We start from the raw sequence: 72089 nt of genomic DNA, 5'->3' as shown, positions 1-72089 counted from the left end.
AACACCACAATAACCATCAGAACATACCACTCATACTACTCAACCATCCCTCAGAACATGTCTCAAATCATATCTCTCCACTTCACAGACAGCTCAACCCTCATCCTCAGCACGTACTGTGAACCCTTCATCTTCCAAGCCTAAGAGGACAAAGACTGTTCCTCAAACACCTCAGAAGCGAAGGAGGATTGTTTTGAGAGATGAGTCTGATAGTGAGGAACAGGTTTCTACATCAGACCCTGTTGTAAAAGAAGCTGAGAAAGTTCCTTCTCAGAAGGATTCTGGAATTGGGGGATCTAAGCTTCTCAAAAGGCTTAGAAGAATGACTTCTACTGAACCTCCCAATGAATCCCCATCTTCAAAGAGATACAAGAAACAGAGAGCAAAAAGGCCAGTTTTAGATGATGAGGAAGCAGCAGCTAAGGAAGGAGATCAGGAATCTCTGATCTCACAAGAACCAGAATCTGCTAAAGCCACTGCTTCTCCATTAACTCTAACTCAGGAAGCTGCTACTGAAAAGGCCAACACACCATCTGTGTCTCCTGTTCAAAAGACTGTATCTCCTGTTGATCCAGGCACAAGTGCTGAAATTGATATCCAGAACTTGGTTGTTCCTGAAGTGCTTTACTTAGAAGCTCCAACAACAACTCATCCATCAACAACACCTGTTACTGATGCTGCTCAAACTCCAGAACTATCTACTACACCTTCTCTGCATCTAGATGCTGATGATCAGAATATAGGTAAGTATCAGGATATGGCTGTTGATCGGAACTTGGAACCAGATCAACAATTAGAGGATGATGCTGAAGCCTCAATTACTTTTCATACTGTTGTTTTATCAGAAGATACTGATTCTGTAAGTTCTGATGCTGCAAATGCTGGAGATACTGGTGATGCTGCTCCAAATGCAGATGCTGATGAAGCAGGTCCTTCAAGACATGCACCTCAACAAACAATTCTTAAATCTGTACTCGTTAAGAAGTTTGTTACCAGAGAAGCACCAGTGCCTTGGAGTGATACTCCTGCAGGACAGGAGTGGACTAAGGAATGGAACTCAGTTACATGTGCTCCATCTGCACAGCATCTTGCTGAGCACTTGAATAAAGCTGATAAGATGTTAATTACTAATGATTTCAAAACACAGCTTAGAGTCACTGCATTGAGTACTAAACATCTACAAGGTCTCCATTCAACTACTCATGCAGAGATACATAAGATTCAGGAAGAATTAATGAAGCAAGAACAAATTCAGAAGATTGATGAGAAAAAATTCTTCCAACCTACCTTTGACAGAGTTGCTGTAATAACCCCCAAAATTTTGAACTTTTTGTAACCCTTGTGAATAGTGTTTTAGCTGATTGAGAAAACTTTTCATGCCACACTATGTAGGGGTTCTGTTATGGATATTCTGAGATTTTATTAGTACTCTACATGGTATATAAGTGTATGTAAAGATCACCAGAATCCAATTCCGAACACTTTGATTTTTCCCGGAAATCCACTAGATACGGAAAGAATTGAGTATAAGGTAACATGATAAAAAGGATTTAAATTAAAGGATTATAAGAGAGGATCATAAAAGGAATATGATATATTGAGAAAGGTTAAGGGAACCTAAGTAATAAGATCCCGGGTATGATCCCTCAAACGATAAACGAAAACGAAATTTAAGCGAACCGTAGAACAGATCAGCGGTCATTAGGCAAACAATTAGGAAGTTAATCAAAGAGATTAGTGGGGATGAGGTCACCCAACCAATGAGAAGAGGACAAGGAGGGAGAGATGACATCATAGCATGACACAAGCATGACATGGGAAGGAAGGAGGTGTGGTTGAATGAGAACCACACAAAGTCCAAGGTTAAATAGGTAATTAACTAAAACAAAAACAAAACCAACCAACCAAGCCAAATAATTCATTCTTCATCAAAACAAAAAAAAAGAAACCAAGGCATTATTTCTTCATTTGCTCTCGGCTTTTTCACTTTTTAAAGGCAAGAATTTTCAAAATCCAAGATCCAAGCTTCCTAAATTGGTGAGTTAATTCCCTAATCATCCTTATGCATAGTTATGGCTATATCATGAGTTTAAGCCTTCAATTCTTTCTCAATCTTCTTCAATAAATCAATGAAGAAGACAATGAATAGTGTTTTCAAGGTTTTAACTTGAATTTTTTCTTGTTTTCCTTTAAGATCCAAGCATCCATAAGACTTCTCAAAGCTTCTTAAGGCTTCCTAGCTACTCCCACCACTTCAAGGAAGGTATATCATCTCCAAACCCTATATTCCTATGTATAATAAGATGATTTTGATTATTATGGTGATATAGTATCTTAATGCTTGTGGTTTAGAGTTTGGGTTGGAGTGGTAGTGAAATGGAATGGTAAATCTTGTTGTTTTGGTTAAAAGAACTTAAGTATAGTTAAATTCAAGCTTAGGCATAAGTATGAATGTTAATATTGAGTTGATTGGGGCTGCTATGATGAGATAAGGATGGACTTTGGTTGTATGAATGGATTGAAGTTGAATTGTGATGGTTTTTGAATGGTTTAAAATTGGGAAATCGCGTAAACATAGCCGTCGTAATGTCCGATTTACTTTAGACTGCTTTTGTTCATAACATTAGGACCCGAGAACCCCCTGCTAGATTTTGACCATTGCCATGTTTAGATAGCTCATGTTACGAGCTTCGTTTTGATATGTAGTTCGTTCGATTCCGATGCACGGTTTAGGAGAAACGACCGTTTCAAGTAACGGCATTTCGCGAACGAAACTTTTCCCCTCGCCTTACTTTGAAACATAGGTTAAAGACCAAAAAGGGTTAATTAATGTATGAAACAATTATGGTAAGTGTGTTAGGCAGTTGGTAAGCCACTCACGAAAGAATCACCTTAAAACTCGTAATGGTTAATTTATTAAAAATGGTGGAGCCGAGGGTACTCGAGTGACTTAAGAGAATCAGTAAGCGCAAAGCGAGCGTTGAAGTCTAATTTGGTTAGAGTATAGATTTACAAGTGACTTTGGTTTAATTCCAACTTACTTGTTGTTTATAGGTTACCAGACTCGTCCCGAGCCTTTTATCACCCCCAGTCGCTCAGGCAAGTTTTCTACCCGTTATACTGTTGTTGTGATGTATATGTGTATATGCATGATCTTGCGATAAATGCATATTTGTTATTAGCATGTTCTTGCGATATATTGTAGCATGTGATATGGTATATATGCATGCCTGTTTCATATTCTTGGATTATATATTTGTTGGTTAAAATGCTTACAGTTGCATAATACCTAGGCTAGAGATAAGCGGTATTGAGTTTACCCTTAGTATAGGGGATCAAAAGGTGAACATATTTCTAAACCGGGAGTCGATGTTCCCGAGTATAATATATATATTTTTATATATATATGGTTATAGTTTTCAAAACTATTAATCGAATAAGGTTTATTCGATAACTTTAACTTTATTTTATTATTGAATATTATTTCGAATATTCATCCGAGGACTTATGACTCCTTTATTTTATTATTGAATATTATTTCGAATATTCATTCGAGGGCTTATGACTCCTTTTATTTTATTTATTGAATATTACTTGGATATTCATTTGAGGATGTATGACTCCTTTATTTTATTTAATGAATATTATTTATAATATTCATTCGAGATATTATGACTCCGCTTATTACTGAAATATATTCTTTATTTTATTAAAGAGATAAGGTGTCAATAATCAAACTTATTTTCGATTATTCAAATAAAGATAGTACTTTCGTATAAGTATATCTTTGGTTATTTAATACTCATTTCAAGTATAAGTTTTAAAATTGTACTTCAATTATTTTTATAAAGATTATTCTTTATGGGAATATTATTTAAATAATAATATTCAGATATTTTCTAATATATTGGGACTGATTTATTTTGTTAAATCAGCATCACTCCAAACATTCCTAAAAATGTTTTGCGAGTCTTCAAAATGATTTTTAAAAGTTAGAGCGGATCCCAAAACTCATTTTTATATTTAAGATCTTCCTTTTAAAAAGAGGATTTAAATACTCGCTCAAAACCTGAGGGATCCGGCTCTATGGTGTATTTTATATTCGCAACAAGGTTGCAGTTTTGGTAAATGAATTGATTACTTACCCAACGTTCGGGAAGTAAGTCCATCTATCGAGTCGGCATAAGCAACATGGGCTCAGTGGGCATCCATGATAGTGTAAGTGGCTCAGTGGGAGTCCATCAAATGCATAAGTGGCTGAGTGGCAGTTCAGCATAAGGTCCTATTGCGACCAGGGTGATGACCAGTGGGGAATTCGTCCATCTACTAGTAGAAAAGGTTACTTATTGGTATCTTTGCCTGATCAGCAAGATATCGGGTTTATGCCACAATTCTTTTTCCCTTCCAAAAAAATTCATTGGATGTTACAAACTCTGTTCATACTTTACATGACAGAGGTTTTCAGGGACTATATAAGGAAGATGTATATGTGGATATATATAGCGGAACTTAATGAAGTATATCATAACTTCATTTCCTTCAATACTACTTCAAAGATTTAATCTATTCAAATCTGTCTTGTAGTCTCATCTATATGATGAACTGTTGAAAGCTCGTTATACTTTGAACAATGGTAGTTCAAGTAACTTTATAATTGATATAAGTATAGTGAAGTATTTGGTAACTTCATCCCTTGTTTTTACTTATATCTAGTAAGTAATTATCTTACACATGATAAAACATTCTAGTAAGTATCCATTTAGATACTTGTATTATTGTTATCACCATATATTATCTTGCGAGCTGTAAGGCTCACTCTTGCTTTATTTCTTCATCACACAACAACAGTTAAGAAGGATGGCCAGACTCCAGCAGACCCAGCGCAAGCGCGTGGGAAGCGTCCCGCGTCTTCCCGTTGATGTTGTAGCTGCTATAGCTGCAGAGGTAGATCTATTGTAGATCAGACCATCTACTTTTGAGAATCAATTATGTATAATTATAACTTGTGGCAGATAATGGCAATTAATTGTAAACTTATTAAGTAATCATTTTGGATTGTAATAACTTTTAAATTGCGGATTCAAAGACTTGTACTTATTTCAATTTCATCTCTGAGACTATAACGGGTTGTGGTGTGTGTTAGTGTGGGGTCACAGCATGAGGTTAATTATTAATTAAGTGAAGTGATATTGTGGAGAGAAAGATCGTGATGACCCGGATCCCCGACCCCGGATCTGGGGGTGTTACAGTTGCTTATATTGAGAAGACTCAAGAGAAAAAACAAGCTCAGATTGATGATATTCTGAAAAATCAAGCTTCTCAGCAATCTCAACTTAATGAAATCCAAGCCTCAGTGGAATTGCTTGTCTCTCTTCTATTACCTGCTGATGCCAAAAAGGGGGAGAAAGTAATTAAGTCCAAATGCAAAACTGATAAGACACTGAAGGGGAAGGATGATGAAGAAGATGACCATGGAAACTCTGGAATGGGTAGAGGTCATAGTCAAGGTAGATGTTTCTCATCAAGAAAAGCTGAAATCACAATTCACAGGACAAGTTCTGATACTGGAAAAAGAATCACTTCTGCTACTGGTAAAAGGATAAGTTCTGATGAACTTTTAGATCTTGATGAAGAAATGTCAAAACAGTTATTTCTTCAAGAAAATCCAGGAATGGACTTGGAGAGTTTAATGGAAGAAGAAGCCAGACTTAAATCAGAAAAAGTCAAGTCTAAATCTGAAGTTTCTGGAAAAAAGAAACTTCCAAAACTCAAAGGCATTGTGATAAAAGAAAGGACAAATACTGAAGCAACCATGTCTAAATCACAACCGCAGATAGATCCAAGGTCCAAGGGCAAAGAAAAATTTGGTGAACCTATCAAGGTTTATGTGCCTCCTGTGAATGAAAAAATTACTGATGAAGATGATGATCTTGCTCTGACTTCAAGAAAAGTTTTTAAGACAACCTCTGACATGGCTCAAGTTGTTCAGAGTCAAGAGATAGTTAGTTCTGATATTTCAAAGAAACAAGTAACCTTTGACATAGCTTAAGTTAACTTGATATCAGAAGATAAATCAAAGACACTCCTACCAGGATTCACTAAAGCAAAACAGACTCAACCTTTGAAGACTGCTGCAAGTGGTTTTGAAGTAATAGTGGTTACTGGAAAGGAAGCAAGAGATAAAACTGGATTGGGAAGTGTTGATGAAAGAAGAATACATAACACTACCAATGATCCAACTTCCTTGAGTGAACCAGGTATTGGAGCAACTCCTGAGAGATTGAATCAACTGGAATCTGTACAAATGGTTTACCATACCTACTTGAAAGAACACATCTTGTTGTACTTCATGACAGATGGTAGGGTTTATCATATAAGGGAAAATGCCATTCCATTGAAGTATTTTGAAGAATTGGAGCATGTATTATTCTTACTTCAAGTGAATGACAAAATAACAGAAAGTGCTGCAAACTATTTGAAGAATCAGATTCAGAGACAGAAAAGACTTTATTCTGTTAAGTTTGACAACACATATCTTCCAAAGTACAGAGATCACAAGGGTGATATAGTTGAAATGAAGCCCAACACTGATAAGATTATAACTACCTTTCTGGGTTACAGGGATGTGGAATTCAATCTTGAGTCTGATAAGGCATATTTGATCAGACTGGATCAGGATATAACAAAAGCTAGAATTAATGATCTCAGGGCTGCAATCTTTCAAATTGGTGAAGATACTGCAGAACTTAAAGATGCTAAAAGGAGGATGATTGATGAACTCAAATATGCTGAGAGATGTTTGTTGAAGAACTATCTCAGAACAACTCCTGACATCAGAGAGATCAGAAGATGAAGCCAAGTCAAGATCTACAACTGCTTAAATTCTGATATGAGTACAGACTGAAGTTGTTATCAGAAGTTAAAGACTGGTAAAGCTTTAAGGACTGTAAGTTGTAGTTATCTAGTCTAATTTTCATGCATTTGTACTTAATGTTTTTGACATCATCAAATATCTGTTAAACTTGTATATTATGCTAATTTATAAGTTGGGGGAGATTGTTAGATATATTTGATAATGTCATGACTAATATGATTTATGTTTAGTTTTCAGATCTTACTTAAACAGGATAAATCAGTACTTACTGGAAGTCAGGACTTAAGGATATTAGTACTTATATTATCAGGAGATAATCATCAGAAGATGGATATCAGAACTTAAGTACTGAAGGACGTTCAGATAAGGACAGCAGCTTGAAAGGAATATGTCCTAAGTCCAATCATGTATTAGGATTTATGAATAACTTCCTGTGTAATCTGTTTTGATTTCATTGATATTAATAAAAGACTTGTTTTATTTTTATTACGGGCTTTATCTATTTAAGTGTTTAAATAAGATATACCATAGTTTAGAGTAAAGCTTTTTATGGATTATGATGAGATCATAATAGTGAGACCTAAAAGATGATAACTCTAAACTTAAATAGTTCCTAGTCATAGGTTTACTAACTGGTAATTAATAATCCGCAGAGATCGGTACATACTATGCTTGCTTCATTATGAAGGATGTCTGTTCTCATGGACATTTGTGTGGTGACACTATAGCTAGTATGTAGGTGCTTTTTATAGAATAAGTTCACTGAACATGACTCGCACAGCTGAACAACTGATGGAGTTCACTCACGTGTCAGCAGTTGTTCACATAGTGATAGTTGTACAAGTATCCTTAGACTTGAGGTCATCATAGTCATCTTGTGTACACTGAACTATGCTTTGGTTTAGTTCTTAGTCTCCAGGGATAATTATTAGGGCTCTACTGGGTATAGGAATTTGTACACGAAGATAATGTATGATCAATAAAGGATCTACCCCTTCCAGTGAAGGAAGCGAATGTTCAAGGCTGATCCACTTATGCTAGTTCAGGAATCTCTGGCCAGAGTGAATGAAATTAGAAAGGAGTTTCTAATTTGCATAGAACTAAGCATAGTAAATGGTAAGCAAGTGATTGAATTAGATAGGCTTGACACGAGATCCATGCCTTGTATTTAATCGGGACATTGTCGGGTAGAAGGAGTTTATTGTACGGTAACTATTCACTAAATAGGTTCTTGGTATTCTAAGCAGTGAATTCGTATTATCCGGATAGTCGCGATATGCTGAGAAGTATTTCTCACGATGTAGAATAAATGTGATTAATTAATTAATCATATTTAATAAATTAGAGAATTTATATAAATAATGATAAAATAGTTTTATTATTATTTATTTCTACTACCGGCTTAATATTGAACCTACAGGGTCACACCATAAAAAGAGAATGATTTAATGGCGGAGGAATTAATTAATAATGGCTGATAATTATTTATTTAAGAAATAAATAATTAATTGGCAAATTTAATAATTGATTAAATGAGATTTAATTGATTATAAATTAATTAAGAAAAGTTCTTAATATTATTAATTAAGGATTTAATTTTTGGAAATTAAATCAAGAGAGAGAATTATTTCTAAAGTGTTTAGAAAAAGAACTAATAATTAAAAGGTGTTTTAATTATTAATGAGAATAATAAATAGGATAATAATAATAATATTTATGGGAAAATTTCAGCTGAAAATTTTGCCTATAAATATACTATTATAAACCCTATTTTTATTTTAACCCCAATTTTTATAAAAACCTAATTCTCTCCACCTCCTCCTCCTCCTTAACGTCGTTTTCTTAGTGGATACCGGTGGAGTGCTTCACGTTTGAGGAACAGCTGCTAAGGATCTCCGAACGTTGCTTTTGGATCGCATATTAAAGGTTAGTAATCGATCCCTATATTTTTACCACGATTTATATGCTTTTATTTGAATTTTGTATGTATAAAAGTGTTTTACCATGCCTCCGCTATGATTAAAATCCAACAATGATATCAGAGCATAGGTTGTATGCATATAGATATGTGGTAAAAATTTCAGAATTTTATGTGCTTGTATGAATTAATTATGATTTTTACAAGTTATATCATGGATTAATTTTTTTGATGAGAAATCATTTCTCAGAATACTTTTGAATGTTGATCTGGGTTCTACAAGTGTTGTAGATCGTCTGGGTATTTTTCCATAATTTTAGGATGTATAGATTTTTTATTATGAATTTTTGAAGTTCTTGCAATTAAATTCGTAATTAAATAATCATATATATATATATAAATTGTAAGTATGTATATATATATTTGTTTGTATTGTTGCTGTAAAAGGTTTACAGTAAAGAGTACATCTACTGTTGTCTGTGTTGCACGGAAAAGGTACAGGGAAAGAACAGGTACGGCAGAAGCTGTCAGGCGCGTGTGGCGCACGCGCGCGCGGGGGATGTCGCGCATTCCGGGAATGCGTTACACCCTGTGGCGCATTCACGGAATGCGTTACACCTTTTAATGGCTTAAAAGGGTTGTAACGCATCACCGGAATGCGTTACAGGGCTTGTAACGCGTTCCTGTAATGCGTTACAGCCCGTCTGTTATTTTTAAATTTGATTTCTGGGAGTTTCGTAACTCCGTTTTGGGCGTGCAGTGCAATATATCGTTGGATTCGCTTTTCCGAGACGGATCTAATGGTGTGATCAAATTTTAGTTTATATAAAAGTTTTGAATTGTTTATATTTCCGAAAGTGTTTTAAAGCTGTTTTTAACTGTTTTAACTGCTTTTAAATGCTTCGTGTGATATATAGAGATGTATAATGCTTAGACCAATATGCTAGATGATGTAACATGCCTACCTTGATGTTTATTCATGTTGATATATGTGATATATGCTTAGTTTATCATGCGATGATAGATTTAGGTGAACTTAAATGAACATAAGGCGTTTGTTAGACAACCTAGTATAGTGAAATTGTTTCATAACCTTAATAACAATATTATGAATACAATCATGAGATTCTTGTGTTTATGAAACACGTAATTGAATATGAATTTTCGATATGAGAGAAAGGATGATTCTGTCAACTGTAAGAAAGGGTTATTAAGTGACGCCTCTTGACAATGCTCCACCCGATCTGGGAATCATCTGATTATTGATTATTGATTTGAAACATTTAATTTAAAAGGAAGAATCTCTTTATAATATGATTATGATTGTAACGTAATATAATCCCTCTAAAATTAAATAATATCAAGTAGTAATTGGCCAATGACACAACGGGCTTGTGTCGGTCATAGCCTTCCAACATGATAGAAAAGTAGTTCTTATTTTTGAATCATTGTCGGTTCGTACTACAGCCGAGGGCTTTGATTTCGAAATAAGAAATACTTGTCTATTACATAGAGATGTGTACATTGAATAAGAATCTAAAGGTCGGTACGTGCCACAGCCGTGAGCCTTTGGGGACTGATTCAACTGTACGGAATGTTGGGTTAGACTTGACTTAGAATATTGAGTTTATCGTGCCATAGCCGAGACTCAATTATTCAAGAGGCTAAAGTTTGATTAGGGAATAACATTAGATGTAATTGACAAGAGTTGTCTGCCTATTAAACATTACATGGCGGTTCATGCCACAGCCGGGGTTGTGTAATGGAATGTAGGATCCCTATTCCCACTAGCATTATGAATGCTTTATTTTTCACGTAGGGGGTTGAATAAATTAGATAAACTAGTGGGAGCCACTTATGAATAAAGACCCGATTCATATAGTGTTTTAAAATAAAATCGAATATTTGCTAAGTGTTGTTATGTGTTTATCATTTACAGATTTACTTTGTACGTTATGTCTTCTGCACTATCACTCAGGAGCATACTGGATGCTCACAAATTGACTGGTCCTAATTATGCTGACTGGCTTCGAAACTTGAGAATTGTTCTCAGGATTGAGAAGCTGGAATACGTGATTGACTCACCTAAGCCTACTGAACCTGCTAGTGATGCACATAATGATGAACATGTTGTGTATCGTAAGTGGATAGATGATGCAAATGTTGCTCAATGAATCATGCTAGCTTCCATGAACATTGAGCTACAGAAGCAACATGAGCATATGGATGCTCACACTATCCTCATGCATCTACAAGAGTTGTATGATGTGACAGGGAGGACAGCTCGATATGAGATATCGAAGGAGCTGTTCGATTGTAGGATGTCTGAGGGATCATCTGTGAATGACCATGTACTTAAGATGATCAATTTGATTGAACGTCGTGGACAACTTGGTTTTGCCATGGATGGGGAGCTGAGCCAAGACCTGGTCTTGCAATCGCTTCCGAGTTTGTTCTCGCAGTTTATTGTGAACTTTCACATGAATAAGTTGGATGTTAGCCTGCCTGAACTCCACAACATGTTGAAGACCGCGGAATCGAATTTTCCCCCTAAGAAGAGTTTTGTTCTTCTAATTGGTGAAGGTTCCAATCCTAATAAAAGGAAGAGGAACCCTTCCAAGAAGAAGAATGTAGGTGAGAAAACGCCGGTTCCACCAAAAGCTGAAGACCCCAAGAGCAAAGTTATTTGCTTTCACTGTAACAAGGTGGGGCACTGGAAGAGGAACTGCAAGGTTTACCTTGCAGAATTGAAGAAGAAGAAGGGTAGTGAGACTACCGCTTCTGATTCAGGTATGTTCATGATAGAAGTGAATATGTCATTAAATCAAATTTCTACTTGGGTATTAGATACCGCCTGTGGTTCTCATATCTGCAATTTGTTGCAGGGACCAAGGAGAAGTAGGACTCTTGAGGAAGAGGAGGTGATTCTACTGATGGTAAATGGAGCAAGAGTTGCTGCTGAAGATGTAGAATCATTTCATTTACATATGCCTACGGGCAAGACTATTGTTTTAAATAATTGTTATTTTGTTCCCTCGATTGTGAGGAATATTATTCCCATATTAGACTTGGCTGGATTTTCATTTATTATTGAGAATAATGAATGTTCTATTCTTAGAGATAATATTCTTTATGGACGTGGTGCTTTAAATAATGGTTTGTATATAATTTACTTCAGATTGAACAAACTAATAAAAGAAAGGGAATCTCACTTTATAGTGGCACTGCAGTCTCCATTTAGTAGACATGGAGAGAGGACTGCAAATTTGCTAGGAATGGTACACACAGATGTATGTGGACCAATGTCTAAGCAAGCCATGGGTGGATTTTCATACTTCATTACTTTCATAGATGATAGATCTACATTCGGATATGTGTTTGATGAAACACAAGTCTGAAGCCTTTGAAAAGTTTAAAGAGTATAAGTATGAAGTGGAGAAACAACCAAACATAGTATTATAACTCTTCGATCAGATCGAGGTGGTGAATACTTTAATGGAGTGTTTCTAGATTATCTCAAAGTAAATGGTATAGTCTCCCAGTGGACTCCTCCAGATTGGTATCTGAAAGGAGAAATCGAACTTTGTTAGACATAGTTCGGTCCATGATGAGCTATGTAAATCTTCCAGTATTCCTATAGGGTTATGCATTGGAAACCTCAGCATATTTACTGAATAAGGTGCCTTCCAAATCTATTCCTCAAACTCCGTATGAGATATGGAAAGAAAGGAAACCGAGTCTTAAACACGTTAAGATTTGGGGATGTCCAGCTTATGTCAAGAAAGTTGACCCAGATAAGCTGGAATATCGATCCGTAAAATGTAGTTGTGTGGGATATCCTAAAGAGACTTTAGGGTATTACTTTTACACCGATCATCGGGTGTTTGTCTCCAGACATGCTACCTTCTTGGAAAAGAAGTTTATCCTTGAAGGAAACAGTGGGAGCAAAATTTGAACTTGATGAAGTTCAAGAAGCACAAACTACTACGGATCAAGTGGAAACACCTGTTCTGACTGAACAACCTTTTGTGAAATAGCCCATTCATAGATCAGGGAGAGTGTCTCGCCAACCTGAGAGGTAATATGGCCTTGTCATTAAGAATGACAATGAGTTGTCAATCATTGATGATGACGACCCTGTGACCTATAATAAGGCTTTGAGTAGTGTTGACTCAGAGAAATGGCATAGTACCATGAAATCCGGAATGGAATCTATGTATACGGTATATGAAAGAATGATTAGAGCAGATGGCCAGGTGGAGACCTATAAGGCCAGGCTTGTGGCAAAAGGATTCAAACAAAGGCAATGGATTGACTTTGATGAAACCTTTTACCAATAGCCTTGTTAAAATCAGTTCGGATTTTGCTTGCGATTGCTGCTTACTACAACTATGAGATCTGGCATATAGCCAGATGGTTTTCTTTCCAAGGGAAATGAAAACCTAGTGTGTAAGCTACTATGAACCATATGTGGTTTAAAGCAAGCTTCTCGAAAGATGGAACATTCATTTTGATGAGACAATCAAAGAGTTTGATTTTATGAAAAACGTAAATGAACCATGTGTCTACAAAAGGGTTAGTGGGAGCGCGATGACATTTCTTGTGTTGTATTGAAATAGAGTTGACACACATAAAAACATAGCAGACCCACTCACAAAGCTACTTTATGAAAGTCACTTTGATCGTCATAAAGACAAGATGGGTATTAGATACCAGAGTGATTGGATTTAGTACAAGTGGGAGATTGAAAGGAATATGTCCTAAGTCCAATCATGTATTAGGATTTAGGAATAACTTCCTGTGTAATCTGTTTTGATTTCATTGATATTAATAAAAGACTTGTTTTGTTTTTATTACGGGCTTTATCTATTTAAGTGTTTAAATAAGATATACCATAGTTTAGAGTAAAGCTTTTTATGGATTATGATGAGATCATAATAGTGAGACCTAAAAGATAATAACTCTAAACTTAAATAGTTCCTGGTCATAGGATTACTAACTGGTAATTAATAATCCGCAGAGATCGGTACATACTATGCTTGCTTCATTATGAAGGATGTCTGTTCTCATAGACATTTGTGTGGTGACACTATAGCTAGTATGTAGGTGCTTATTATAGAATAAGTTTACTGAACATGACTCGCACAGCTGAACAACTGATGGAGTTCACTCATGTGTCAGCAGTTGTTCACATAGTGATAGTTGTACAAGTATCCTTAGACTTGAGGTCATCATAGTCATCTTGTGTACACTGAACTATGCTTTGGTTTAGTTCTTAGTCTCTAGGGACAATTATTAGGGCTCTACTGGGTATAGGAATTTGTACACGAAGATAGTGTATGATCAATAAAGGATCTACCCCTTCCAGTGAAGGAAGCGAATGTTCAAGGCTGATCCACTTATGCTAGTTCAGGAATCTCTGGCCAGAGTGAATGAAATTAGAAAGGAGTTTCTAATTTGCATAGAACTAAGCATAATAAATGGTAAGCAAGTGATTGAATTAGATAGGCTTGACACGAGATCCATGCCTTGTATTTAATCGGGACATTGTCGGGTAGAAGGAGTTTATTATACGGTAACTATTCACTGAATAGGTTCTTGGTATTCTAAGCAGTGAATTCGTATTATCCGGATAGTCGCGATATGCTGAGAAGTATCCCTCACGATGTAGAATAAATGTGATTAATTAATTAATCATATTTAATAAATTAGAGAATTATAAATAATGATAAAATAGTTTTATTATTATTTATTTCTACCACCGGCTTAATATTGAACCTACAGGGTCACACCATAAAAGAGAATGATTTAATGGTGGAGGAATTAATTAATAATGGCTGATAATTATTTATTTATGAAATAAATAATTAATTGGCAAATTTAATAATTGATTAAATGAGATTTAATTGATTATAAATTAATTAAGAAAAGTTCTTAATAATATTAATTAAGGATTTAATTTTTGGAAATTAAATCAAGAGAGAGAATTATTTCTAAAGTGTTTAGAAAAAGAATTAATAATTAAAAGGTGTTTTAATTATTAATGAGAATAATAAATGGGATAATAATAATAATATTTATGGGAAAATTTCAGCTGAAAATTTTGCCTATAAATATACTATTATAAACCCTATTTTTATTCTAACCCCAATTTTTATAAAAACCTAATTCTCTCCACCTCCTCCTCCTCCTTAACGTCGTTTTCTTGGTGGATACCGGTGGAGTGCTTCACGTTTGAGGAGCAGCTGCTAAGGATCTCCGAACGTTGCTTTTGGATCGCATATTAAAGGTTAGTAATCGATCCATATGTTTTGACCACGATTTATATGCTTTTATTTGGATTTTGTATGTGTAAAAGTGTTTTACCATGCCTCCGCTGCGATTAAAATCCAACATAGCTGATTTAAAAGAAAGAAGATCGAGACAAACATAAGAAGAGATATGCATGAAGAAGGAATTCTATGAAGAATAGAATACTTGGAAGAAAAGATATCTGATTGATATATTTTAGGAAGCAGAATTATATTCCATATCAATTAGCGATTATCTTGTAACTGTGTAGTATATAAATACAGACATAGGGTTTACACTATAATTGTTATCATATTCGAGAAGATTATTCATTGTAACCCTAGCAGCTCTCGTGATATTTGTTCATCACTGAGAGGTAACAGTTCCATACTGTAACAGAGTTTATTATTTCAATAAAGTTTGTTTTCTGTTACTTGAGTTATTTAAGTTCGATTTGATTGTACTATACACTGTATTCACCCCCTCTACAGTGTGTGTGTGACCTAACACCTTACCTTTTAATGTCAAAGGCATTGTGAGCCTGGTGCTGAGCTCCTCCATTATCAAGTGTCCTTCATTGAGGTGTCTGTTGTGAGCCATGGAGAACACCAGTTTCTGAACAACACTTGAAATGTTGTCATACCTGTCTTCCTACAGGTAAATGCCCTTACAATTTAATCAAAAAGGAAAGACCATTTCCTCCTCAAGTACTTCTTGTTCAGGCTTGCCAAATTGATTCTCTCACTGTATTTTATGAAGTCCATCAACTCAGTTAGCTCATCTTGTGGTGGAACCTCCACCAGATTGTCAGTAGGGATGTCCAAAGCCACATTGACATTATCTTCTGGAAAACTCCACCTGTTGGCCTTAAATGGAGCAATTAACCACCATGGACAAAGCTTGGTTCTCATGCACCACTATCCTTACCACAACTGTGTTCTAGAAATCCCTAAGAACATCCGAGTATAGTACTGGATTTGTAGTTAGAGCACCTATAAAGTATGTTTCAGAAAGAAACTTTGCAAAGCTCTTGAAGCTATTGGGAGCTTGGTTTGGATCTGTAGATGCAAGATAGTTGGTTCCTTCTTTTGGGATAAAAGGTGTAACTGTGTTTGATTCCGTTTGAAGTGTTTGAATTTGAGTGGGTAAGAAAAATTCGAGAGAAAGAGCTTGAAGTGAGAGAAAACGGTTTGGATTTGGAGAAATTATGTCACTTAGAGATTATGAAGGCGTAAAAAGGTGTATATCGAGATTTCTGAGTATTTATAGTAAAAGGTAAATGACTTACCGAGAACTCAAAATAAACGTTTGGAATTAGCTTATCGAAAAGTCATATTGAGAGAATAGATACATATCGATATGTCATTTTCCTGACTCTTATCGAGAACTAGAAAATGACTTATCAAGATGTCAAATAAATACCCAGTTTGTCCTGAATGGACTGAATTTTTCTAATTTTTTATTTGAATAACTCAAAATAAAATCAGAATGATTTTATCAAAAGTATTTTACCAAAATATTTTATTAAATTAAATTATTTCAGTTTTAAGTTGTTGATAAGTTTAAAATTTATACTTGTAGAGAACTCTGTGAATTATCACTTATCGATATCTCTACAATGACTTATCGAGAAGTCATAATAATGTTTGTCGAGAAGTCCTTCGAGAAATCAGAAAAATGACTTATCGAGAACTCACTCGAGAAGTCTCAAAATGACTTGTCGAAAGTCGGTTAGACTTATCGAGAACTCAGTTCTCAATATACTTTTGTTTTTATGAATCTGTCTTATGCTAATTTTACATATTGAAGATGTAAATTATCATTTAGATAGTTTTCTCAGGATTAAAGAATTCCAAGATAAAATTTGAATTTTGTAAAATAAATATACGGAGATTTCTGAAATATTTATAACTCATATTCTAGTTAATTTCCAATTAAATCAAATTAATTTTGATTTATTAAAAATCAATCTGTTGCATCACATTAGCTGAGTTCTTGCCTTTAGCATGAAGAATTTAGCATTCCAATTTCACCTACAAGTCTAGTAAAAGTTGCTTCATCCAAAGGTTTAGTAAAAATGTTAGCTAATTATTTTTCCGTTGGAACAAAAATGAGCCCAATGGTACCATTTACAGCATGTTCTCTAATAAAATGGTACCTTACATCAATGTGCTTTGTTCTTGAATAATTAACTGGATTAGCCATAATAGATATAGTACTAGTATTGTCAGACATAATTGGAATTTTATGTAACACTAGGCCATAGTCCATTAGCTGATTTCTAATCCAAAGCACTTGAGCACAACAACTTCCAGCAGCTATGTATTTAGCCTCAGCTGTGGAAGTTGACACAAATTGTTGTTTCTTGCTATACCAGGATACAAGTCTTTGTCCAAGAAACTAACAGCTTCCACTAGTGCTATTTCTGTCAACCCTGCATCCAGCAAAATCTGCATTTGTGTATCCAACAGCTTAAAATCCTGTCTCTTAGGATACCATAATCCCAAGTTTGGAGTCCCCTCCCAAGTTTGGAGTCCCCTTTAAGTATCTGAAAATTCTCTTCACATCAATCAAATGTGATTCTTTTGGATTGGCTTGAAATCTTGCGCATAGACATGTTGCAAACATAATGTCTGGTCTACTAGCAGTCAAATACAACAAAGATCCAATCATTCATCTATAACCTGAAATGTCTACACATTTTCCTTTATTATCTTCATCCAACTTAGTAGCTGTAGACATAGGTGTTGATGTAGGTGAACAATCAACCATACCAAATTTCTTCAATAAATATTTAACATACTTGGTTTGGCTGATGAAGATTCCATCACTTTTTTGACTGAATTGAAGTCCAAGAAAGTAACTTGACTCTCACATCATACTCATTTCATATTCACTCTGCATGAGTTTTAAGAATCCTTGACATAGCTTTTCATTAGTAGAACCAAAAATGATATCATCCACATAGATCTGAACTAGGATCATATCACCACCATGCTGCTTGTAGAAGAGAGTCTTGTCAGTTGTACCTCTAGTGAATCCATGTTTAAGTAAAAATTCTGACAGTGTGTCATACCATGCTCTAGGTGCTTGCTTTAATCCATATAGATCCTTGAGTAGTTTGTATACACAGTTTGGAGATTCTGGATCTTCAAAGCCAGGTGGCGTTTTCACATAAACTTCTTCTTCCAACTCATTATTAAGGAATGCACTCTTTACATCCATTTAATACACTTTAAAGTTTGAATGTGCATCAAATGCAAGAAAGATCCTTATTTCTTCAAGTCTTGCAACTGGATCAAAAGTTTCATCATAATCAATTCCTTCCTCCCGTGAGTAGCCTTTTGCAACCAACCTTGATTTGTTTCTTGATACAATCTCATTTTCATCCATTTTGTTCATGAACACCCACTTTGTTCCAATTACACTTCTGTTCTTTGGTGCATGAACCAACTCCCAAACTTTGTTTCTTTTAAACTGATTTAGCCCCTCTTGCATAGCAGATATCCAATCAGGATCAAGTAGAGCTTCCTCAGTTTTCTTAGGATCAACTTGTGAAAGAAAGCATGCATGTAGACATTCATTAGCAGATGCACTTCTAGTCCTCACTCCAGCATTTGGATCACCAATAGTTACTTATCTTGTGTGACTCTTATCCCATTTTCTGGTGTGAGTTTGTTGACTTGAATTTTCTGTATTTCCTTCATCATTGGCATGACTTGCAGAACTTTCTCCTCTTTCTCCCCCTAAGTTTGTGTTATCAAATTTAGGTATTTGAAATGAGCTTCTATTCCCATGATTCACTTTTCAATTGACTCTTCATCCATTCTGTTGCTTGTGTTGACTTCAGCTTCATCTTCAGAATCACTATTAATGTTGAGATTTTCAAATTTAAGGGTCTCAGCTTCATATTCATCAAGGCATTCCAAGCCTGGATATTTGTCATCATCAAAAGTCACATATGTGCTTTCCATAATTTTCTTTGTTCAAGCACATAGACTTTGTAGGCAGTTCTCTCCAACGAATATCCAGAAAAATTGCTTCAAAAACCTTAGAGTCAAATTTTCCCACATATTCAGAGTTGTGTTTTAAAACATTACACTTGCTTCCAAACACATGAAGATGCTTCACAGTAGGCTTCCTTTTAGATAAGATTGAGTAGGGTAATTTGCCAAGATTCTTATTAATGAGATATCTGTTTTGAGTATAGCATGCAGCGTTGATAGCTTCTTCCCAAAAACTTGTTGGCAGTTTGGCATCATGCAACATTATTCTAGCAGCCTCTACCAGTGTTCTATTCTTTCTCTCAACTACCCCATTTTGCAGAGGTGTTCCAGTAGCTAAGAATTCTTGAACAATGCCCTTGTCTTTGTAGAATTCAGTTAAAGTTGCATTTCTGAATTCTGTGCCATTGTCACTTCTCAATCTCTTCACACAATTCTGATCTTCAGCCTGCTTCTCAATCTTCTTGATGTTAGGGTTTATACTGAACTATTCGTTTGAAGTATATACTATTATAATAATCATTTGAGAATCTTGAATGCATGTTTTCACATTGTCTGTATATTATATATTGTAGACAATCTAGTATCAAATGGGATAGCAGAAGATTATATTGTCAAACTCCTTATATAATATAATAAAGGTTCACAGTCTAAGTGGTGTTAGAAAAATCACTGGAACAGCTGAAGTATTATTTAGAAATAGTATATCTTGACTATTGAATAATACTTGTATACTTTGTGTATATTGAACGGGGTCAAAATAGTAGAATAATTGTTTCTTTTATTCTGACAATAAAGAAGAACTAAAATTCTACGATATTATTAATGCTTAGGTTCTTAATCCGGATATACTGATTGACACTTGTATTTAATGCACATGCCTTGATTCATACATTAAGTAATTTATTTTAAATTAGGAATTTATGTATTGGACAATGACATTATATACAGAGTGGCATATTAACTATAAAAGGAAACCGTGTCCGAAAAATATATTCGGGTGATGATGTCCTCTTGAAAGCTCATAAAGATAATTATGCTTTAGTCTAGCAGGTAGATTTTTTCTTGCATAATGATAAGGTTGAGTGGATGATCAAGGATAAAAGATATTGATTAAATTAATTGTCAGAAATTAATTTAATTAATGGACATGCAATATCTTAAACATGGGGAATTTAATAAGCAATTAATATGGGAGCCGAATTAAATGATTAATTTACGGAATTAGGAAAGGTAGTGCAAATATTAATTCTTTAGTGGATTGAATTAATATTTAATGATATTGGGCTTCGCCCAGAATGTCATTGAAAGGCCCGACCTAATGGTCCATGATCCCTATTGTAGCCTATAAATATTCTCATTTTCCTAAAGCTAGGGTACGACACACAAAAACGAAATCAGATCCCAGGGTTTGAGAGAGGTAACCATTTTTCTCAAGGAGGCAGCTAGGGTTTTGGATTTTCGGAGTTTTAAGGAGAGGCACACCTTGGGAGATCGAAACTCATACTTCGTCCAAGGAGAATCAGGGAATACAGTAGAAGACGTGGATTTGAATCGCTTGCGCCGTAGCGATAAAGGTTAATATTATGTTCATACTCTTTAAGATAGATCATAAAATGCAGGGTCAAGATTCTATTGTTCAAACACTTGATGTGTTTAATTATGATATATGGAGTCTCATCCTTAGAGTGCATAAATTCTACCCATGTGTACCTTGAGTAGTCATCCACAATCACAAGTGCATATTTCTTCCTTGAAATTGATAAGACATTAACTGGTCTAAATAAGTCCATGTGGATAAGTTGCAGAGGTGCACTTATGGAATTCACAGTTTTACTATTGTGACTTGACTTCTTTATTTTGCCTTTTTGACAAGCCTCAAAAACTTCATTTTGAGCAAACTCCAGATTTGGCATGTCTCTCACTAACTCCTTTTTCACCAGGGTGTTGATTGCATTATAGTTCAGGTGAGAGAGCTTTTTGTGCCATAGCTTGCTTTGCTCTACAGATGCCTTGATGTAAAAACAACAAATTCCTTCCTTATTTGCTAAATGTAGATCTGCAATAAACAAGTTCCCGTTCTTGCTCCTTTTAGAGCAACTTCACTAGTCTTTTTGCTGATGATTGAGTATTGTAAGTCATATGTCATAGCCTATTTGTATATTCGAGGATTCAACTCAACTCAAATAAGAATGTAATAAGTAAATAGTGGATCTACCGTCAGAGAGATCTCGCAAAGTAATATCTGTCAAAGGATTCAGAGACAAGGTTCATCTACAGACTTGAGGAGGTAATTCACTGGAAGAAGTTCAAGAAGTTGATCATGCCTCAGTGATATAAATCAAGATCGTGGATTTAATCAAGTGACAGAGATCTCGTCAGGGTATCAATAAATTACAAGGATTTAATCTGAAGAAAATCAAAGTGTCAGAGTCAAGACATGAAGAAACGTCACGGAAGTTAGTCACTCATGAACCAGACAGTACATCGAGTGTCAACGTTGAAGTGGTGGAATTGATTCATAATTTTCAGTGATTTTCAGAAGATTTGCAGAAGAATGGTTGCTGCTCAAGACTAGAATTAATTCTCTATTAATTAATTAAGTCATCTAATTTAATTAAGAAAATAAATTATATCTGCGAAGAATAATTTATTTATTAATTGAATTAATTGATTAATTAATTCTGAATTAATTCTAGGAATTTTAGGAATTTTCAGAAGCTTAATTGGATTAAATTCAAGGCTTAAATCAGCAAAACAAATGGAAATGAACTAGCATGACAATCTGGATTGTCATACCGATTGTCATGCTAGGCCATTCTCCATTGTCATACCGAAAGTTACTCTAGGAGGGTAATTGTCTTGCTAGTTCATTCTGATTGTCTTGCTAGTTCATTCTGATTGTCTTGCTAGTTCATTCAGATTGTCTTGCTAGTTCATTCAATTGTCCTACCGAAAGTCATACAAGCTATAGGATTGTCATGCCAATTCAATTCTATTGTTGTGCTGATTTAAAAAGAAGCAGAAGACTTTTCTTTCAATTATCTCAATCATTATTCAAGAACAAGAGACAGCAGCCGCAGCAAAACATTTTATCTTCATCTGCTTATTTCAAAGATCATAATTTCTAGTTTGTTAATGTTAAATCCAAACCACTAGAATTATTTATATTGTTCTTGTGTAACAATCTAGCGGATCAAAATCCCTAGAACTTAATCTCAAATCGCGTTTAGCATTTGATTCTAATTATTGCAAAAATAGAAAAAGTTCATGTCGAATTTATTCTAGATTTGTGATAATTGATTTGAGATTAATACCTTGTAATCGATACAGTTGTTGTAACACATTTCAAGTTTAATAATATTTTTATTTAACTTGAATTTTGTTTCACATTTTTTATTCCGCATTTTATTCGATTATTTGGTAACGTTTGTATTCAACCCCCCTTCTACAAACACATTGGGACCTAACAATTGGTATCAGAGCCTTCTGATTAACGAACAAATCAAGATCCTAGACTTTTGTGATTTTTCAACTCTTTGAATTTTTATTCATTCAAAAATTCATAATGACTTCACATAAAGTTGGAACCGTTAAAATTCCACAATTTGATAAAGAGAATTATATCATGTGGAAGAAGAAGATGCTATTATTTTTACAAGTTGCAAATCCCAAATATTCAAACTTGTTAAAGAAGGGTATAAAAACTCCGATGGTTATTGAACCAGAGGTAATAATAGATGGTGTGGTGACTACTGAAGCTAGAACCTATCCAAAAGAGCCTGAAGATTTTACTCCTGCTGAGAAGGAAGAAGCCTCCTTGGATGCCAGCCTTCAATTAATATTAATTGATTCCCTTGATCCCTTGATGAACAGACATGTGATGAACTGTAAAAATTCCAAACACATGTGGGAAACTATTGAGGTGATTAATGAAGGCACAGAGGAAGTTAGGGAGAACAAGTTGGAAATCCTAACCTCTGAATATGAACATTTCAAATCAAATCCAGGAGAAGGAATTACTGAAGTGTTTGAGAGGTACAATGCGTTGATCAACAACCTGAACATCAATGGAAAGTATTATTCAATCAGGGAGGTCAACAAAAAGTTCCTTTTAACACTGCCAGCTCATCTTGAACATAGAATCACTGCCATTAGAGAAGCTAGAGATCTGAGTGAGATTTCTTTGGACAGGCTCTATGGAGTGTTAAAAACTTATGAGTTGGAGCAGATTCAACAGAAGGAAGTCTACGGGAAGGATAGAATGGTCAGCACATCTACTGCACTTGTAGCTGAAGGTCAACAACAACAGCAATCTCAACAATTGGAGAGAATGGTACAGTTTTCCAAGGCTGAGGAAAATGAGTTAGTAGCAGAATATGATCCTCCTACTACAAATCAATCAAGTGATGATTTTTATTCCTTGGAAGAGCTGGAGCAATTGGAAGACGAGTCAATGGCCCAAATTGTCAAGAGATTCTCCCATATCAGATTCAAGAGGAATCCCAAGCTTAAGTACAAGTCCAACTACAACAAATTCCAGAAAGGTGGATCTTCATCCTCTAACACCAGCAGTGGTGGATACAAAACAGGGATGGTTGATCGGAGCACCATTAGATGCTATAACTGCAATGAGTTGGGACACTTTGCCACAGAATGTAGAAAGCCAAAGCAAGTAAGAAAGAACTCTGAAAGGGCTTATCTGGCAAAGGGAAGAAGCTGGGATGATACTGACAGTGAAGATGAAGATGAAGGAAATCTTGCTCTTATGGCTATTGATGGAAAAGCTTCATCGTCAAGAATAGAGGTAAAACTTTCTGATGCTGAAATGGTTTATCATCTAAGAGGTAACTTAGATTGTGCACGTCGTGATAATGAACTGTTAAGTTTACAGATCACAGACCTTGAGAAAGAGGTCAATGAATTAAGACTTGTGCACATTAATCAAGACAAATTAAAAGAACAGGTATCTTTTCTAGAGAATAGAGTTGACTGTTATAGAAAACTCGAAACTATTCTCAAAGACAAGATCACCGGTCTTGAGACTAAGGTTAGAGCCTACTTCAATTCTTGTTCGAAGGCTAAAGAGTTCTACAGTAAGCAAGCTGTTAATCAAACATCTGGAATAGGTTATGATTACAATGCTGCTATTGGAGAATTAGGCATAAACTCCCCTCCTCATGTATGTGCTAAAGGGAGGGAAGTACCACATGTGCTTAAGGGTGTTGATGAACCCCTCTATAAAGCATCAATTGCTGAACCATTTGATGCGACCTCTTCTGTTATTCAAGAAGAAATACGTGCTGAAGATCATGCTAATGAGAAGATTGTTTCCAAGTCAAGTGAGTCGAAAGTTCCAGTCAAAGTTGTGAAAGCAACTGAGACTAACTCAGACACACATGAGTTGGATAACAATAATGCCATGTCTACCATGCATAAATTGCCTGCTGTTAATCACTCTCATAAAGCATGTGGTGTTTCTAATTGTATGTCTTGTGCTTTTAATATGATGTATGCTTATTTTAATGGTAAGCATGTGTCTAATGATAAGACTACTCCTCGTCAGCATGTGAATAACAAGAAGCATGATAGGTCTAAGACTGCTAGTCCTTCTAAGGCTAGAAAGGAGACATTTGTGCCTAAGCTTAAACAGAAATTTGTTAAGGCTGTTTACAAGGTCAAATGTTCAGTCATTGAGAATGTTGAGACCATTAAAATTAAAAATGTTGTTTTGTCTGACAAAGGACAGTTCTACAAGTATGCCGGGCCCAACCAAGTTTGGGTTCCGAAGAAGGTCTAATCCATTTGAAGTGCAGGGCAGTATACAGGTGTAACCGGTAGTGTGGATTCTTGACAAGTGGATCATCAAGACATATGACCGGAGATAGAGCCCTGCTATCAAATGTGGTTGAGAAAGCTGGCCCCATGGTTACCTTTGGAGATAACAGCAAAGGTTTATCTGAGGGATATGGCTGTTTGCAAGCTGGGAATGTTATCATTGTAATTTTGTATATTGTGCTAGGTTATTATCAGGAAGCAGTATCTAATATATAGCACCAGTGACGAGACTTGAGAATATTACGACATATCAGGCACCTGCTGCACATTACACTTGGAATTGTACTCTAGTAAGATGTGTACAAGTGTACTCCTGGTTGATGAGTCAAAAGAGGAAGTCAATGCACCACAGTTCATGGACTTTGCAGCTGCAGATCTATTGGACTATGCAATCTCTTCTTCACAATCTCACTTCAGGTTGGTATGAACTAGTATACTGCTCAAGCAATCGTCAAGAACATGGTATGGCACTCTAACAGAAGTTGTAATTTTATATGAACTAGTAGAGTCGTCATATTAATAACTATCTTATCACTAGGCACAAACATATTGTTTTATATGTGCAGTGGTATATTGTTTATGCAACATAACAATTAGTATCTAAAGTACTTGACAAGTATCGGTCAATGATATCTTGTTAACATTATGTTGCAGATATTTGTAAGCTTTTGACATGAATGAGAATTACTTAGACTTTACCCTAAGTGATCAATGTTTTATCAAAAACTCATTCATATTGAAAAACAAAAATTAAACTTCTTTCTACATTAGTGATTTCTTATTTCATGTAAAATCTTTTGAAATCACTATTGTAAATCATTTTCTCTCTATTACCATATATTCTGTGTTACAGGTTCAGTCTCCAATGACTTTCTTTCATTGACAGTCATGAGGTTGAAAACCCACAACGTCTATCCCAGACTGTAAAGACAAACACAAAAACAGAACCAACCAACACTCTCTTACCACTAAATGTAGTATGAATGAGCGTGAGGGAGATAGTGCCTTAGTGCACCACATAAGGAAGGTTCTGTAGTCAACCCAGTAGCTCTGTCTCATACATAGATGAGTAGTATTTAAACCGAGACAACTGCTAGCCCCCATACATCTTCTCAAAAAGATGTAATGGCTGAAAAGGTACAAAAACAGTTACTAGATTCATTCTCTCAACAGGGTGCGTCTATTGAATTTTGCCTGTCGGCCAAGGTATCCGATGTAGTGTCACCACTTCTGAAATTCTTGATGCACAAGGAGAGGTTACACACACAAAGGATGAGTTGACGGAAACAAGAGTTTCGACCATTTTAAGGTCAGATTCGATTGTTCAAGGTTCGTTAGTGGACCAATTGCCTTTACGGGTGTTAGGAGAGGATACTGATCCAAAAGCCATATGTCAGTGGTCAGTGTCTACCTCCCCAGGCTTAAATCCCCTGAATGCATCTGCGGATAGTGGATCTGACATAGGTGCAGATCGGCAACTTGTTGACAATGATTCAGATATTACCTGATGAGTCACAAGGAAATGTCTTCACAGACATTAGAAGGGAACCTTGATCTTTATGCTAAATTCTTTGGATCATTGTTTACCTTCCCAGAATTCAAATCTGGAACCCTAAAAGGGAAACTATCAACTTGTAAATTATGACTCAGATTTATCTGACGAGTTTAACAAGGATGGGGATTTGTGAACTCCCATTGCACCACCTGTGACCTCCTTAAAGGATGGCTAAGGTGATTTTCCTTGCAGGTACAGCTGGATTATGGAGCTATGAGAGAAGAGTGATACACTTGTGAGATTGAGTGTAAACACGAGTGGAGAGAAGAGTGAAACACATGTGAGGTACACTAAAACACAATCACACACTCACAGTGAGGAAGAAAAAGAAACTACTTGTTATTTCTTTTCCAACCAAGTGAAATATGAGAACTCCTTCAGACGACGGCATACATTCCTTCTTTAAGGGGGAGATAAAAGCTTAAGTAATAGTTTGGAGGATTCCTCAACTAAGGGGGAGAAATAGCAGGGAGGAAGAAAAAGATCCTAAAAAAAATGTACACTACACCACACCATTGTTGTTTTTAACTACGGATCCTATTGTATGGGAGAGGTGGTAAACACAAGGTGATTTTCTGATAAGGGAAGAAGCTGTTAGAGGAGAACCATTGGTTTTTATCTGCGGATCCTATTGTACGGGAGAGGTGGTAAAACGAAGGTGATCTTCTTTAATCAGTTGATTCTCATAGGGGGAGAAGCAAGAGATATGGGCTTCTCAACAGGAAATGTGGTTGTACAAATGAAGATGGAACTACTTGAAGATATGTTCAGTCTAGAGGAACATCTACTTGGAATCTGGAAAATGTTAAATCTCATCCAGAAATTTTCTGCTATTTACTTTGCATGTATGTTTATATCTTTTTCTTATTTGTTAGTTGAGTTATCCTCTAGGTATTTGTGTGTTATTGTCTAACAAACAAATAGGGGGAGATTGTAAGTCATATGTCATAGCCTATTTGTATATTCGAGGATTCAACTCAACTCAAATAAGAATGTAATAAGTAAATAGTGGATCTACCGTCAGAGAGATCTCGCAAAGTAATATCTGTCAAAGGATTCAGAGACAAGGTTCATCTACAGACTTGAGGAGGTAATTCACTGGAAGAAGTTCAAGAAGTTGATCATGCCTCAGTGATATAAATCAAGATCGTGGATTTAATCAAGTGACAGAGATCTCGTCAGGGTATCAATAAATTACAAGGATTTAATCTGAAGAAAATCAAAGTGTCAGAGTCAAGACATGAAGAAACGTCACGGAAGTTAGTCACTCATGAACCAGACAGTACATCGAGTGTCAACGTTGAAGTGGTGGAATTGATTCATAATTTTCAGTGATTTTCAGAAGATTTGCAGAAGAATGGTTGCTGCTCAAGACTAGAATTAATTCTCTATTAATTAATTAAGTCATCTAATTTAATTAAGAAAATAAATTATATCTGCGAAGAATAATTTATTTATTAATTGAATTAATTGATTAATTAATTCTGAATTAATTCTAGGAATTTTAGGAATTTTCAGAAGCTTAATTGGATTAAATTCAAGGCTTAAATCAGCAAAACAAATGGAAATGAACTAGCATGACAATCTGGATTGTCATACCGATTGTCATGCTAGGCCATTCTCCATTGTCATACCGAAAGTTACTCTAGGAGGGTAATTGTCTTGCTAGTTCATTCTGATTGTCTTGCTAGTTCATTCTGATTGTCTTGCTAGTTCATTCAGATTGTCTTGCTAGTTCATTCAATTGTCCTACCGAAAGTCATACAAGCTATAGGATTGTCATGCCAATTCAATTCTATTGTTGTGCTGATTTAAAAAGAAGCAGAAGACTTTTCTTTCAATTATCTCAATCATTATTCAAGAACAAGAGACAGCAGCCGCAGCAAAACATTTTATCTTCATCTGCTTATTTCAAAGATCATAATTTCTAGTTTGTTAATGTTAAATCCAAACCACTAGAATTATTTATATTGTTCTTGTGTAACAATCTAGCGGATCAAAATCCCTAGAACTTAATCTCAAATCGCGTTTAGCATTTGATTCTAATTATTGCAAAAATAGAAAAAGTTCATGTCGAATTTATTCTAGATTTGTGATAATTGATTTGAGATTAATACCTTGTAATCGATACAGTTGTTGTAACACATTTCAAGTTTAATAATATTTTTATTTAACTTGAATTTTGTTTCACATTTTTTATTCCGCATTTTATTCGATTATTTGGTAACGTTTGTATTCAACCCCCCTTCTACAAACACATTGGGACCTAACAAGTATTTTCCTTTGTCAAATGAAACATTGAATCCTCCATCTGTGAATTGACTAACACTTAGGAGATTCACTTCTAGATCAACTACCAGTGCTACATCTTCAATGACAACATTTCCAGAAATTAACCCGCCATATCCCATTGTGAAACCTTTGATGTTGTCTCCAAAAGTCACTAATGTGCCATCCATATCCTCAAACTGTGATAGTAGGGCCTTATCACCTGTCATATGTTTTGAGCATCCACTATCTATGATCCATATGACTCTCTTCATTTTTCCCTACACACAATGAGGATTAAGTGTGTTTAGCTACCCAAGCAGTGTTGGGTACTATCTTCTTGCTGACAGAATTTGCAGAATTAGAATGTGTTGATTCAGAAAGAACAGTGTAAACAACTTGTTTTGCATTTTCCTTTTTGTCTGTAGATTCAACATTAACATATTTCAAATATACTCTCAATTTATGACAACTTGTCATCACTTTGATGTTGCAATATAGTCAAATTTGCCACAGAAGGAGTAAGCATCTTCTACATTTGCTTCTTTGTACTTGCAGGCTCCCATTTTTGGCTTGCTAACCTCCCTTTTACAAAGGTGAGTTACGTGCAGTCTCCAATTTTTGTCTTGCTAACCTCCCTTTTACAAAGGTGAGTTAGATGATTTGTTGAGCCATATTTTTGACATTGCTTTCTGGGGCATCTGCAACAAATGCAAAATTGCTGCTTTTGTTTACTCCTATCTTGCCATTCCTGTTCTTTTTCTTCCTTCCTGTATTCTCAGTCTTGACTTCCTTGACTGGTGTCTTAGGTGATTGGTTTACCATGGGCTTCTTCTTTCCTTCAGTAGCAGGAATGGTTTCTTCATCTTCATCTACAAGTTCTTGCTTGATGACCAACTTCTCTTCACTGAAATTGACTTCACATGCCTTGAACAAAGGTGAGTCAATTTTTCTCAGCATAGCTGGGACAATTTCATTTACAGTTGCTTTGTCCTTGTCACATTCATTCTTCTTGTTACTTTTCAAGGCATCATAGTCAAGGCCAATGGCTATATTAGCACATGGCTTGTTCTTCTCTTGGTACTGACCAACTAACTAAGAAGTATTCCTGAAAGACTTCAACTTTACTTCATTCTTTTCTATATTTTCCCTCAACACAGCTTCTATCTCACTAGCACACTTCAACTTATTCTTTAGATATTCATTTTCCTGCTTGACAGTTTCAAGCTCAACAAGCTGCAGTTCCAAATTTTGCTTCTCAACCTCAAGATTCTCATTAGCTTTTGACAACCTACTAATCTCCTCAGTAGCTACCACCATGCTAGTGTGGATGTCGAACATCTCTATGCTCATTTTTTCAACAGTCTCTTTATATTAACTTGTATTTAAATCAATAGTAGTAAGAGCTGGTACCTCTATTTTTGATGAGGATGACTTTCCTTGCTCCAAGGTCATAAGTGCATAATTTCCAACCTCCTCATCTTCATCATTATCAGAATTATCCCAAATCTTTCCTTCTGCAATGTAAGCTTTACCCTGTTGCTTTTTAAAGAGAGCTTCATACTTTGCCTCCAACTCAAGATAGGCTTTATCTTTCGTCACCTTTATAGGCTTCATGCATTCAGTAGCAAAGTGGCCCAATTCATCATAATTGAAGCATCTTATTTTTGGTCTGTCAACAGATCCAGTCTTGTAGCCACTTTTGCCACCAGGAGTGTACTGTCCCTTTCCTTTCCACATACTGTCCTTGTTAAATGTCTGTCCTTTACTCTTGAAGAACTTTGGCTTTTTCACTCTAGTATTAGAGAGTTTCCTAGCTAGATAAGCCATGGATTGATCTAACTCATCCAGTTCATCTAATTTATAGAACTCATCTTCTTCAAGTTCCAGAATGACTTGTTTCATTGGTTCCTTGTTCTTTTGCTCAATGCTTGAGACAACTGGAGTCTGGATCTCTAATTCATCATCAGATGAATTGTTGTCATTAACAACTAGTGCACTTCTTCCATAAACAATGTGCCCTAGACCAGTTCTTAAGGATTTTCTTTGAATCATTTCCAATTCATATGTTTTCAAAATCCCATATAACACCTTCAGTGTTATCCTGCTCAAGTCTCTTCCTTCTCTTATACCTGAAATTTTCTGTTCAAGATGGTCAAGAAGGGTGAGCAAAAACTTCAAGTTAACCTTCTCAGCTTCATAGTACTTTTCATGAAGCTGCAACTTATTAATCAGCTTATTGAATCTTTCAAACACATTAGTAACACTCTCCTTTGGGTTTACCATAAAACTCTCATACTGAGAAACCAGTATTCTTCTTTGATTTGACCTAACTTCCTCTGTACCTACACACAGTATCTCAATATTCTGCCAAATTTTCTTGGCTGTATCACAATTCACAATATTGTTGTACATAAAATTGTCAAGTGACTCTATCAGAATTAATTGTAAGCCAGTGTCAAGAGAGACTTTTTCTTTCTCAATATCTGTTTATTTTGAAGGATCTTTAGGGCCATAATGAGCTGGAATTACCATGTCTCCATTTATAGATTCTTCAACTCTTTCCATAGTGAAGGACATCTTCGACTAATTATTTATTTTGGTATTTGCATAATTTAACATAAAATTTAAAACACGTATATCCTCTCCAAATAGGCATGAATTTAATTGACATAATCAAAAGTGAAAAGCCATATCTAGCAAAATATTTTAAAAATGTTTTTCAAAATGTATTTATATTTTAAATATAAATACAAGAGATATTCCAATTTGCTGAAAATTAAAATATATACTTTTAAAGGAATATACTTCAAAGCAATGAGATCGTAAAAGAATTATCGGAATGTGATATTTCTTAGGCTCTCTTGCAATATTAATAAGGCAACAAGTTTGAAAAAGGAATATCAGAACTTGGATATTCTTTAGAAGGCCCGTGCTAAAATTATTTCAAAAACAGATATTTTTAAAGGGGTAAAATATTTATCTTTCACTCCATAAAAATTTATAAATCCAAATATATATTTTACACTCTTAGAAATTAATATTTGATAAAGTAATATTAATATCTCATTTTATCCCCCTTCTCATATTTTTCAAAGTAATTTTCTCTCGTATCTCAAATATATTATTTATCGGAGAAAATACTTTTGAATACTTAAAAATATTTCCCACACTTTCAAAATATTTTATATTTAATAAAATATATTCTAAGTATTTATTATAGCCCAAACTGAGCCAACAAAGTCTATCTGCTTTCATAAAAGATCGTTCATATTTTATTTGGAACCAAACCCTAATTTAATCGATTTAAATTCAAATAAAATACTTCCACTTGCTAGAAAATCTTGAAACTTAGGATTTATCACTTAAATGGTATTTTCTATGCATGGTTAAGGTTTCGTAATTTTTTGAGAAACTTTGTTCGGGTGTGATTTTCGGGGTATTAACCAAGACTTTGACTGAGCGTTTGACCAAGCTACCTTTGACCAAAATTGACCAAAACTTTCATATCATCATTTTATGATAATTAGGTAATTATCATATTTTTGGTTGTATTTATTATAGGGTTTTCAAAGTCGTTATATTTAATGGTGCTAATTACTTAATTAATTAAGTAATTAATATTTAATTGAAAAAGCTAAAATCCATTATTATATAATTAATAGTTGTTGGGATTTTTCTTGTTTGTCCTATATGCAAGTTACAAACAAACACACCTTATCCTCCACCTCATCAATCCACACCACTCTCTTCATCCACCATTCATTTTAACGCAATCTCAACCACTCCCTTCACCTAACTCCTTGTATAAATAAACACCCACCCCACCATTTTAAATACAAGCTAAGAGCTAATTAATTGCTGGGCATTTTCAAGAAGTATATATATATATCATATATTCAAGGTTTTTGATCTACAAGGTTAGTTCCACCAACCAAACTCTATCATCCCAAGCAAAGCTCATCCACACCACTTTATTGCCTCCCGAAAGGCTGCCCAAGTTCGACCAACAAACCAAAATCCGGCCGAACCTTCAGCAAATTTTTCTGGCGAACTTTTCCGTTCATCTCTTAAAAGTGGTAAACCTCTTAGCTTTTGTCTGAGTCTTAACCGACCACTCTTAATATTCATATAAGAAGCTTAGTACCACCTTCTCTTCATCTCTACAAGCTCTTATATAGAATAAATTAAAGAAAACCAAATCCGTATAAGGATTGTTTTAATCGAACAAAGATTCGACAAATTATACACTTCTAGCACGAAGTGATAATTTCATACAACGCTTGGTTTATATTCCTTACTTGCACCTTAGTGTTTCGTGGTAATTAAATTACAAAGCTAGCATTTTATTCTTTAAATTTAAACGCACTTATTTTGGCCATATATTGATATATTTGTTATAATTGTTTAACAAGACTTAAGTGACTTCCCTTACTAGCACCTTTAGTGTTTCGTGGGAAAAACTTAACGCTTATATTATATATATCTATATATACATATTTATTATATTTAGTTAAAAGATTTAAGTTAATTCCCTTACCAGCACCTCTAGTATTTCGTGGGAAGACCTTAAAGCTTTTAAGTAAATATAAGTATATATATAATCATATAAGAATTAAGCGATTTCCCTTACTAGCATCTTCAGTGTTTCGTGGGAAAAACTTAAAGCTTATATTGTATTATATATATACACATATAAATTGTGCTAATATAATTAAAACTCTGCTCTTATATTTTATGATATATCGTGTTCAAATTACACACCTTTTATTCTCTCGGCCAAATATTTTATAAGTGCAAATAGTTAAAGAATAAGTATAACGTTCTAGATTTATAAAAGTCTACACACGACTATATTAAATGAGAAATTGTTTTATCAAACATCCGAAAGCGATAACTATTCACCAAGGACTTGATATATTTATTACTTCGGAAATAAGATATATTATTCAATCTAAAGAAAAGTATACACTAATATTCATTTAAGAATATTTGTACGTCATCCGGTCTAATTAAGTATCTTACTAGTCCAAAATCTTTTTATCTATTACAGGTATTGTTTCATAGATATTGTCTTCTTCGTTTTGCAGTGAGGTGAAGTATAGTGAGGTTATTCTCGTTTTAAGACCTAAGTCCTAGACGTACTAACGGGAGTTAGTATTCTTCGCGCCGTGAGGAAGAGGAAAGACTCAAGACCAAGTACTGAGATCCAAGACCGGCAAAAGCTTAGAACGACAAAAACTACACCAAGGGTTCTAAATCAACTTTGAAGAAATAACAGGGTGTTACTGTCTAATATAGGTCGTGTAGATTTGCACATTTATTTTGAGGTGGTAACCCGGAGTTACGCACCAAGACAGATATTTGTGGGGTTGTAAAGACTTCTTCGCCTACGTAAGGAGCAAGGTTATTTTAAGGAAAAAACTCGGGTCTTGGAGAGGTGCTCGGGGACTGGACGTAGGGGTGAGCGAATCTATTAGAGGTTGCGCCATCGCGTACCAGGATAAATCTCTCGTGTGGTATTTTCTTCCTTATCTTTTTATTTCCGCATATATAATCTACGTCGGTAAAATATTTAAAATAGGATAAATATTTTCAAAACGCCATAATATTTTTAAATTGGTAATTAAGCTATTCAACCCCCTTCTAGGTTAAAATAGCCCTTTTACGGGACCTAACACATAGGAGTAAAAGGTCCATTCTTCAAAATTTGGATGTATAAGGGATTGGCGATCCTTAGAAATAGCATCATCTTCTTTTTCCATAATGTGTAGTTAGTCTTATCAAAGGCTGGTATCTTTATATTGCTTATCTTTTGTGTATTCATTCTTCCAAGATCTTGATCTGTTTACTTTCAGATTTTTCTCTGATACTACTTGTTAGAAATTGAATACAACACGGAGGGGGTGAATGTGTTTTAGATATTTTTAGCCTTTTTAAATTTTTTATGGATGGTGAACAAAGCATATTAGAAATGCAATGATATTATGTTAGCAGAAATAAAAGAGCAAACACAATATTTCAAAACTCACTTAATTTTGTATTAAAATTAAACTGTGTCTTGCTACAAATCCTTGGTTTTTTGTAAGTAAAGAACTCAGCTTCCCTCTTGAGAGAGTACAAGAAAATCTAGATTTGTTTGTTACATTTAAAAGTAAAGGACCAGTGTTTACTTTATAGAATAGTAAACACGGATTTACACAACATGCAATAAGATGTACTAAACCCTACTTTAAGTTATCTCTAAAGCTTTCCATTTATGGCTTAGTAAATCCTTGCAAATCTTGTAGGTTTGTGACTTTCCTTTGTCAGTTAATCTTGGACCTTGATCTTGCACTCTTCAAGCTGCTTTTGTAGACTTTTCAATCTAAGTGATTAGATTGTTTGTTGATTGATAATATTTAATCCTTAACTTGTCTGCATTCTGTACTTGAGGTTCATATCGAGATCTCCAGTTTGTTGTATAGAAAAATGACTTCTCGATAAGTATAATGTCTTATCAAGATCTCTGAGTTATCTATAAGTGTTTTGACTTGTCGAGGTCTATGAGTTCTCTATAAGTGAATCTGGCTTGTCGAGGTCTCTGAGTTCTCTATAAGTGTCTTTGACTTGTCGAGATCTTTGAGTTCTCTATAAGTGAACTTGGCTTGTCGAGGTCTCCAAATCTCTGCATGTATAAATGACTTGTCGATATCTCTGAGATCTCTATATGCATTTTAACTTGTCGATATCTCTGAGGTCTCTAATGAAAAATTGACTTGTCGATATCTCCAATCTTCATTTTGACCTGTCGATATCTCTGAGTTCTCTATATGCAAAAATGACTTGTCTATATCTCCAACCTTCATGTCTTCATTTGACCTGTCGATATCTCTGAGACTTCTCTATAGGCCATTTTGGACTTCTCGATAAGTCATTCTGGAGTTCTCGAATGACTTCTCTATATGACTTGATCCGTAACTTGTAGATATCTTGACTTAGAACATTTTTCCTAAAACGGATTTATTCAACTCCAAGCTTCTTCGCTTTTTCTCTGAGGCATGATCTTGTTGATCTTCTTCCAGAGTTTATTCTTAGGCTTGAGACTATTCACAGAAAATACTCCGATATGATCTTTAACATTTTTACAGACTCAAGTAATATAATACAAAATACAGATTTAAACTATCATACAACTAAATCTTAGGGTTGTCAATGTGACTTAGTCTTATTATAGTACATGCAACATGCATGTCTTGCACAATACCTTCTAGCTTTATTCTTTTCCGAGATTTAATATTCTCCAAGCTTTAATTTTCTCCGAGATTTAATCTTCTTCAAGTTTTAATATTTTTCGAGCTTTAATCTTCATCCTCATTGTAGAGCAGTGTGTGCGAGTCTTTGCGTTTCTTTGAGGGTTTTTGAGTCTGAGTGTTTGTGAGCCGCTTGTGAGTTATGTACATGTCTTGTTTCTTTTTTTCTTTTTTTTTTAATTTAATGGTCGGGAAAACAATAATACAAAGCCCTCTCAAAATTTCAGCAAGCCCGCTCACCTTTTCAGTAAGGCCGCCTAAATTTTAGGCCCAAATCTCTTATCTATTGCAACGGTTATGTTATGCATTGCAATAACATGCATTTTGTAACACCCTCCAAATTTTTTTGCTTCAATTGCAAAGTTTTTAAAACGCATTGCAATATACATGAACTCATCTTTCAATAGCAACATTTTTTATATAATTTTTTAAAATTTGATTGCCAAAGCTAATCTATGGTACAGTGATATCCGAACCCGATTTTTTGGATCTGGATTTTATTTTTAGACCAGAAAGAGTTTGTATCTAGATTTGGATCTTCGTTGTACCGAACTGATATCCGGCCCGAAACCCAAAATCCGTTCCAAACCTGAACCGAACTCGAGACCCGAAAAAAATCCGATAACATATTCATATCTTACATAATTTTATAACAATAATACATGGTTTATATACATCGAATAATTAAATTTAATGTTTATAACCGATATGTTGGATAATTGTTGATAATTAAATTTATTATATTTGACGCTAATATTGAATTACATGAATATTTAAAGTACTATTTTTTAGTTAAATAAATGAACACGCATAATTGAGTCGAACCTTTAAGCTAAATTTAGGAAAATAAGAGCTCAACTCTTTATCGATAATATATGAAGTACTACTTTTGTATTCTTACCGTTTAATGAAAATGTGTTATGTAATATATTTGTATAATAATATAAATTTATTTATTTTTTATTAATTACTTTTAAATATCCGAATTAAACCTGAAACCCGAAAAATTCCGAAGGATCGGATCTGGATCTTTATTTTTAATATTCGGACCCGAACCGAAATAAAACGAATAAGATTTGGATATTATGAAATCCGATCCGATCTGACCCGTTGTCGTCCCTAGCGGTAAATGCTGTAAATGTGTATCCTATTTGAGAATTTTAACAATCGCGATTCAGAGTGATTACCTGAAAAAACGTTACATTTATTCATTCCCCCTGTAATTATAGATTTGTGTTAGGACCAATTAGAAAACATTCTTAAATTTTATACCAAGGATTTCATTTTAATTTTTAATTTATTTATCATCCTTGTTCTACTCTGCTAACTACGGTTAGTTAACAATTTAAATATATTAATTATTTGATTTAATATATTCATATATTATCCATTTTTCAAGTAAAAATTAATACCCGAGAAAAAAGAAGTAAAAAGTATAAATATTGTTAATTATTATTTTAAATTTAAAATCAATAGCGGTTCTACAATTACAAATTATAAAATTAATTAAATTATACTCTTAGTATTATATTTATGAGCTGATCATGATTAAGTAAACCATAACACTACAAGTGAGAAAATCAAATTTATAATTAAACTAGAGTCCGCTTATAATTTTGAGAATTACCATAAATATCTCAAGGCAATTGACATGCCGAAAGCATGCCAATCACGATGTTGTGCCAAGTTTATAAATTAAGAGAGTACGAAAAGGAACACAGTTGATAAATGACCGATTTAAAAAGAAATATATTGTTTTTTTTATCGAAAATCACCAACATCAATTTTTCGAAGTTCAACTACAGAAACTATAATCCTGCTAACAAATTAAAAGTGCAACTCACTACGTGATCAACTACCATTACAAGTGCTAACACTAGGGGAGTTTGGATGATCGATGGGAATCAAAATTAGGAATGAAAATGATGAGAAAGGGACAAAGGTTAATGAGAATGGAAATGATTTAACCACAGTTATTTGGATGGTGCCTTAACGGAAATATAAGCTATTTGTTTCATTCCATAATGGGAATCGGAATATATATTTTTTTTTTAATTTTTTTTGTTCTAAAAAAACAATTAAAGGAAAACAACTAATAACATATTAATTATTGCTATTTTTTTTTTGAAAAAAAAATGACATTTATACTATTATATTAAAGACGAAACAATAAAAGTTTGGTTGTTAGTCGGTATGGTCACCGTAATTATAATAATATTTAAATTAAAACACTATTATCAATAGCTTAATATTTACAATAGAATTATATAAATATAAATAAAATTATAATATGTCTAATGAAATTGGTTTAAACAAAATAATATATAATATTCACCCGGGATATGCTAAACAAAGCTATACAATTGGTCCAATCTGAAAATAAAAAAATAAAAATAAACTACATACATTTAGTTGGATTTGCAGTCTCGAATTAAAATAAAATAATAAAGACTAATAAAAATTTGAAAGGAAATTTGTTTGATCGATATAATTTCATCAAGCTAAAACAAAATAATTAACGAGCTAAAACAAAATAAACATTTGAAAGATAATTCGTTTACCTCATTTAATGTCATCAGGCTAAAACAAAATTAAATATATTATTCATTCGGTGCAACACAAAATAATATTTATCCCGGGCTAAAATAAAATAAACAAAAAATTAAATATAATTAGCTGAATTTGGTTTATATAACGGGCATAAGGCTAAAACCAAGATTTACTACCTTATTCTAAAATAAATTTATAAATACTACCGATCAGACTAAAAAAATTATTTTACTGAACCGGCCTAAAACAAAAATAAAATTTGAAACATAAGAAGTTGGTTGATGTAATGTCATCACGCAAAAACAAAGTATATTATCTATTCGGTTTAAAACAAAATAATATTCAGCCAGAGCTAAAATAAAATTAAAAATAAACTAAATATAACTAGTTGGTTGATATAACGGTCCTGAAGTTAAAACAAAATAATTTATAGTATTAATCTACGCTAAAAATTAACAAATTAAAACTAAAATAACAATGAATATAATTAGTTGGATGTGGTCGGTATAAGATAATTCGTATATTATTGATTTGAGCTAAAATTTACCTTTTAATTAAAACGTAATTATATTTCATAAACACGCCAATAAAAATCAATAAAACTATATTTTTTAATTAGTGTTATTTTTTAAAATTAAAATATCACTAAATTATGCACATATATATTTAAATTTATAATCAATTCAAATTATTAAAATTTTCTAATAAATAAATTTCAGAGCTTAAAATTTTAACTTAAAATTAAATTCAAAAATTATATGATATTAAAAACAATCTCTGTGTGGCACTGTTTTTAGACTAGTAAACCATAAAAAGTGAAATACCTCATTCATTAAAATTAAAAACCAAACTTCGACAAAAATTATTAAAATTACCCAAATACATTCATAAAAATTTCCCTCAACCACAAAATCACTAACCAGCTAGTTTCCAACACTAATTTAAAACATTTAAAATTTTAAATTTGAGAACTTCACATTTTTACATATTAAAACAAGAACAAAAACTTAAAAAAATGTCTTGCTAGTTGTTACTAATAGTCTGCTATTCTTCTAACATTCTGCTCCTCCAGCTGTAGTGCTCTTCTAATATTCACAAATCGCTGTCATGATTCCTGGCCAAAATAACATGTATATAAGGTGACATGATAACTAAAATCAGCTAACTTGAGGGTGAAACAAATCAATTTTACAGCAAGGTAATAACACCAATATCAACATATATTAAGGCATTAGACAAAGAAAAGCAAATATCAGGCTTCCGCCTATGCAGCTGAAGATCAATCATATTGGCTACTTTCTGACAAACTATGCAAAGTTCTTAGCAACATGCATGATTTGCTTGATGAGCAGGTCTAGTTCAGTTAACAAAGGATTTCATTTTACCTATATTTTACAGTAAGTATGGAAGTACATTGCATTTTACTATTCCTCTGTGTACAGTTTATCACATCCAATCTTAACATATAAATTTAAAATAGCTGCAAAAGAATTACAAAATTTGACGGTACATAAAAATACTGGAACAATGTTAACATCTGTTACTAGTAATATTTCTTGATAAAATGCCCGATAAATTTGGATGTAACTAATGATGTAACTGCCACTTCACAAAATCTTAAGTCATAGAACAATGAACCTCTTCCAGGAAACTCAAGTAATACATTAGCTAAGAAATTCGATATATAAAGAAACAAGGGTTGACAGCTGAGTAACAAACACACAATAAACAAGAATATACAAGCAAACCAACAACCTGCATTTGAACAAAACAAAACAGGATACTAAGCATTTTAAAGTGCAACTGAGGTGTTAGTTTGCAACATACCTAACCATAATCCTCAAGTAAAACATACCTAACGACAGATAATTGATATTTTCATTTCTTTTAAACAACCACCCAAGCTCACAAACTTTCCTAACCATAATCCTCGTCGCTCTCGGAACCCTAACCAATTCCCCTAAAACATACCCATCAACACTCTTATCAAACTTCACAAACTTCCCATCAATCCCCTGCAAAACATACAACACATCCCTCACTAAAACCTCCTCCGAAACCTCACACTCCTCCTTAACCAAATTCCCAAACTCCCTAAACGCCATTTCTCGCAAATTACTCGGATCCTTCGAAACCAACAAAACCCCATCATCCCAACAACCCTTCTTCCCATTTCTCGAAACACGCCTTACCTTGAACTATGATAAATGGCACTTAAAATCATAAGACACAGGAGTATTTTGGCCCACGATGCGCCAGGACTGCGAAGAGTATTCGAGGCGGTGTAAGCCCTGCCAGTTCTACAGCTGTATGAATCATAGACCTTTTGTGACCTTCAACCCATTGTCCACGCCTTGCCCATTCTACATGTGGGGCATCGACCTTGTGGGACCTCTCCCAAAAAGCTCCAAACAGTGCCAGTACATTATAGTAGCCGTGGACTACTTCATCAAATGGGTGGAAGCAAAACCCTTAGCTAGAATCAGAGAAATAGATGCCGTCCACTTCTTCATGGAAAACATTGTCTTCAGGTTCGGAGTTCCCAGAATTATAATCATGAATTATAATCACAGACAATGGGTCTCAGTTCATAAGGGAAAATTGGAAAAATGTACTTGTGGAACTCGAAATCCAACACATCAAATCCTCAGTAGCATACCCACATGCTAATGGTCAAGTAGAGATCACGAACAATGCAGTTCTTCAAGGCTTAAAAAAGAGATTGATAGATGCAAATAGAAATTGGGTCGGCGAATTACCAAATGTACTCTGGAGGCGAACCAGCCCAAAAGCATCCACGGGTCAAACACCTTTCAGAATGGCGTATGGCACCGGAGGCAGTCCTACCAATGGAGATAGGAACTAAAACCTTGAGGATCAAAAATTTTGATCCAAAAAGCTCAGAAGAAGGGTTACGTCTGAATAACGATCTACTCCAAGAGATCAGGGACTCCACACAGCTCAAGGTCCTCAAATATCAAGAGATTTCAAAATTAAACCAAGAGATTTCAAGGTAAATGACCTATTGCTAAGAGAATCAGCAGCCTCGATGCCTGCAAAAGTGAGTAAACTGTCTCCATCATGGGAAGGACCCTACCGAGTCACAAAGGTCATCAGCACAGGCACCTATCGCCTAGCTACACTAGATGGCACTCTAATAGCAAATGCTTGGAACGCCATCCACCTTAAAAAGTTTTACCCCTATCCTCTCCCTGACAGAACCTCCAGTTTTTTTTTTGCTAAATTATGTATATATCAACAGAAAAGGAAACAGGAGGGATCGACCCTATGCTCTATGAGAGGCCAGTTTAAGTTATTAAGTTATAAATCTTGTATGTTTTTATTTTTAATAAAGTTGCTTTTACAGTTTGGGTCTCAGGTATAATCTAATTGTGAAGTAAGTCGACAAAGATGTTATTCCTCAACATGCTATTAAGAAAACCTTCTTTTTATGTCAAAATTCTCTTTCCTATATATCTGCACACACTCACACAAGATAGTTTTACTTTAAAAAAGGGGGAGGGGAAAACTTTTTTACGTATACGCAGACTTAAAGGTCATTCTCCAATCACCACAAGGATCAAGGAATCAAGAATCAAAGGAGTACCTCACGAACCAAAGTGGGATGTAAATTACAAATACGAAAAGTCGATAAACTACTGCAAAGACTTGTCTCAGAGAAACTAAAAAAAAGGGGAAGAAAAGCGCCTAAAGGAAATTAACAATGCGACGAAACAATAAAGTCTCCCAAAATATTAGAAACGAAGCTAAATTATAAAGTAAGAAAACTCCAAGTCGTAACTAAAACCTCCAAGAGGCAAATGGAATTCGTCAAGGTAAGCCCTCGAAGCCCGAAACAATGATAAGCAAAAATTTCCAAGTTCAAAACTCCAAAATATAAATAAATGTTTAAAAATAAACATAAATCCTTAGAAAATCAGTTATAAAAAGCCTATAGGGGCATACCCTAGGAACCCAGCAAATCAAACAGCTCCATGGTGAGCAGAAGAAGTGGCCTTCCAAGCTTGAACTTTGTTTTCCACATCTGCAAGATAGGAATCAAAGCTGTGATCTTTCACGTCCACCCCAGAACCATCTAAGCGAGTCAAACATTCACCATAACCTTCATCAAACGACTTGAGTGCCTCAACTTGACAGCGGGCAAGACTAGCTCCCATACCATCCAATTTGGTGATCAACTCAGCTTTATCAGCAATCTAAACGGCCTCCTTCTCGACAAAATTATCTTTAGAAGCAGTCCAAAGTAGCATTCAAGCCTTCCACCTCAAACTTATCATCCCGCAAACCAGCCTCTAAGGAACGGCACTCGACAAGCAACTCTAATTTCTCGGTCAAAAGAGCAAAAATTTGACTAGCAGAGGAGTCATTTTTCTTCGTCAACTCCTCTAAAGATTTTTCCATTTCGGACTTTGCAGACTTCAGCTCATTGACCTTGCCTTGAAGACGAGACACCTTGTCAAGATCAGGAACATCACCAAGCTTCATTACCCTTTCTAGCTCAGCAGACAACTGCAAGAAAAAACCACATAAGAAAGAGCAGGATGGTAGACAACATTAACCTACTAATTCAAAATCACCAAGACTAAAAAAGATAACACTAGAGCTGTATTTTAAAATGTTGCAACATAACACAATGCTATTTATGATTTGACTTTTTGGTGAACAAAAAAATCAGGCAATAAACTTACCTGTTAGCCTAATATTTTACTTATTGTCGACTCTTCCAATCATTGAACATTAAGTTGACTCCGATAGTTAGTCCAAGAATTAGACGTTTAAATTATTCTAATAACTTCAATATTTTGAGGATCATCATCATCTGCATCCTCATCCTCATCATCATCCATATTATTCGGCATATATCTTCGAACAAGGTTGTATAATAAGCAACATGCAATTACAATCCTACCTTGAGTACGGATCAGATAGAAATAAGGATTTCTAATAATTCCCCAACATCCTTTAAGCACATAAAAACATATTTTAATGACATTTCTAGCTCTAGAGTGTTTCATGTTGAAATACTCTTCACTAGTTCGAGGTACACGCCCATCATTCCATTCACTAAGATGATATAATTGGTTTCTAAATGGAGTAAGAAATCCATCACAATTAGCATAGCCAACATCAACCAAATAGTAGGAACCTTTATTTTTAAAACAAAAAAAAGAAAAGAAAAGTTAAGTTTCAAATTTATAACATTAATTTTACAAATGTCATTAAAGTACCTCGCGGAACTCTCAAACCATTAGGTCTTGCTATAACATCATGAAGGACATGACCATCATGTGCCGAACCCTCCCAACTACCTAATACATATATAAACTGCATGTCTGGTGAACAAACACCTAAAATATTCATTGTAAGATGACCCTTTCTAGTACGATATCTATTTTATCTTTAGAAGGCACTTTTACACTCAAATAAGTACCATCTAAGGCTCCAAGACAGTTTTACATACAAATATAAAATCATTTAATCCTAACATATAATTGATTGAAAAAATAAAGTAAGTAATGGACAAAAATTAATATAACATTACCTTAAAATATTTCCAATTATTATGCTCACATCCTTTTGTTATTGGCCAAGGTTTCTTAAGCAAATGACCATGTAAATTCAAGATAGTGAGAAGACAACGGTTCTTCAAAGTAATTTCCCATTGAACGATTCTTCTTGTGATGAGCTAAAATGTACAAAAATATTGCAACCGTTTCGTCTAATTTCATCTTTTTAGTTTCTGTTGTGAAACAAAAATATGAGTGTGTTAATATTTAATGTTAGGGTTAGTGAGTTTCGAGCTTTAATAGCCTACAAGATGCCTACGTATCTCTATGTTATAGAGAATCAAGTCAAAAAATGTAGTTCTAGGTTGAGGGGCAGGGCCCTTTATATAGAGGCGAGTCTAAGGTTAGACTTCTGTTGAGAGACTTGGTGGACAAGTCTCCAACTTAGATGTCAATTAGGAGTCCTATAAGGGAAGGAACTCCAGAACCTTCTGTGTAGGACTTTGAGTCCGTTTAGAACACATGTATTTGCTCTTCCAGCCGTATTGGGCCTAATCCGCGAACAGCTTGTGTTCATGGACCTCGACAACCTCAGCTGGTGGGCCTTGTCTACATGGGTCGTCTTGAGTCTGCTATGAGTTCGAACCGGACAGGTTTGTACCGGACTTCAGACAAGAAGCCCAAGTATAATTAATGCGACATTTAATGTGTCTTTAGGATGTATTTTCTATCCATATCATTTTATCCCCAACTTCCGTGAATACTGCTCGAGTTTTCGTGGAAGTTATAATGGTCTAATCGCGACTCGGGGTACTTTCGGCCCTTCTCGAGTATCGGCCCTTCGTGGGTATCGGCCCTTCATGGGTACCGGCCCTTCATGGGTACCGGCCCTTCATGGGTACCGTCGTTTTATCGTAAAGTGTGGAACGACCTACACATTTATAACGACTTGCTAGTGTGAGTATACACACTTAAGGCCTTTGCACAGGCCATTTGGATAGTGTTTAACACTAAACAGCCCTATCCGGGACTAAAAAGCGAGCGTTTATCACCCCTTAACTTTCGTCAAGGTTAATTATAGGGTGAAAGCTGTTAACTGGCCCTAATAGGCTCTAATCGGCCCTAATCGGGGCTAATCGGCCCTGATCGGGGCTAATTTCCATGTATAGGTTGTTAATTAGGCTTAAAAGAGCCTAATTTTAAGCCAGAATGCACTAATTGGCCTTAATCGAGGCTAATCTGCCCTAATCGGGGCTAATCAAGACTAATCAGCATGCATAAGACACTAATTATTCCTAATTCACACTAATTATAAGAGTGAATGGGTTAAACGACCCTAATCTGGGCTAATTTCATCATACGAATCACTAATTCCCCCTAATTTGGGTTAATTACGCTTAATATACACTCAACGAACCTAATCTGGGCTTAATTTCACTAATCGGCCGTAATCTAGGCTTAATCTTAAAATCCTGAAAATTTAAAAAAATTCAAAAAAATTTCCATTTTTTTCGAAATTTTTCAAAATTTTCAAAGAGGGGTCACCGGGGTCGAACAAAAGCTTCTGCTACAGAAGGTCCTGCTCGGCCACATGCCCCTGCATGTGGGATGCTAGGCCACTTGGAGGAGAACCTCCTGGTCGGCCACCTCCGTGCTGTCCAGGGGTGCCTGCCCCTATTTTTTTTGAATCTCTCACTCAGAGTTCAAGTCTTCTACATACCTTGCTATGCCCTTGTTGCTCTTGGTTGTCCATGCAATTAATTTCATGGTTGCCTTTGAGTTCCTCATGGCTCTGCTACGGCTGTTTCAATGAACGTGTTGTACTCATCCTAGTGGACGTTCTGTACTCGTTCTTGCTAAACATTCTGTGTTCTATTGAACTTGTTCTTATAGGAAGTCTTAAACTTCATTGAACTTGTCCAAACCTCCTTTGTAGGACATTATGCACTTCAGCAAACTCGTTCTCGTGGATGTTCTAATCTTCACGAAACTTAGTTCTGCTGAGAGTTATCCTTTTCGAGAAATTTCTTAAAGGGCCTCTCAAGAGGGCCTCCGGAGCAACTTTTGAAGGCCTCAAGGCTCTCCTACAGGAGCTTCTGGTAGGCCAAAAGGCCTCAATTTGTTGGCTGGTAGGCCAAGGCCACTACTACGGAGGCTCCTGGTCGGCTATAAGCCCCCCATTTATGGGCTGGTCGGCCGGGAGTGCTACGGAAGCAAGTTGTGGCCGTCATGGCTCTACTACGGAGGCTCCCGGTTGGCCATATGCCCCCCATTTGTGGGCAAGTCGGCCGGGAGTGCTACGGAAGCAAGTTGTGGTTGTCATGGCTCTACTACGGAGGCTCTTGGTTGGCCAAAAGGCCCCAACTTTCACTACGCCATAAGTGGGCTACTGTAATGCAAGTGTTACAAACAATGTTATATTAGCTAAGAAATGTTTGTCCTATTGTAACACCCGCCAATTAGTGTTACAATAGCTATAAAACTAGAGTTGCAAAAAAATGCCAGTGTTGCACGACATGTAACACCAACACCTGGTGTTACATTAGATACTTTTTTAATTTTTAAAAATATTAAAATAAAAATATTATCATAAATTAGTATTAAAATTATATTCTCATTTGTTAGTGAATGAAAAATATAATATATAATGCTATAAAATTAAAAAAAAAATTATACATATATACAGAAGTGTTTTTATTTAATAAATAATAAGTAAATAAATAAATTTAAAAAATAAAATGGGAAAAATTAAAAAATGATACACAATTTACCTACTAGGTGAATTATTGGGCGACACTTTTCCCCCTAAATGAATTACGGGAATTTATCCAAAAGATAGTCAAACCGCAAACCAAACCGTACATGCGGTTTGCTCAAATTTCCAAACTGCAATGCGTACCCTCGAAAACCACATAAACCACACCACGAAAATGCGGTGCAATGTGGTGCGGTTCATTGCGGTTTATACTTTACAGGTTCAAAAATATTAAATAAATACAAAACTTAAATTTAATCAAATTTCTGAAAATAGTTTTAGTCAATCAGAATGCAACATCTAAGTTCACTAGTATAAATACTTGGATTTTGGTTTTCCTAGGGAAGAAATACAAACAAGAGATTGTGTAGTCCATTTTTTATTTATCAGAAGATCGTGTGGTCCATTTGAATTCCTTAATGAATTTAACATATAATTCTAACTCAATAAGGATGCTATGGCCATCTGGTGAAATTCAGTTTAACTAAAAATATAAAATGGTTCTTTATGTTACCCGATAGGAATATAAGTGTGTGTGTGTATATATATATAATATTAAATATTACGGTGCGGTGCGGTTTGAACCGCATTTCAGAAATTTAAAACCACAACCTGCACCGCACCGCGCGGTTTATTAAAAATTCAAACCGCAACCGCACCACGAAAATTAAAAACCGCATTTTGCGGTGTGGTTTGGTGCGGTGCGGACGGTTTTTGCGGTTTGTGCGGTTTTTTGCTCACCCCTAGCTCTCTCTATCACAATATTCTCTCTTGTCGACTCTCTTATTTCTCTCTCGAAGGATGAATTATTGAAGAAATAATTGATGTTTCGGTAAATATATACACATGTTTATGGATGTATTTTAGAGGCCGTTACTAATTTTTCAATTGAAGATTTGAGAGCTTCAAATTGGGACTTCTGTTTTTTTGCTCAGATTTAGTGGTAAATATTTACTTCTTTGCTCTGATTAGATATATGTGCATATTTCTCCAATTAACTTTTGTTTTTTGTGAAATTTAGTCGATTAAAACTTTAAAATTGGGTGTTAGGGTTTTTTTCATATTCAATTGGGCTTCATTTGGGTTTTTTCTCGTATTCAGTCGAGATTTTCTTAAGGTATATTTCTCATATTCGATTGGGTTTTGAACTATTAAGGAATGTTTCATTGTTATATGAAGTTAAAGTTTGGTGATATTACTGTTACTAGAGTGGTCTGGAGTGTCATGATTTATTGTGTTTAAAACCTTACATTTTCACGCTGGTTTAGCAAAGCTCATTGGACTTGGTGGTGAGACCAATATGCAGGAAAGTGATTATATATTTACTTTCGTTTGCCACTAAAGAAACACCACCTCCATTTCCGATTAAATTATTTTTTGGATTTTCTAAATTCCATTTTATCATTTGGATCTAAAGGGTGAGGAACAAAAGAGACTGGGCGTGCTCTCGAATGAAGTTTTTGTCAAGGCCCTAGTCAGCAGTGGACGAACAGTGAGTCATTTTCACGTGCTTAATCTTATCAGACGTTCGTGTAACTGCTTTCCTTTTTTCTAATGTTTGGTCATATTCTTTCAGTGCATCCTTGTCTCTGAAGAAGATAAAGAGGCGACTTTTATCGAGGCAACTAAGAGGGGAAGGTATTTTTTATACTTTTTATTTTTGAACCAGTCTCGTCTTCAACTCTTTATCTCTATCTTACATTATGCAAGTTACCGTTACTATTTATCTCATAAGACTAAACCATATTCTGGTTTTCAGGTATTGCGTCATTTTTGATCCATTGGACGGATCCTCAAATATTGACTGCGGTGTTTCTATTGGGACTATAAGATCCTTATTTAGTTACATTTATATTAAACCTATTATTTCATATTTTTAAATTTAACCAACATTGTATTGATCAATTAGAGATCTTTTATCTTATTTAGATATTTAGGAATGTTAAACAAATTATTGGACCATAACTTGTTACAAAGATAATGGAACGTCTGTTTTAAATTGTAGTATTTTTTTGTAGGGCTATATCTGAAAGGATGAACCAGCTCCAATGTACGCGCTTTTTTTGGTTCTTTAGTTGTTACTCAATTTCCTGGTATATTAAAATTGTGATCACTTGTTCATTTTATTTGGGTTTCTCAGTTTGTGATGAGCACTGGATCTGGAGTCAATGGATTTACTCTTGATACATCTCTGGGGGAGTTCATACTCACTCATCCAGACATTAAGGTATGTTTTCTAGAAGAAGTAACTTTGTCCTGTTTCTTTGAGATTTTGGTCCATTGGCACTATGTGATCTTTAAACTTTGTCGGATTGACTATAGCATGACCTATTACTTATTCATATGTTTCCTTTACATACAAATCCCGAAAAAATTAAAGATATATTCAGTGAATGAAGGAAATGCAAAGAATGAGTCAACATGTAATATGTTGGGTTTAGGAATAAATGTGTACAATAAAACCATGTTATTATTACTTACTTGTACAGTTTGTTTTTGCAGCTTGAAAGTGTTCGAGAAATCACCGATATCCTTGAGGTAATTTCCATCAAACTTGGTTGGTTCTGCTAGTCATGTACAAAGAGACATGCATCCAGTCATGTACCTCTGTTTATAAATTTAACTAGAGATTATATTTTTATTACATGCAAATTATGTCAGCTGTAGAATATAAGCTCAACCGAAGTTGATCTTCTAGAGTAGTAGTCTGTTGAGAATTATTATAATTAGAAAGAATTATTAAAATCAAATACAATATAATCTATACTGGATTATTGATGAAGGCGTAAAGATGGTACTATCAGTATCTTTATTTTCTCTTGTGTTTCTATATCTATGCTAGAAAGAACTATGATTTACTAATTGACTACTAGCATTTCAAAATAATCTTTTTGAACTAATTAGTATCAATTTTACCATACGTTAATAAAACTGTATTATCTAAATTCATATAATTAATGTAAATGATTTATGTTAGAGGACAGAAAATATTTAAGGTGTCACTCTCGATTTTACCCAGAAACAACAGAGGGGTATTGAGTGCTCAAATAATTTCTTGGTACAACCTTCAAAATAGTCTTGGTGTGGTCTATGCACTAGCATATTTGAAGTTGATGTTCAGGGACTACTGTGAACATGAGGGAGAAATGTTTTCTCTACTAAATCATTTGAACGGATGAACCCAAACTACATGGCAAATACACAATCTTCAAAGGCCAAGGTCAGGTCACATATCGAGCCAAAGAAACGTCCAGTAGACAATTATGAACGAAGACCATCGATTGAAATAAGAAATGTACCAAGGGCTGTGAAAATGCAGAGATCATCTTCTCATGTTAGTGCCACATCCCTGGTCTATTAAGCTTGACAAATCAGCTATTTCTCTTAAAGATAGCGAATGTAGAGATCATCTTCTTATGTTAGCAAATGTATTTCTTTGGACTTCTAGTTTAAACTTATAAACTATAAGACACTGAACTGAAATCATTATTAACAAGTTCCTGTTATGTGTATTGTGAAAACTTAAAATAACAGGTATTTCAAAATATTTAAATTCAATCCTTACATTTGTCTATCCTACTGTATTGTATGTTTAAAAATAGTATTACATTATAAATGCTAGTATTGCTTAATTACAAAAAATTGGTGTTGCAATAGATAAAATATAGTGTTACGATATTCTATATGGGCCCACGGGTGGATCCCACTTTTGCAATCTTGATCAAGCTATTGTATCACTCATTTTCTGTTACATTTAGCTTTTAGTGTTACAGTAGTTGCCTATTGTAACATTTTCTTCTCTGTTACAATAGATTAGTTAAGTGTTACATTAGGGTGTCTATTGTAATGTTCATATACGTAACGCCCCTTGGTGTTACAATAGACCTAATCTAACATTTTTTGGGCCTATTATAACACCATTTAGGCATTACAATAGCCCACTTATGGCGTAGTGTTGTGGGCTGGTCGGCCGGGAGCACTACGGAGGTAAGTTTTGGCCGTCATGGCTCTACTACGGAGGCTCCTGGTTGGCCAAAAGGCCCCAACTTGTGGGCTGATCGGACGGGAGTGGTCTTAAGGGACCTTGGGAGTCTCCTGCAGGGTAGTCTGATCCGTCAGGAGGAGAACATTCTGTTCTTGTACTCGTAAGTTCAGCTGAAAAGCTAATCTTGTCTTAATCTTTTTCAGTTTTTCTAATTATGGTGATTAACATAATCGTCCCTTATTTAAGACTAATGACTTGTATTTACTTTCAGCCAGGCTTTTTTCGGAAGACTGATACGATAAGCGATGTCCTGCACTGCTCTTTTCGTTTGTTATGTCGTTCTTCTCCACCATTTCCGGTGTTCTTTTAATGAGGCACCTGCTAGCGCAAATCAGGAAGACTTATGACCTGATGTAGCAGGTGACTTTTTTCCTATAAAAGAAGATGAGAAGTGCTCATTTTCATTCATACTTTCATTTCTCAACTTCTCAAATTCTCAAATTCTCTCAAGCTTTTATCTTTCTTCAAGCTCTTCAAGATTATCTAGAGGACAAGGTCCTAAGAAGTCCTCTTTCTCCCAAAAGGAAGCTCTGCATAAGAGGGACACTCTTCGCTCCCTTCAAGGTATAGCTCTTGTCTCCCCCTTCTCCATTAACTATTGTTCAAACAGCCTGAAGAGTATGTTAGACGAGAGGGCGGACGAGTACCCTAGTATTGTCCATTTTGATGCATTTCACTACAGAAGTATGCTCCAGAGAAGGATGTCGAAGAGATTAAGTAGACTTACTCCTGGCCCGACTGTTTAAATATTCGTAAAGCTAAGCCTAGTGAGTGGGCTTGTAACCTCTGTCACCAAAGGCTATTTGTGTTTAAAGCGGCCCTTAAGTTCGGGTTACGGTTTCCCCTGCACCCTTTCATTCCGAGACTTCTAGATGAACTCAAGATTCATCCATGCCAACTTTACCCTAACGGGCGGTCTTTCATTATTCCGTTCATAGTGATATTTTATGACTTAGGCATCCCCTTGAGTGTGACGATGTTCCGTAGTATTTTCATGATAAAGGCTTCTTCTTTGAATTGGTCCGGGTTAGGTTGTGATACAGCACAGAGCCCATGTTCCTCATATGGTGAACACCAGTTATCTCAATGACTCAAATCGCAAGTGGAACAAGAGGTTTGTAATTGTTGAATGGAAAGGTGGAGACTGGGGGACATACTTCAGACGTGACTTTAGCAGCCCAGTTAATAGTTCTCATTTCATTCTTAATCTTTCAGATGCCGAGTTTCTAGCCCGAGATCTACTCATTGATGATGATGGGAGAACCCCTTATTGGGAGTTCGTAACAGAAGTCAAACTTGTGGAAGCTGGCCTTAGCAGCCTTTCTATAGAGGGTATTTATTTTCATTTCTCCTTAACTTTGTGCAAGTTTATTCTTATATCTGCTTTCTTTTCTTCTTGTTTCAGCTGCTGAGGCCCTCAATGTCAATGCCAAGATGAGCGATGTTGTTACGGGTAGAATGGTCAAAGATGTAGCTAAGAAGGCCAATCGTATTCCCAAGATTCCTTCCTTCCTTGAGGTGTCTGGATCCGGTCAGAAGAGGACCAAAGACTTTGATAGGAATTACAGGTCCCCCCTTTGAACCAGGATGGGGTATATCCACCAATGACTCCGTGCTCAGCAGTCCGGGCCTTGCCTTTGAGTGGTTGAAGAATTACATCACTCCTCTTGACATCCTATTTGTCTCTTCCGGTGAGAAGCTCCTCGAGATTGAGATACTGGGGGCTCAAGCCTCGTATCAGGTACACTTCTTCGTGTATGAATTTCATTTAAGTGCATTTTTTCTTAGAACTTGAAAACATTATAGGAATCACTTCTTGGGGACTCGGTCCTTCATACTTAAACTTTTTATAACTATACTCATGTTTTTTGTCAGGCCAATGCCTACTTCGCGGCATCCTCCACTCAGGCTGTCAAGATGATAGGCGACTATGCTGCACTACAGACTTCCATGAACAAAATGACTATCTTCATGGGGGAGTGGGAGTCCAAAGCTCATGAAGTAGAGGGTAAGCTGGCTGTTATGGAGAGGAAATATGCTAGTTTCGAGGAGAGGAGGGAGAAGGAATGGAAAGACCTCGAGGGAGCTTATCAAAAATCCTCTAGATTCACCAAAATGATGGACCAGCATGATGATGAGATGAGCCCTGTTAACCTGGCCATAGGTTGGAAGAGGGGAATCAAAGACGCTCAGGGCGTATGGCCGGATGTGGTTGATCCAAGTCTTCTAACTTGCCCTTGGCAGCTACCTGTTATGGATCCATCCGGACAAGCTTCCAGATCTGTGCCCTCGACTCCTCGTATGAGGTCTCAACCGAGTTCTACTCACGGGGGTTCCAGTTCCGATTCTAAGGGTAAGGCCCCCTCGGGTAGCCCTAACTCCAGAGCAGCCCTTCATGAGAAGATGAGGGAGCCGATTCCAGGGAGCAGTGGTTCTTCTTCTAAGGAAGGCTTGGATGGCGAAGGGGGGATTCTTCTGATGAGTGAATGTTATGGCCTTGCATGGCTCTGATTTCCGTATGTAGCTTTTATTTTCATAACTTATTTATTCGAATCTTATTGGTTTGTAACCTATTGGTCCTTCGGGACTTTAACTTATGATCCTTCGGGATCCTTATCTATGCGATTGTTTAGTTCCATTTTATACTTGTCTTTTATTTTCAGTATTTGGTCCTTCGGGACTTGTATTCTTTAGATGCTCGTACTTAAATAAATTGATAGACAAGATGATAGAAATAAATTTGCATAAATAGATAATATCTCTAAGAAATGGGTTCAACCCTTACATAAGATGGTTTCGTCGACCTTATTTATAAAATTTATACTAAGTACTAGGAACATGTAGTGAATGTCCTAAACATAATAAACCTTCAGGTTTGAAGCATGCCAAGTGTGAGGCACTTCATCACCATTCAGGGTTTCTAACTTGTAGGATCCTCGTCCCAATATCTTCCTGACCCTATAAGGTCCTTCCCAGTTAAGGCTAGCTTTCCTCTCTCCCCTACTCCCGATGCCTCAATCTTCTTCAGGACCAAATCTCCCTGTTGAGAGAACCTTTATTTAACCCGTCTATTGTAATAGAGGGAGGTTCTTTGTTGATGCTCTGCATTGCAGGCATTGGCCTCATCCATGACCTCATCAATGAGATCGAGATAAAGTCTCATGCCTTCTTCGTTGGTCTCTGGCTCGTAAGCTTCGATCCTAGGGTATCCATGAGTAATTTTAAGGGGCACCACTGCCTCGGCTCCTTAAGCCAGCATGAACGGGGTAGCTTCAATTTTTACTTTGCAGGTGGTACGATATGCCCATAGTATAGGTAGCAACTCATGAACCCAAGTGTTTCTCAAGCGTTCAATCCTCTTCTTAAGTCCATCAAGGATGATTCTGTTAGCAACTTTCGCAAGCCCGTTTGCATGTGGGTGTGCAACCGAGGTGAAGCGAAGTTCTATGCTGTTATCATCACAGTACTCTCTGAATTATGCATTATCAAATTGTTTCCCATTATCCGTGATGAGGATGCATGGGATTCTATATCAGCATATCACGTTCTCCCAAAAGAATTGGGTAATTTGCTTGGTAGTTATCTTGGCCAGTACTTTAGCCTCAATCCACTTCGTAAAGTAGTCTATGGCTACCACAATGAACTTTCTCTGTCCCGATGTCACGAAAAATGGTCCAAGTATGTTCATTCACCACATTGCAAAAGGGATAGGTGTGTTGATAGATGTAAGCCTCTCTGGGGGTTGTCGTACTATTGGAGCGTGCCTCTGACATCTGTCACATTTCTTTACATAAGCCTTTGCATTGGCTAGCATAGTCGGACAGTAGAATCCCAACCAAGTTATCTGTGAGCGAGGGCCCTGCCCCCAGGTGTTGCCCACAAATCCCTTCATGGGATTCTTTAAGTGCCTCCTTTGCTTCAAGAGGTCTCAAGCACTTCAGGTACGGAATAAAAAAGGACCTTTTATAAAGAAGGCCTTCAATCAATGAGTATCTCAATGCTCTAACCGACTTGCGTGCCTCCCGGGCATCATCGGGGAGCCACCCAGTCTTTAAGTGGGTCTTTATCGGGTCTATCCAACAGCTTGTCACACCAACCGGTGCTATCAGATTTATGACATGAATATTAAGGGTCTTCAAGACCTGAAAGTAGATACTTGTCGGATAGTTCTCAATTTCAGACGAGGCAAACTGAGGCAAGGCATCCACCGTAGTATTTTCCTCTCTCGGAACATGTTCTGCGTACCATTCATCGAACTGAGTCAGTATTCCCTTTATGACTCTCAAGTACTTGGCCATAGTATCATCTTTGGCCTTAAACTCTCCATTAACTTAAGCAACTACACGTCTTGAGTCTCCACAGACCTTCAGGTTTTTGTCCCTCACGGCTCTAGCCAAGCCTAAGCCGGCTATTAATGCTTCGTATTCAGCTTCGTTGTTCGTAGTTGGGAAGTCCAACTTCAAAGCATACTCAATCATAAACCAATCAGGGCTTTGCAAGACTAGGCCTGCTCCGCTAGATTTTGTTTTGGACGCCCCGTCAAAATGGAGAACCCAATACTCCTTCAGGGTTGTTTCTCTCTCCTTCTCCTTCTCTCCTCCTTCTCGGGTTATTATCTCTTGCCCCCCGACTTCTTGGTCATTAATGGTGTATTTGACCATGTAGTCTGCTAAGGCCTGAGCCTTGATGGCCGTTCGAGGCTTGTACTTGATATCAAATTTTCCTAACTCAATTGCCCACTTGATGAGCCTTTCACTGACCTTCGGGCTATGAAGAATATTCCTCAAGGGTTGGTCCGTCAGGACTTCGATCTTGTGAGCCTGAAAGTATGGTCTCAACTTCCTCGAGATTGTGATGAGAGCAAGCGCGAAATTTTCTGTGGTGGGATAATTCAACTCTGCTCCATGGAGCACCTTGCTTACATAGTATACAGGCTTCTAGAGCTTCTGTTCTTCCTTCACGAGGACTGCACTCATGGCTTGCTCAGATACTATGAGGTACAAGTAAAGACTGTCCTCCGGACTTGGTTTGGCCAGTAACGGGGCTTCAGTCATATACTTCTTTAGTTGTTCGTAGGCCTCTTGGCTCTTAGCTTTCCATTTAAAGTACTTCACCCTCTTAAGGGTTTTGAAAAATGGCAGGCATTTATCTCCAGACTTGGAGATGAACCTCCTTAGAGCTGCGATTCTTCCTGTCAGCTTCTAAACGTCCTTGATGGAGCATGGGGGCTCCATGTCTAGGATGGCTTTGATCTTGTCGGGGTTGGCCTCTATTCCCCTCTTGGAGACCATGTGACCCAAAAAATTTCCATACCCAACGCCAAAAGCACACTTGGCTGGGTTTAACAACATCTTGTGGTGCCTCAGCACTTCAAATGCCTCTTTGAGGTGGCTAATATGATCGGCCTTTCTTAGGCTTTTGACTAACATGTCATCAACATAGACCTCCATGGTATTCCCAATTAGATGGGCAAATATCTTTTTTACCAGTCTTTGGTAATTAGCTCTTGCATTCTTAAGTCCAAAAGCCATAACAAGATAATAAAATACACCAAAGTCAGTTATGAAGGATACCTTGAGGGTGTCATCCTTATGCATTCTAATCTGATTGTAACCACTGAAGCCATCTATAAAGATCAGCATCTCATATCTAGCAGTGGCATCAATTAGGGTATCAATCCTTGGTAGGGGGTAACAATCCTTGGGACAAGCATCATTAAAATCAGTGAAGTCAATGCACATCCTCCACTTCCCATTGGCCTTCTTAACCATTACGAGGTTGGCCAACCATTCAAGGAATTGCACTTCCTCAATAAACCCAGCTTCTAAAAGCTTTTCCACCTTCTACTTAATGGCTTTCAGCCTATCAGGGGCATAAGTTATCTTCTTCTTCTTCACAACCATTTGGGTTGGGTCAATGTTCAACCTATGAGTTAAAAGGTTCGGGTATATCCCAGGCATATCAGCTGCTGTCCAAGCAAACACATCACTGTTTTCTTGGAGGAAAATGGTCATTTGGCCCTTCAAGGGCTTGTCTAGAGATGCCCCATTATACGTGACCTTTGCCGGGTCTAAGGGGTCTAAGGGAATTTGGACCAAATCCTCGGCTGGCCTCCCTCGCAGTTCTTCATTCTCTCGGACATCCATATTTTCTATGGGGAGGACCTACCCCCCGGTTCCATCGGGCCTAAGTGCTGCAACATAGCAACTGTGAGCCATTTTTTGGTCTCCTTTTACTTCTCAAACACCATTCCTAGTTGGGAACTTCAGTACCATATGGTAGGTTGAGGGCACAGCCTTAAAAGCATAGATCCTTGTTATACCCATGATAGCATTGTAGGTAGAGGCTACCTTAACAACATGAAAGTTTAACATCTGTGTGGCCTCCTTGAGCTATTCCCCAATAGTTACGGGAAGTTATATTGCTCCTTCAACTTTGCATTCCACATGGTTAAACCCGTAGATGGGTGCGTCGAATGGAGTTAGTTGAGAATCGTTGTAGCCCATCCTTATGAATGTGTCATGGAACAGAATGTCCATTGAAGCTCCATTGTCCACTAGGACCCTCATAACAGGAAAATTTCCAATTATCGGAGTGATAACCAGAGGATCATCCTGAGGAAATTTCAAACCTTCAAGGTCCGGGTCACCAAATTCAAGCATCATCTCTAACTTAGAACGCATTGATGGCTGTCCGACTATGCTCATTACTTCTCTCACATAAGGTTTTCGGGAGTTCCTTGTAGTACCAGCTATTGTAGGTCCTCCTGAGATCATATTGAATACTGGTCCTCGGGGCTTTGGGTTGCGATCTCTGTCGTTACCCCTTCGATCGTCATCTCTTCGATCATTGTCTCTTTTTTGGCCTCCAGCCTCTTCACCTTTGGTAAAACGTCCGAATTTTCCCCTTCAGATCAAATAATCAATCTCATCCTTGAGTTGTCTACAATCGTCAGTATCATGACCAACATCTTTGTGAAACCTGTAGTATCGACTCTTGTCTCTTTTTTCGGGGTCTTCCCTTAGTGGCTTCGGCCATTTGAACTCTTTGTCCTTCTCAGTTTCGATGAGGATTTGGCTCCTTGAAGCGTTCAACCTCGCATGTTCAGCGAACCTTGGTTGTTGATTCTTCTTAGAAGAGGAGGAGTCAGAGTTTTTACCAATTCGTGGATACTTGTCCTTGGCATCGTTCTCCTGATCTGTCTTCCACTTCTTGTTTCCAGTAGGTTCATTATTCACAGCTGTCTTCTTCATACTCTCTTCCACCTTGATATACTTTTCGGCTCTATCCGGGAGCTGTAGCATGCTTTCAGGAGGGCGCTTAGCCAGGGACATTTTAAAGAACTCATCTCTAGTCCCTTGCTATAGGGCTATCATAGCTACCTTATCATTAAGATCAGGGAACTTCAAATCCTCCTTCATAAATTGATTCAGATATTCTCTCAGGGACTCCTTTGCTCCTTGGATTATGCCCATGAGAGAAGCTAAACTCTTCTCGTGTACTCTGCTACTTATGAACTGCTTGATAAAAGCTTGGCTCAAGTCCTTGAAGGATCCAATAGAGTTTGGGGAAAAATGGTTGTACCACCTTTGATCCATACCCGATAGGGTTTGAGGGAAGGCTCGACATTTAATAGCGTCGTTCACGGGCTGTAGCAACAGGGCGTTAGAGAACGTCCTCACATGATTAGCAGGGTCGCCAGTACCATCTTATGTTTTAATAGTGGGCATCTTGAAATTCTTTGAGATATGGGCATTCATTATCTCGTCAGTGAATGGTAGGTTTGGATCATCAGGATCTCCCAGGGGCATAAGATCAGTTGGATTAGCCCTTGGGACAACAACCCTTCTTGGTATTGGACCATCCAGATCTATGATTGGAGGAGGATTTCTCCACCTCGGAGTGAGTGGGGGTCTTGGGGCCAGATGCGTCTCCAGGTCACGCTTCATCCTTTGGATCTCAGCTTCATGAGCCCTAATCCTCTCTTGAACATCTTGGGGACTCGTCCCTTAAGTGCTCCTGGGGCGTTGTTCAGTATCAGTCACCGGCTCTTTGCCAGCATGCCTCCTTCTCAGAGCAACATCATCATTAGATGATTCAGAGTCTCTATCAGTATTAGGTCCAGAGAATTTTTGATCCTCTGGAATAGGAGCCAAGCTATGTATATATTGGGGTTTTCGCCCTTGTGCTTCACTCCTATTAGAGTGTCCACTTCCTCCAGCTTCGGGGTATAAAGGCATCCCGTAAGGGGGGTTAGTAGTCACAATCTTCGAGTACTCATACCCAACGGGTTGAGAGTTCATATGTACATGTATCTGCTGAAATTGGGGATTCGTCCCTTGAGGAGCCGGGGGATTCGTCCCTTGTGGCCGAGACTCAATTGCCCCTACTAGGGTTCCTCCTTGGATGGTGGCATAAGTTAAGTGTGGTGGTACTTTCACCACTGATGCGATTGTTTGTGATGGAACAGGAGTGTATGTTCCACTATTGTTTCTGCTCTATGTATTCACCATGGTTGTTGTAGTCTTCCCATAGATGAAACCAATAATTGTGGAACACAAACCTGAGTGTGTTAATATTTAATGCTAGGGTTAGTAAGCTTCGAGCTTTAATGGCTGCTCTTGCGTTCGGAACTATCGGTCCTTGCAATATTCCTACGTATCTCTGTATTGTAGAGAATCAAGCCAAAAAATGTGGTCATAGGTTGAGGGGTAGAGCCCTTTATATAGAGGTGAGTCTAGGGTTAGACTTCTGTTGGGAGACTTGGTGAACAAGTCTCCAACTTAGATGTTAATTAGGAGTCCTATAAGGGTAGGAACTCCAAAACCTTCTGTGTAGGACTTTGAGTCCATTTTGAACACATGTCTCTGCTCTTCCAGCCATATTGGGCCTAGTCCGTGAACAGTTTGTGTTCGTGGACCTCGATGATCTCAGCTGGTGGGCCTTGTCTACATGGGTCGTCTTGAGTCTTCTATGAGTTCAAACCAGAAAGGTTTATACTGGACTTCAGACAAGAAGCTCAAGTATAATTAATGCCACATTTAATGTATCTTTATGATCCATATTAGTTTCCCTTAAACCTCCAATATCTTTAAGCATCTCACAAAGTACACTGACCGTAGACCTGGTCATACAAAGTTTATTTTTACATCCAATATCACTATCCTGTATCAAGCTATTTAAATTAGTTAGTCTATGAATAATTTTATCCCCTTTTTTCTTCGAAAAATAAGACTCAATCAAAAGTGTTATACCCGTCAAATACCAAGGGAGAAAGCCAACAAATTTTTTATTAACATCATATTCACTTGAAGTCGTAACAATAATCTTTTTCTCCGTGCCACTTCTAAATGAACCATCACTATAAAATACATTCTAAATCAAATTAAAAGCAGACAATGCATACTATACTAGTTATATATATAATAAAGTTTACTGTTGTACTATACTACGTATTGAAAAATTTTAAATGGGAAACTTGAGAAAGAGACTGTTATTCCCTAATAATACAATAAGAATTATAGAAGGGGGGTTGAATGTAATTCTGGCTATTTTTCAAATTTAAGAATGTTCTAACTTGATCAATATAACAGTTTTTGATTTGCAATGGTGCGGAATAAAAGAGTAGTAGGAATCAAAATACTAAGTAATAAAAATACAAGCTTTTAAAACTTTCTGGTGAATTTGAAGGTATCCACCAGATATATATATATATATCAATTGAGAACTCTGTGAAGCTTTGAATAGCTCACGGCTGCTTTACAAGTTGAACAAACAAAACTACAGAGAAATGCTTACTGAATACAGATTGATATGTTTCTCTGAAAAATAAGCTTGCTTGGTTAATAGTTCTACTTATTACACTTGGTTTATATATCACTAAGTTTACATGACAATAAGACAAGATAATAAAACAAAACATATCTAATCTAACTCCATGCTGCTTCATTACTCTATTCCAGCATCTTTGAATATCTTCACATTTGCATGGAAATGGTAATGCTTCTTTGTTCTCAAAATCCTACTTAACAGGCTGCCACATTCCTTTTCCAAACACCCAATGCATGTGATTGTGTTGTCACTGTCAACAGCTCTTTTGAATTTGATCATCCGTCGGGACTATGTTTGTCATCCATCGGGAGTCTTGATGATTATTTGTAGGGAGCTTTGTTGATTATAATATATAAGTGATGATGTCAAAGATCACTGGAGATAACAATATCTTTAGTATCCCTGATCAAAGTATGAAGCAAGCCAGATGGACATCTGATCTAAGGAGGAGATTAATGAATTGTTATTTTTGGTAATCAGTTAAACTTGGGGCCAACCCTAAGAATATCCCGCTAATCCCAAGAAACTTCTCACTTCTGTTGGTGTTTTTGGCCTTTCCCAATTTATAACGGCTTCAATCTTTATCGGGTCCACTTTGTTCCCTTCATTACTTATGACGTGCCCTAAGAAGTGAACCTCTTGTTAGGTCACACACACTATAGAGGGGGGTGAATACAGTGTATAGCACAATCAAATCGAATTCTAATAACACAAGTAACAGAAAACAGACTTTATTCAAAGCAATAAATTCTGTTACAGTATGGAACTGTCCTCTCTCAGTGATGAACAAATATCACGAGAGCTGCTAGGGTTATAATGAATAATATTCTCGATAACGATAACACTTATAGTGTAAACCCTATGTCTGTGTTTATATACTACACAGTTACAAGATAATCGCTAATTGATATGGAATATAATTCTGCTTCCTAAAATATATCAATCAGATATCTTTTCTTCCAAGTATTCTATTCTTCATAGAATTCCTTCTTCATGCATATCTCTTCTTACGTTTGTCTTGATCTTCTTTTCCTTTCAATCAGCCGCCTTCCTTATCTGAACGTTTCCTTTAAATCCTGATATTATCTTCTGATAAATATCTCCTGAACCTTAAGTACTGATAACTTAAGTTCTGACTTCAGTATAAGTGCTGATTTCAGTTAAGTACTGATTTGTCCTGTTTAAGTAAGATCTGAAAACTAAACATAAATCATATTAGTCATAACATTATCAAATATATCTAACAATCTCCCCCAACTTGTAAATTAACATAATATACAAGTTTAACAGATATTTGATGATGTCAAAAATATTAAGTACAAATGCATGAGAATTTGACTAGATAACTACAACTTATAGTTCTTAAAGATTTACCAATTTTAACTACTGATAACAACTTCAGTCTGTATTCATATCAGAATTTGAGCAGTTGTAGATCTTGACTTGGCTTCACTTTCTGATCTCTCTGATGTCAGGAGTTGTTCTGAGATAGTTTTTTAACAAACATCTCTCAGCATATCTGAGTTCATCAATCATCCTCCTTTTAGCATCTTTAAGTTCTGCAGAATCTTCACCAGATTGAAAGATAGCAGCCCTGAGATCATTAATTCTAGCTTTCCTTATGTCCTGATCCAGTCTGATCAAATACGCCTTGTCAGACTCAAGATTGAATTCTACAGCCTTATAACCCAGAAAGGTAGTTATAATCTTAGCAGAGTTAGGCTTCATCTCAACAATATCACCCTTATGATCTCTGTACCTTGGAAGATATGTGCTGTCAGACTTTATAGAATAAAGCCTTTTCTGTCTCTGAATTTGATTCTTCAAATAGTTTGCAGCACTTTCTGTTATTCTGTCATTCACTTGAAGTAATAATAATACATGTTCCAATTCTTCAAAATACTTCAGTGGAATAACATTTTCCCTTATATGGTAAACCCTACCATCTGTCATGAAGTACAACAAGATGTGTTCTTTCAAGTAGTTATGATAAACCATCTGTACAGATTCTAGTTGATTCAATCTTTCAGGAGTTGCTCCAATACCTGGTTCACTTAAGGAAGTTGGATCATTGGTTGTGTTCTGTACTCTTCTTTCATCAGCACTACCCAATCCAGATTTATCTCTTGCTTCCTTTCCAGTAACCACTCTTGCTTCAAAACCACTTGATGCAGTCTTCAAAGGTTGAGTCTGTTTGGCTTTGGTGAATCCTGGTAGGAGTAGCTTTGAGGGTTTAACATGAGCAATGTCAGAGGTTTCATTTTCCTTATCTTCTGATATCAAGTCAACTTGAGCTATGTCAGAGGTTACTTGCTTCTTTGTAATATCAGAACTAACTATATCTTGACTCTGAACAACTTGAGCCATGTCAGAGGTTGTCTTAGAAATCTTCCTTGAAGTCAGAGTAAGATCAGCATCTTCAACAGTAATTTCTTCATCTACAGGAGGCACATAAACCTTTATCGGTTCACCAACTTTTTCTTTGCCCTTGGACCTTGAATCTATCTGCAATTGTGATTTGACCTTGGTTGCTTCAGGATTTGTCCTTTCTTTTATCACAATGCCTTTGTCCTTAGGAAGTTTCTTTTTACCAACAGAAGCTTCAGATTTAGAATTGACTTTTTCTGACTTAAGTCTAGCTTCTTCTTCCATCAGACTCTCAAAGTCCATTCCTGGATTTTCCTTAAGAAATAACTGTCTTGATATTTCTTCATCAAGATCCAAAAGTTTATCAGAACTTATCCTTTTACTAGTATCAGAAGTAATTCTTTTTCTAGTATTAGAACTTGTTCTATGACCTGTAGCTTCAGCTCTTCTTGATGAGAAACCACTACCTTGACCATGACCTCCACCCATTCCAGAGTTTCCCTGGTCATCTTTTTCATCATCCTTCCCCTTCAATATCTTAACAGTTTTGCATTTGGACTTAATTACCTTCTCCCCCTTTTTAACATCAGCAGGTAAGAGAAGAGAGACAAGCAATTCCACTGAGGATTGGATTTCATCGAGTTGAGATTGTTGAGAAGCTTGATTTTTCAAAATATCATCAATCTGAGACTGTTGCTTCTCTTGGGTCTTCTCAATGTAAGCAACTTTGTCAAAGGTAGGTTGGAAGAAAGTTTTCTTGTCAATTTTCTTAGTCATTTCTTGCTTGAGCAATTCTTCCTGAATTTTATGTAACTCTGCATGAGTTGTTGAATATAGACCTTGCAGATGTCTAGTACTCAATTCAGTGACTCGAAGCTGTGTCTTGAAATCATCATTAATTAGCATCTCATCAGCTTTCGCCAAGTGCTCAACAAGAATTTTTTCAGATGGAACAAAGGTAACTGTGTTCCATTCCTTAGTCCACTCCTGTCCTCTAGGAGTTTCACTCCAAGGTATTGGTGCTTCTCCTCGAACAAACTTCTTGACTAGTTCAGATTTAGAAATAGTTTGTGGAGGTGCATGTCCTGAAGGACCAACTTCATCAGTATCTGCATTTATAGCAGCATCACCAGTATCATCAGCATTTGCAGCATCAGAACTGACAGAATCAACATCTTCTGTTAAAAGAACAGTATGAGAAGTAATTGAGACTTCAACATCCTCCTCTAAGTGCTGATCTGCTTCCAAGTTCTGATCAACATCCATAGTCTGATGCTCACCTATATTCTGATCATCAACATCTAGATGCAGAGAATGTGTTACAGACAATTCTGGAGGTTCATTAGCATCAGTAAGTGGTGTTGTTGATGGATTTATTGCTGTTGGAGCTTCTAAATAGAGAACCTCAGGCACAACTAGATTGTGAATATCAATTTCAGCACTTGTGCCTGGGTCTTCAGTAGATACTGGTTCATGTACAGGAGACACATGTGGTGTAGATGCTTTATCTGTAGTAGTAGCTTCATGAGTTGGTGACAATAAAGATGGAGATGCAGTAGCTCCAGCAAATTCTGGCTCTTTTGAGATCAGAGATTCCTGATCTCCTTCCTTAGTTGCTGCTTCCTCATCATCTGAAGCTGGCCTGTGAGCTCTTTGTTTCTTTCTTTTCTTTGAAGGTGTAGATTCCTTGGGAGTTTCAGCATAAGACATTCTTCTAAGCCTTCTGAGAAGCTTAGATCCCCCAATTCCAGTATCCTTCTGAGAAGAGACCTTCTCAGCTTCTTGTATAACAGGTTCTGATACAGGAACCTGTTCCTCACTATCTGAATCATCTCTCAGAACAAACTTCCTTCTCTTTTGTGTTATCTGAGGTACAGTCTTTATCTTCTTGGGCTTGGAAGATGAAGGCTTCACAGTATGTGTTGATAATGAAGGTTGATGTAGCTGTGAAGTTTTAAGATATGTTCTGACATAAGGTTGAGTAGATTGAGGTGTATGTGTGGTATGTTCTGATGGTTGTTGAGTTGTCTGGGTGGTGGTGGTGGGTTGTACATCAGGGTAAACAGATCTGTAGGTTAGAGAATCAGCATTTACCAAGATCTATTTTACAGACTGAGGTATCTGCAAGGATCTAACCACCGTTTTCTTAAGGTCAACATTTACCAAGTCATTAAAAGCACGTTTTGCAAGTTTAAAAGGTGGAAATAAAGAACTGGCTGGTTGGGGTTCATTAGCACAGCAAAAGGTATATATAAGCTGACAGAATCTAGCAAAGTAAACTACATTTCTATCCTCTGTCATCCTATCCCCAATAAAGCCTAGCACAGCACTTGCAAAATCAAAATGAGTTTGGTGAATAATAGCATACCCGATGTGCTGACTCATGATTGGAATGGCATCAAAGTTGGAACACTTATTGCCAAAAGCTTTAGTAATGCAATCGAAGAAAAAGCTCCATTCCTTTCTGATATGTGCTCGTTTCAACTGTCCAAGCTTGGCCAAACTCTTCTCATACCCCAAATTGGCCATGAGCTGCTATAACACTGGTTCCTCCGCTGTTGAGAAAATGCAACCTTCTGGTAAATGTAGAGCTTTGCGAACTGCTCCCGGAGTTACCACATGTTCAACCTCATTTACTTCGAAAATAATACTTGGAGTACCAGTAGCACCACCATTGTCAAAATGCCCAGTCCGCCAAAATGTCAGAACTTGTTGGCTGGAAATGACTTGAGGCTGGGTCAATGCATACCCAATTTCACTGTGTGCTAGAAGATCTTGCACAAAGTGCAACTCAGATGGAGCGTCATCATGATTTAAGATTGCAGCATAGTTGTTGGGAACGAACTTGGCTCCATCTATCATCAAATCCTTAGGTGCCATGAGAAAAAATTGAGAATTAAGGTTGCCTGTAAGGTGTTTGATAAAATGTCTGTGTGAAGAACAACGTCAGGAAATGAGAGAGAATAGAAGTAAATAAAGATAAAGTGTGAAAATAAATAAAAGATTTTACAATCTTCTCTCTCGTTTACTTATACACGGTAGAAAAAGTAACCGTTGGACACCTGCCAGACATGCAGTAGTAAAGAATAATTAATGGGCACGGGAAAACAGTAAACATTACTTATCACATGCAGTTTTTCAAGGAAAAACTGTTCCACTTATCAAGTAATCCCATTAATCAAGGTAATTCAGTTTTAATTTAAAATTTAAACTGTTCCCACTTATTAAATCATTTTTACTACGAAACCAATATTCTGTAAAAATACATTAGGTGAGAGAATGACCAAAAAATTAAATCAAGGAATCAGGTACTGCCACGTCAGAATCAGAACTTGATTTGTATCAGTAATAAAATGGTCATCAGAATATGGATAAATCAGGATTTAAAAATGTATCAGAATTTCAAATAACTCAGAGACAACATCTTGCAAAAATATAAAAATTCCATTAATATATTAAGAGAATACATTCATGAAATTGAAATTACAACACAAGATTACAAGAGTGTCCTAAGCTACAAGGCCTATTTCTTCTTCCTACTCTCTACAAACAAAACAGCGAGACGAATGATTCGCTCCCGCTGTCGAAGAGCTTCCATCCGTGCTTCTTCCAATCGCTCAACATGGCGATGGTAATCCATATAGAAGAACAAGAGGTCTGTCAGAACCTCTTGGGGAACAGAGTCCCAAACATTATCAGGAATAGCAGTAACATGCCATTTCTGCTGCCACTCTGGACAGCTCATGGTGAGAGAGAAAGTATCATAGTTTAGAGCTAAGTTTTAGTTCACCATGATTGTGATGATAGAGAAATAGATGAGATTGAGAGCTTGAGAGTTTGAGAGAAAATGAGAGATGTACTGACTGGAGTGAAGTGTTAGTTTATATAGGCAATGGAATGCCAGGAGACGCAAGGAAAATTTAATGCTGACAGGTAGAATTAATTCTACCTCGTCTCCCTAGACTGAGGAGAATAAAAACAGCCATTGGAAGTGTAAAACAGGGTTTAATGCGCACAAGAAATAAGTAAATATTACTGTGCATGGATGTGTACCACTAACCCTAATTGTATTGACTGTTAATATTCCACCCAAACATATTCTGATTTAAAATAAGACTGTTTCAGATTTTAACCACAAATAAGTCAAGGAAAGAATCAGAATTTAATATAAGCACTTAGACTTATATAAGAACTTAACAGTCATCAGAACATGATTTCTTAACTCGAAAAGTTGACTGCCTATTTCTGTAATTATTCACACAAATTCTGATTTCGGTTCTTCAGAACTTAATCATCAGAACTTCCATCAGAACCTGTCCTCAGAATTTATGCAATCTGACACATAAACTGTTCATCTAAAACAACATTGATCACCACAGTAATTTTTATCATTCATATGGAGTGTAAGTGTGTGCATTAGGCTAAATATCAGACAAAGAGTAAAGTCTGATTCACTTCAGTACATCTTAATAAGACATAACTAAGAACTTTACTTAAAATCTGTCATTATTCTGAAGCCTGCTATTGAATGAGTTCATGCATGAGCCCACCTCAACTGTTTTGTGTTTATTTTATGCATCTTTTAAAATTCCATTTTACAGTGGCTTCTCAGTGTAAGTGAGTCACGACTGCTTATCAGAATTTATGCTATTATCAGAGTATTTCTCCAGTAATCATAGAGTCTGAAAAGTCAACAAGAAAAATAATTATTTGCTTTTCTAATGCATATTACTTAATACCAGCAATGCACTTGGGTCGTCCCTTCCACATTTTTACTCTAGATCTCAAAGGAGTACCTGATTTTTATTCCTTTTTCTTTTTCCTTTTTCTTTTGATAAGTGAGGTTTATTAGCACTTAGTACATTCAGCAGATTTACTAACATCAGAACTTAACAGATGAGAAGCATTATTCTAGTTTTGGACTTAGTAATAAGATAGACAAAGTAACGTGACTAAGCTCAATATCAGAATTTGCTTGTGTCAATAGATTTCCACATAAATAATTACTTCTAACATGGGATCTCTAGTATGTTAAAGACTACTACGTCAACATCTAGCACAGTTATCCTCATAGGATTGAATAGTCACAGAAACAGTCATTTCACTATCAAAGTTTAGAAATTCACATCAGACAACAATCAGTACTTAGGCAATTTTCAATTAGGCACAGAATACACAAAGAGAGTAATATCTGTAAATACTGATCATAAAGTCTGATGTATCAGAACAAAACTAAGCAGATTTAGAGAAAGAACCTGAAACCATTCCAAGTTCATTTACCAATCTTGTAAAAGTAGCTTCACACGGTGGTTTTGTGAAGATATCTGCTAGTTGTTGATCTGTTGGAACATAATGCAATTCTACTGTACCTTCATCCATATGTTCCCTTATGAAGTGGTACCTAATGCTGATATGCTTTGTCATTGAGTGTTGAACTGGATTACCTGTCATAGCAATAACACTTTGATTATCACAATAAATAGGGATTTTAAAATATGTTAACCCATAATCCCGTAACTGATTCTTCATCCAAAGAATCTGTGCACAACAGCTTCCTGCAACAATGTATTTTGCTTCTGCAGTTGATGTGGAAATTGACTTTTGTTTCTTGCTAAACCAAGAAACCAATCTGCCTCCAAGAAATTGGCAGCTTCCACTTGTGCACTTCCTGTCAATTTTGCAACCTGCAAAATCTGCATCTGAGTAACCTATTAGTTTAAAATCTGATTCTCTGGGATACCACAATCCCAGATCAGCTGTTCCCTTAAGATACTTGAATATTCTTTTCACAGCTGTTAAGTGAGGTTCTCTTGGATCTGCTTGAAATCTTGCACAAAGACAGGTAGCATACATGATATCAGGTCTACTAGCCGTTAGATAGAGTAGAGAGCCAATCATACCTCTGTAATAAGTAATATCTACTGATTTACCAGTATCCTTATCCAGTTTTGTTGCAGTGGCCATGAGAGTGAATGCACTTGAACAATCTTGCATTCCAAATTTCTTCAGCAAGTTTCTGGTGTACTTGGTTTGACAAATAAAAGTGCCTTCTTCATTCTGCTTGACTTGAAGGCCCAGAAAATAGCTAAGTTCTCCCATCATACTCATTTGATATCTTGATTGCATCAGTTTGGCAAACTTTTTGCAAAGTCTGTCATTTGTAGAACTAAAGATGATATCATCAACATAAATCTGAACTAGAAGTAAGTCCTTTCCATGGTTGAGGTAGAACAGTGTTTTGTCTATAGTTCCTCTGTTAAATCCACTTTCCAGAAGAAACTGAGCTAAAGTCTCATACCATGCTCTAGGAGCTTGCTTAAGGCCAAAAAAGTGCTTTATCAAGCCTGTAGACATGATTTGGATATTTGGGATCGACAAAGCCTGGAGGTTGTTCAACATATACTTCCTCCTTCAATTCTCCATTGAGAAAAGCACTTTTCACATCTATTTGAAAGATAGTAAACTTTTTGTGAGCAGCATAAGCCAAAAATATCCTTATGGCTTCCAATCTAGCAACTGGTGCAAATGTTTCATCATAATCAATTCCCTCATGTTGAGAATATCCTTTTGCAACCAACCTTGCTTTATTCCTTCTAATTATGCCATCACTATCAGTTTTGTTTCTGAATACCCACTTTGTACCAACAACAGATCTGTTCTTTGGTCTTGGCACTAGGGTCCAAACTTTTTTTCTTTCAAATTCATTTAACTCTTCCTGCATTGCTTGCCCCAAATCAGCATCTTTAAGAGCTTCTTCCACTTTCTTTGGTTCAGTCTGAAAAAGAAAAGAATTGTAAAGACATTCACTTGAAGTAGCTGTTCTAGTTCTGACACCTGCATCAGGATTTCCAATTATTAAGTCAGGTGTATGTGATTTAGTCCACTTCCTTGCAGATGAAAGGTTTTCTCTAAAACTGGATGCTCCCCCATGATCCATGCCATCTTCATCAATATCTTCTGATGCTCCCCCTGAAACTATGCTCTCTGAGTTGGATCCTTCAGTATTTAAATTTTGAGAATTATCAGAACCTGGCTTATCAGAACTTGATGAATCAGAACTTGAAGAGCCAGTTGTATGTTCTGATGCTTCTTGAGATGTGGTTACATCTTTAGTATGCTCCCCCTGCACATGTGCATCTTCCTTTGGCGTAGTCACCACAGTTTCAATAACATCAGAGCTTAATCCATCAGAGTTTGCAATATCAGGATTTAGATTGTTAGGATTTTCAGTATCAGAATTTAAGTCTTCATTTTCAAATCTCAGCTGATCATGATCATTGAAATTTTCAAGTCCAGTAATTTTCTTATCATCAAAAGAAAACATTAATAGATTCCATGACCACCCTTGTTCTCAAGTTAAAGAATCTGAAGGCTTTTATGGAAAGTGGATATGCAACAAAGATTCCTTCATCAGCTTTTAGATCAAATTTCGATAGCTGTTCAGGATGAGTCTTAAGAACAAAACACTTACATCCAAATACATGAAAATATTTCAGATTTGGCTTCTTTTTCTTCACCATCTCATATGGTGTCTTTCCATGCTTGTTAATGAGTGTTGCATTTTGAGTAAAACAAGCAGTCTGCACAGCTTCAGCCCAGAAATAGGTTGGAAGCTTTGCTTCATCAAGCATAGTTCGTGCAGCTTCAATAAGAGTTCTATTCTTTCTTTCCACAACTCCATTTTGCTGTGGAGTTCCAGGAGCAGAAAATTCCTGCTTGATTCCATGGTTTTTGCAGAACTCTTCCATTATCAAATTCTTGAACTCAGTGCCATTATCACTTCTTATAATCTTCATAGAATCTTTGACCAATTTATCCAGTTTCCTGACATGATCAATCAAGATAGCTGCAGTTTCACTTTTTGTGTGCAAGAAATACACCCATGTGTATCTGGTGAACTCATCCACTATGACCATAGCATATTTCTTCTTTGCAATAGACATGACATTTACATGACCAAATAGATCAACATGTAGTAGGTGATAAGGCTCAAGAATTGATGATTCAGTCTTGCTCTTGAATGAAGATTTCCTTTCTTTAGCCTTCTGAAAAGAATCACAAAGGCCATCAGGAGCAAATACTGGCTTTGGCAGTCCTCTCACAAGATCTTTCTTGACTAATTCATTTATATTGTTGAAATTTAAATGAGAGAGGTTCTTGTGCCAGTTCCAGCTTTCTTCAATTGATGCTCTACTAATCAGACAGACTGCAGAACCATCAATACTTGTTGAAAGCTTGGCTTCATAAATGTTACCATGCATGTATCCTTTCAGAACAACTTTGCCTGTAGATTTACTTACAACTTCACAGTGTTCTTCAAAGAAATCCACATGATTACCTTTGTCACAGATTTGACTAACACTCAGCAGATTGTGTTTAAGTCCTGAGACTAGAGCTACTTCTTTAATGATGACATTCCCAAGATTGATATTGCCATATCCCAACATTTTTCCAATGTTTCCATCTCCATAAGAAACACTTGGGCCAGCCTTCTCCACAAAGTCTGATAACAGGGCTTTATTTCCAGTCATATGTCCTGAACATCCACTGTCCTGAACTAGGATGTTTTTTCCATTGCCCTTTAACTCAGCAGCTTCAGTACTACTTTCAGCATTTGCAATATCAGTATTTGCCATCAAGGCATAGTTCTCCACACTTTCAGAATCTGAGGTGTCTGTCCAGTTTTTCTTCTTTGTGACAAGAGCCTTGTCTTTGTCACTCTTCACTTTCTTGCAATCAGGAGATATGTGGCCTTTTTCACCACAGTTGTAGGATTTGGCATTTGTATAATCTCCTCTGTCAGACTTTCCTCCTTTGCCTTCAGTTTTTCTAAAATTCTTCTTATCAGAACTTGCACCTCTCCTGGAAAACTTCTTTCCCTTCCTGAACTTCCTGTATGCAATCTTCGTGATTCCTTTCACCATAAGAGCACACAGCTTCATCATCTCTTCATCAGCATCCGTCTCAGGCAAG

At 36.2% G+C, this 72089-nt stretch overlaps 3 protein-coding genes across 4 annotated transcripts; 1 reads left to right on the top strand and 2 right to left on the bottom strand.

Moving 5' to 3' along the window:
* Positions 1 to 39401: 39401 nt before the first annotated feature.
* Positions 39402 to 41912, bottom strand: LOC141670956 (gamma-tubulin complex component 3-like). 2 transcript variants are annotated; one of them, XM_074477013.1, is made up of 2 exons: positions 40446 to 41912; positions 39402 to 39704 (listed from the first exon to the last, which is right to left on the bottom strand). In XM_074477013.1, the coding sequence occupies exons 1-2, from the start codon at positions 40693 to 40695 to the stop codon at positions 39676 to 39678; spliced, it is 279 nt and encodes a 92-aa protein (XP_074333114.1). In that variant the 5' UTR covers positions 40696 to 41912; the 3' UTR covers positions 39402 to 39675. The 2 variants fall into 2 exon arrangements, with proteins under 2 accessions (XP_074333114.1, XP_074333113.1); XM_074477012.1 differs by having other exon boundaries at positions 40418 to 41911.
* LOC141673883 (uncharacterized) lies at positions 40841 to 41456 on the top strand. Its single transcript, XM_074480612.1, has 2 exons — positions 40841 to 41089; positions 41178 to 41456. Exons 1-2 carry the CDS (start codon positions 40841 to 40843, stop codon positions 41454 to 41456), a joined length of 528 nt encoding a protein of 175 aa, XP_074336713.1.
* A 12782-nt stretch (positions 41913 to 54694) lies between the features above and the next one.
* Positions 54695 to 55216, bottom strand: LOC141673882 (uncharacterized). Its single transcript, XM_074480611.1, has one exon. It carries the CDS (start codon positions 55214 to 55216, stop codon positions 54695 to 54697), a length of 522 nt encoding a protein of 173 aa, XP_074336712.1.
* Between the last annotated feature and the right edge of the window lie 16873 nt (positions 55217 to 72089).

Source organism: Apium graveolens, chromosome 7, assembly GCF_009905375.1.
Source record: "Apium graveolens cultivar Ventura chromosome 7, ASM990537v1, whole genome shotgun sequence".
Classification (NCBI taxonomy): Eukaryota; Viridiplantae; Streptophyta; class Magnoliopsida; order Apiales; family Apiaceae; genus Apium; species Apium graveolens.
Note: the sequence above shows the minus strand (reverse complement) of the source record. Positions and strands in the feature narration are given on the sequence as shown.

What these genes read in the sequence shown, in the direction of transcription:
- LOC141670956 (XM_074477012.1), bottom strand. Translation starts at nt 40,695, where the DNA reads ATGGCGTTTAGGGAGTTTGGGAATTTGGTTAAGGAGGAGTGTGAGGTT. An exon ending in TACTTGAGGATTATGGTTAG is followed by an intron (nt 39,705 to 40,417) that starts GTATGTTGCAAA and finishes TATTTTGGCCAG; the next exon opens with GAATCATGACAGCGATTTGT.
- LOC141673883 (XM_074480612.1), top strand. Translation starts at nt 40,841, where the DNA reads ATGCGCCAGGACTGCGAAGAGTATTCGAGGCGGTGTAAGCCCTGCCAG. An exon ending in GAATCAGAGAAATAGATGCC is followed by an intron (nt 41,090 to 41,177) that starts GTCCACTTCTTC and finishes AATGGGTCTCAG; the next exon opens with TTCATAAGGGAAAATTGGAA.
- LOC141673882 (XM_074480611.1), bottom strand. Translation starts at nt 55,216, where the DNA reads ATGGCCAAGTACTTGAGAGTCATAAAGGGAATACTGACTCAGTTCGAT.